At 46.0% G+C, this 56500-nt stretch overlaps 2 protein-coding genes and 1 long non-coding RNA gene across 5 annotated transcripts; 1 reads left to right on the top strand and 2 right to left on the bottom strand.

Moving 5' to 3' along the window:
• Nucleotides 1-23822: 23822 nt before the first annotated feature.
• Nucleotides 23823-34713, bottom strand: CCKBR (cholecystokinin B receptor). The gene is made up of 5 exons (XM_084772016.1): nucleotides 34454-34713; nucleotides 26451-26702; nucleotides 26040-26289; nucleotides 25549-25721; nucleotides 23823-25335 (listed from the first exon to the last, which is right to left on the bottom strand). The coding sequence occupies exons 1-5, from the start codon at nucleotides 34602-34604 to the stop codon at nucleotides 24803-24805; spliced, it is 1359 nt and encodes a 452-aa protein (XP_084628142.1). The 5' UTR covers nucleotides 34605-34713; the 3' UTR covers nucleotides 23823-24802.
• LOC311592057 lies at nucleotides 33805-42799 on the top strand. Of its 2 annotated transcripts, none has more exons than XR_014777275.1 (3): nucleotides 33805-34239; nucleotides 35700-35829; nucleotides 42684-42799. It is a non-coding gene; the product is annotated as an uncharacterized lncRNA (long non-coding RNA). The 2 variants fall into 2 exon arrangements; XR_014777276.1 differs by lacking the exon at nucleotides 42684-42799 and adding an exon at nucleotides 36831-37467.
• Nucleotides 42800-46448: 3649 nt separating this feature from the next.
• Nucleotides 46449-53510, bottom strand: CNGA4 (cyclic nucleotide gated channel subunit alpha 4). 2 transcript variants are annotated; one of them, XM_084772015.1, is made up of 7 exons: nucleotides 53120-53510; nucleotides 52893-52994; nucleotides 52619-52725; nucleotides 51747-52392; nucleotides 50680-51029; nucleotides 49785-50264; nucleotides 46449-46515 (listed from the first exon to the last, which is right to left on the bottom strand). In XM_084772015.1, exons 1-6 carry the CDS (start codon nucleotides 53179-53181, stop codon nucleotides 49816-49818), a joined length of 1716 nt encoding a protein of 571 aa, XP_084628141.1. In that variant the 5' UTR covers nucleotides 53182-53510; the 3' UTR covers nucleotides 46449-46515; nucleotides 49785-49815. The 2 variants fall into 2 exon arrangements, with proteins under 2 accessions (XP_084628141.1, XP_084628140.1); XM_084772014.1 differs by lacking the exon at nucleotides 46449-46515 and having other exon boundaries at nucleotides 48574-50264.
• Nucleotides 53511-56500: the final 2990 nt, after the last annotated feature.

Genomic DNA, 56500 nt, shown 5'->3' with positions numbered 1-56500 from the left:
CAGTTCCAAGACGGTGGAGACAAGAGGATCTCTGAGGCTGCTGGCTTACCATCTAACCGAGACACGGATCCTTGCGTTCAAGGACAGTCTTTACCTCAAACGAACAGGAAGAGAGTGACAGAGGAGTACACCTGACACCCTTTTCTGGATTCTACGCGCGCGCGCAGACACACACACACACACACACACACACACACACACACACACACACAGAGAGAGAGAGAGCTTTTGAATGTAAGCCTTTTCTCTCTTCACCTTTCACTTTTCTTAATACTTTCATTAACTATACCTTCATTGTCTCCATTCCTAATGCTCAATTGTATCCCGTAGGCAAGTAGTTCACAAGTCTGCAAAAGCCAGCTGTGCACCATTTTCTATGTGTATTTCCTGTTTGGTTGCCACAATCACAGTTAAGAATCTCATCACATCGTATACGGATTCTTGAAACCATTTCTATAGCAAATCTATTTTACATTCTCAGTGAGTCAAGTATTACTCTTGATTTTTTCCAAACTGTGGATTTCTCTTTCTCTTAGGCAAAGGAGCATTTTTTGTATGACATTTGTCAAGTTTTATTTGTGTAATTGTTCTATTTTCTTTTTTTAGTAGCTTTTTTAGCATATAGTATAATTTCTTTTTTCTTTTTAAAATTAATTCCTTTTTTACACATACATTTATACTATTACACACACACACACACACACACACACACACACACACACACACTACATATAGCAAGAAGAACCATGAAACAATCAGGAATTATATAAATATTACATTCATAGTGTTTTGGCTATTTGTATTTGGCAACCTTGAAGAAAACATTTTCCTATCTTGGTGAGTCTAAAATTCTGAATGTAAATCAATATCTATCATACCTCTATCAACTTAAACATCTATCTAGATCTAAAAACATCTTAAGCCATAAACAACTAAGCTTAATTGTAAAACTAAACTATTTGGTCTTCAACGCCGTCAAAGATTAGAGAAGGAATAAAATTAATTACCTGAGTAAACAGTGCACGTTAGCAGCTTCCAAAGTGAAAAAAATAACAGAGACAGTTTGCTGCCTGAAGAGTCACCCAAAACTCTCTATAATGTTGGAGCATCATCTTCAGCCTTCTGACCCACTATCTCTGATAGACGTGTTTATGAGGCAGGAACTATTGAGGACTTGCTTACTCTGTCTTGGCAGAGTTTGGCTGTTGACTCTGCCTGCATCCAAGCTCTGTCAGTGGCTGAGATGAGAACATTTTACCCAGTGGCTGGTTTGCCACATTTGAAGTCATCTCCATAAGGAGGTTATTATTATTATTATTATTATTATTATTGTTGTTGTTGTTGTTGTTGTTATTATGTTCATCATCTTCTTTGAGATAGGCTGGGTATTGCTGGGAGTTAACCTATCTTATTGTCAAAATAAGTTTAATTTTGATACATTGGTATAGAATTCAAATTTAAGATTATTCTTCACACATGCACTATATATATATATACATATATATATATTTCTACTGTAATATGAGGTATTGTACCCATACAACTCAAGGAAGATATAAGGTTTACTTCCAATACTTTGAAAGTGCTATTACAGGTTAGGACAAGTAGGTTAAACAAGTTAATTGTTAGTTGATCAAATCATGCTCATGTCAATTACTAGTTTATTATATTACAAGAATATACAGCCTAGATTTAAAAGATAGATATGATTCTATAGATAGATAAGGTAAAATAGTTAGATAAGTTCTTCAAAAACCTCAGAGACCTACAGAATATGGCATTTAAAGATGTGTAATTGTTCTAATCTCCATTGTACTCTAAGCTCCTTGAGGATAGAAATATATTGAATTTATCTTTCAGAATTTCCCACATTATGCATATATTTCAAAGGTATGAACATTCTTGTTCTGTTTGGTAGTGGGATCAAAGCATATAATTATGAGCTTGGCTTTTCTTTCTGCTTCCCCCAGGGCCATAAAGTATTTTTCAAAAGTGTGTCTTACTGGGCATGGCAGCTCATGTCTGACATCCAAGCACTTGGGAGACTGAGACAGGAGGATTGAGTTTCAGCTCATCTTTGGCTATATAATGAATCTATAGCTAGGACTATAGAATAAATTCTGTCTCAAAAAACCCAAACAAACCAAGTCAGGAAACCAAAGGCATATCTGAGGTAAAGAGAAATGGAATTTTTGTATCTTTTCTGAATCATAAAATATCTTTTCCTTAAATCATCAATGATGGAAGACATTAATACCCAACTTGTCCAACAAAATACATTGAGATTATTCCTTAAAAAAAAAAAATGCCTGTCTGCTGATGCCTCCATTTAGTCACGGGAAACGCAACTCCATGCTCTGGCAGTGCCTCGTGACTGAGCCTAGCTTTGAGATGACTGCACGTACACAGTCATAGTTGCTTATTTCTGATGCTCTATTTGACCCCACCCCCACCCCACTGCTAGTGTTCTGCCAGTCCAATGTAGATCGGAACCTCCTTGCCCTTGCTTTAGCTCTCTGTGTTTTCAGCAGGTGCCTAGAAGCCCAGCTCTTTATAGCAACCGTGTTTTGAATGATTTTTATCTTTGGTGCCATCAAAACTTGTGATTTGAACTGCTGTTTCAGGGTAATAGTTAGAATCTTGATCCAGGACAGTGGGGAGAAAGGGGTCCAAGAGGGTACACCAAACAGATAGAGGATCATGGTTCTTCAACTTGAAAACCTATTACCTGGGCAGACCCTTAAATACACTGAACCTTATTATGGTGGGGAGTTTTGTTCTTCCAAGGCTTCCTTACTAGCTGCTAGCGTGGGTCTACACTTCCGACCCGTCTAAGTAAATGAGGGTTGGATATTTGGTTATGACTCTTCCCCCAGCCCCACAGAGGACAGACAAGGATCTTCATATGTTTTGCCTAAGATACTAATGAGGAGATTTAAGCGGGGGTGGTGGTGGCATGGGGGGGCTTGGATTTCTGCTCCTTTTCCCTGCTGCAGTTGTGCCTCACAAACAGAGGCTCAGGTGTGTTCATCTGTAACCCACAGGCACGCTGAGGAAGGCATTGCTTATGGGGGTGCGATGGGTATTCATACTGCTTTACAAGCTATGGTGAAGACAGCCCTCAGGTGTGATGGCCTAGCACAGGGAATTCACAAAACTGTCAAAGCTTTAGACATGTGCAAAGCACGTCTTTGTAGGCTTGCATCCATTCAGGAGCTTATACGCGCCTGCTTAGCCAAGGTCTTTTGTGCTGAGCACTGAGCCAACCTAATTAAGGCTGATGACAATGAGAAACCAGCGGACTGCATAGGCCTTTGCAGAACTGATAGAGAGGAGAAACTGGTACCATGGATGGATGTGGCTGTACAGTGGTTAAGGATTGCATCAAAGGATCTCGGGCCAAGGATGCCATTAAAGAGTTCTTCAAGTGCAGAAAATCGACAAATACAAAATTTGGTTCATTAGAAAATTAGAGGCCTGTGGGTAAGTTATGTGCATTCAAGGGCAGCCTGGTTTACATGGCAAATTCCAGGACAGCTAGGGCTACGTGGTGAATAAAACCTTCTCTGTCAGTCTGCACGTCTGCTCATCTGCCCGTCTGTCCATTTGTCTGTCTGTCTGTCCATCCATCTGTCTCTGTCTCTCTTACACACATATAAGTAATTATGATTTGGATTAAACAACAATAGCAAAATCAATTTAACTTTTATTTGAAGGTGGTTGAATACTAAAGCTGTGAAGGTAATTGAAATTCCTGAAAGCAGAGGGAATGCTTTTTAAAAAGATTTAAAAGATTCAGTAAATACAGAAAAAAAAAATTTAAATGAGCAAAAGCACCAGAGTAAGCCAGGTTATAATTGAAATAAATTGTTTGATGGAGAAGGACTTGGGTTACTCTTTACTTTTTCCTAACTCATAGCAACGCACCCAGTACCTGCTTCTCTAGAGTTTTAATATAAAAGACTGCTGAGCAGTGTTAAGTCAGTCAGAACAAATGTCCCATTTACTTTGCCATCTTGCTGCACAGAAGCAGCTATTTCACTTATGAAGAGACTAATACAGGCCTCTGCATACGGCACATAAAGAGGAGAGGCAAGTTAACTCAGGGTGGTTCACCTCACCAAGCGCATCAGGGTTCCCACTCCAAGGGTATGGACCTCATCGCTGTCCAGGTGCCAGCTGCATGGCTTGTTCAGCTTAGCCAGAGCTCAGTGGGAGCAGCAAAGGGAACCTCGGGCGGAGAGAAGCACTGAAATCCTTAGGAGAAGCTCAGCGGTGGGACCAGAGGCCCCCAAGATTAATGTCAGAATGCAGATACACATCTGGAGAAATCAGGCCTTGGGGAAAGGAGTTATGAACCACATTGGGGATACTATATATTTCCATTTTTTTTTCTGTTAAATTCAACGTCATGCGCTATGTGCAGTGGCACATGCTTGCAATGTGGACACAACTGCAAGAGGATCAGTACTTCAAGGTCATTCCTGCCTACATAATAAACTTGAGGCCAGCCTGGACTGCATGAAAAACTGTCTCTGTATGTGTCCTAGTAAGGATGACATCACAGAGGTGGCCAAGAGAGGTATCCAAAGATTACTGAAGAAAAACCAGAATAAGATGAGCCCTGAATATTGCATTCCATCCCAGTGGGACAGGGTGGGGTCACAGAAATCCTGCTGAACATGGACCAGGCTAGCCCTAGGCTCACAGAGAGCTGCCTTCAGGCATGTGCCAGCATGTCCAGCAAAGGATTCTGTTTTATAAAGAAAGCAGGGGTTGATTTATTTACATCTGGAAAATAAACTGGAGGCGACGACAAACACTTGTAATTTAAATAACCTAAGAGATTGAGATGGGAATACGGCTGCAAACAGAAGGCCGGTTTGGGCTACATTATGAGCGTCTTTCTTAAACCAAAACCTAAATAAAACTCTGGAAAAGGCAGCATCCCTCACACCCGAGAGTTTTGCTGTGTCCCAGCTAACTGAACTTTTCTTCAGATTGAACCTAGGGCCTCACGTATACTGTGCAAGGGCTGTATCACCGAGCTACATGACCAGTCTTTAGTCTTTTGACAGTATACAGGGAAGTGTTACAGGGAACCCCCATCACCAAAAGAAGAAGAGAATGTGTTGGCCCTCTTCGAGAAAAACATGATCTATCATATTATCTGCCATTTGGGTACAAGTAAAGAGCCCAACGGGGTCTTGATTCTGACAAACATGACATGTGCTTAGCATCATATAGAACGTATCTTTGAGAGTTATAAGAATAAGAGAGCCTTAAATTTAATGCTTCCCTCTCTTGTACTTTTGGGGTATATAGATTGTGTTCAGAGGAGTTGAATGACCAGGACAGTGTTTGCTGAGATGTGTCAGGCTCTTTTAATACACAGAGCAGGAAAGGTACCTAGTGGCTGCTGAACAGGAAAGATACCATAAAGTTTCTAGAAGGTTCTGTTCTAAGTTACTAGGAAAATTACAAATCCGGGCTGCCTCAAAAGTCTCTTTAGCACCATTATCTCTGAGTCTCTAAGCTGCTTGTGGTTGAGACAAAGGCAATGGCACATGGAACAATAATTAAATATCTTACTTCAAGGTAGATGCTAGAAGATACATTTGGGGCAAAACCATGACTCTCATACCAATGTAAAAATGACCACTTTAGTGGTGTGTCACAACCTGGTTAGAGGAGAATCTCAGGAAAGACACATTAAAGGTCTGGAACATTAAAACAAGTGCACAAACTGAGCCTTAGACTTTTTGGGTTGCCTTACCACTGGCCAGAAGTCATTTGCATTTCTATGAACAAGACTCAGTTATTCACAAACTGCCGAACAGCTTAGCTTCTCTGAATCAGAATCAGCCAGCCCAGCTGTGCCCCAGAATGACAACACACAATTTCTCACTTAACCACATTTTTTTTCTTTATAGTCTGCACATTTTGAATTGTTTAAAAAAAGCATCTCAAAGATTTTTTTTTTTTTTTAAATCATAAAGTGAGTCTGGCCTCATTAGGTTTGGTGAAGTTATTTGCATAGGTGCAGCAAGAATGTTAATTTACCGTCTGGGCCTTCTTCAATTTTTTTTTTATCATTTTTTTTTCTGGAATTTTTTTTGTGAGGAATTTCAACTGTACTACTTAAAAAATAGCACATGTTTATTTTACATAGTAATGGGCTTCATACATATTTTTTTTTACAAGGATTGGGCTGGTTAGTTTTAACTGTCGAATCAATAAAATGTAGAATCTCCTGAGGAGAGTCTTAATCATCTAAGTCGGCATAGTGCACGTGTGCGCGCGTGTGAGCGTGAGCGTGAGTGTGTGTGTGTGTGTGTGTGTGTGTGTGTGTGCTCCCGCGCACGCGCGCGGTGTGGGGGTGGTGGCGAGGTGCTCCCTATTAATTAGTAGAGGAAGGCCACGCCCATTGTAGGTGGAGCCATTCCCTAGGCTGGAGATCTCAGTGTCAGAGAGGAAAATTAGCTGAGAGCAGGCAAGCAGGCAGTCCTGCTTGCATTTTTCTCTCTTTGCTCTTGACTGTGGATGTGATTGAGTTCCTGTCATGACTTTCCCTCAGTAAAGGACTATAACCTAGAACCTTAAGGCAAATAAGCCTTTTCTCCCCTAGGTCACTTTTGGTCAGGATATTTTCTCACATCTGCAGAAATAAAAATGGAACAAGAATATAATGTACTTTGATGGTGTTCCTCTCAACTCCCCTCATAATGGTCCCCTTCACTCCTTTAGACAGTTTTGCTTCTTTCATGTCGTACATACACATGCAATTTTTGGTGGGAATGTAAACTAGTTCGGTTACTATGGAAACCTATATGGAGATTCTTCTTTTTGAAGGGTTTTTCCTTTTATGTTTTTTATTCATATAAATGTAATTTTAAATTTTAGTTTATTGTAATTTATTCAGATTACATCCTGAATGTTATCCCCTTGCTCTTTTATTTTAAAATAAAGATTTATTTATTTATTACATATACAGTGTTTTGCCTACACCTATACCTGCAGGTCAGAAGAGGGCACCAGATCTCATTATAGATGGTTGTGAGCCACCATGTGGTTGCTGGGAATTGAACTCAGGACATTTGGAAGAACAGGCAGTGCTCTTAACCTCTGCGCCATTTCTCCAGCCCTATCCCCTTGCTCTTATCTTCTGTTCCCACCTTCCCTCCTTTTCTGTCCTGTTCCCCTCCCCTAGACCTCTGAAAGAACAAAACAAAACAAAAACCGAAAAACAACTGAAGATAGAGGTACCATATGACCCACGCATAGCACGTATGGATGCTTACCTGAAGGACTCTAAGGAGATGTTTACTGCAACATGATTCACAATAGCTAAGTCACAGAACCAAATTGAGCCCCTAAATGCCTTTGTTAGTTTGTCTTGAAGATAGAAGCCAAGGCCTAGGAACTTTCTCCTTAAGATTTATCTGCAATATCTATACACTTTGGTTACCTGTCTCCCTCCCTTCCTCCCTCCCTCCCTCCCTCCCTGCCTCCCTCCCTCCTTCCTTCCCTGCCTCCCTCCCTTCTTCCCTGCCTCCCTTCCTTCTTTCTTTTCTCCTCCTCCTTCTTCTCAAGGTCTCACTCTGTCGTTAGTATGCCTATGCCTTTGCCTTCGCCGCCTGAGTGTTGGGATTATATTGTGTACCATCCTGCTCATCTCACTTGGTGCTGGGACTCAGACCCAGGGTTCCCTGAGGCAAGCATAATCAATTGTGCCACATCTACCTTCTACCACTGTTCAGATAGTTAGGTATGGGACATTCCAGGATGGATCGCAATTTCTGTACCCGTTGAAGAAACTTTTGCTCATTTCAAGGAACTCTGCCTGCTGAATCAGTCAAAGAAGGTTTTGTTTTGTTTAGGTCACTAACAAGAACATGGATTGTGGTTTTGAAGCAGTTCATAAAGTAAAAAGAAAAGAGGAAAACAGTAGAAGTAATTGAAATAGGAAGAAAATGTTGTAGGTCGGTGCTTTTGGGACCTACAGTGAAGCATTGCCTATTTGAGAAATAACACATACATAGCTTGGGTAAGCCTGGAGTCTCCTGTAGGAAAGGGTGGAACTATTCTCAGCTTTTAAGAACACTCCTCTGAAGAGGAGAGGAATGTGGACCAAAGTGAAACAAAGTGAACGTGCTGTCCTTTATGGTACGGAAGGCTCACCTGCCAGCCACAGTTAAGTAGTAAGATCTGCATTTTAATCTTTTTAGGCATCTCAGAAGTGCAGTCTTAGTCATGATGTTTCTGATGCCAGATTGTAGCCTTTAAGTAGTGATCACTGTTATTTAGGTTGTGAATTTCTTGCAAAAATCTCATTAATAAGCCATATCAGTGGACCATAGCAAGATTTTGAAAGACCTTGAAATATTTGCGGTATTCTTTGCTGGGCTGGAAATATGGCTCATCTGGAGTTCAGACAGCTCATAATTTACTTGCAGAGGATCTCATGCCCTCTTTTGGCCCCCAAAGGTACTATATTTATGTGTACAAACCTACACAGCACAAGCATAACACACACAACATACCCACAAATACCCACACAAACCCCACACACAAACACACACAAGCATGTAACACACACAGACTCACACAACACACACACACCCTCCCACGCTTGACAGAAAATGGACTTCGTTACATAAGAGCAAAGTATCTAACTAACTTTGCAGAGGAGACCACACTAGAAAAGCTGCTCAACTGTATTGCAGCTCCTGGGATACAGAAGAACAGCAATAATTGGCCTTTGCATTTCAGCTGAAGGATATTAAAGAAGATGAGAGTCACTGTACTGCTCTAAACAGCAAATCTAAAGACTCATACATTATAGATGACCATCAACTGATGAGCGGATATAATAGAATTTTATTCAGCTGAAAAGAAAAATGAAATCATGAAAATTACAGGAAAATGGATGGACCTGGAAGATATTATGCGAAGTAAGGTAACTCAGGCTCAGAAGACAAACACTGCATGTTTCCTCTAATATGAATTATAATTTTTAAATATTTAATTTGCAGTGTCTGTAGAGGCCAGGAAACACATGTCTGGTGCTGTAAACCTGGCCACGCGTCTGTGGCTGTGGAGGTCACAGGCCACGGGAAGAACAAAATATTGTTTCGCTATGTGGACACAGTGAAAAAACTTCTAAATATTTACTTATACCCCCATAGATTTGTGCTGTTGCTAGCCTGTGTCAGAGACAGGCACTTTTTCACTGGCTATTGCAGAAACTCACAGCTGGTCAAAGTTCAGAGGACAAGTGATGATAGAATGGTTGGTCCTCAACAAGACATCTGTATCAACTCTCCTGAGGCTCAGGAAACACTGTAGAAAGGGGTATTGAAAAGAATGCGAGAGGCAGGCATGGTGGCGCACGCCTTTAATCCCAGCACTCGAGAGGCAGAGGCAGGCAGATCGCTGTGAGTTCGAGGCCAGCCTGGTCTACAAAGTGAGTCTAGGACAGCCAAGGCTACACAGAGAAACCCTGTCTCAAAAAACCAACCAACCAACCAACCAACAACCAACAAGAATGTGAGAGACAGAGGATGCAGAGAAGTCACTAGAAGAGACATGGCCATTGCAACCATCAACTAATAACAGCTGTGTCACTTGCTCAATACCAGATCTGTCATCACTTCTCATGTATGGCAAAATGGCTCACGAGGCTCATCATCCACTGCAGGACGATGGGCAGCTTCTGGTTGCTGGAACTTCATTCTCTTTGGTGGTATAGTTACTGACACACTGCCCCCCTACCCCTGGTCATATTTATGAAAGCAACCATTAATACAACTGAAGTAATAGTTTGGGGTATAATTACAATAATATTCCACTTTGGAATGCTTTCTAAACTTTTACAGATCTACTGGTCAATGCACTACCAATACTCTTGTCTTAGTCAGGGTTACTATGGCTGTGATGGGGCCGTGAACAAAAAGCAAATTGGGGAGGAAAGGTTTTATTTGCCATACACTTCCACATCACTGTTCATCAGCAACAAATGTCACAACAGGAACTCAAACAGGGCAGGAACCTGGAGGCAGGGGCTGATCCAGGGGCCATGGAGGAGTATAAAAGTAATTTTATTCACCTGCTTTAATTGTTGTCTGGGAGGCTAACTGCCTCCTTCTGCTAACCTAGGCCTAGTCCTGGAAGCTTCTGGCCTTCGTACAATTTAATCTAGGCCTAAATGCTTTCAGCCTCTGAGACTTACTGCTGAATAAGCTCACCTTTACTTGTTCTTTCTGAGCTCTGGGCTGGCCAGTTCAACTCAGGTGTTCTGGCTCAAACTCTTCTCCCAGCTGACTTATTTAATCTGGCTTCTCTCTTGCCCAGAATTGCCCTGCTTGGCCTCAAACTAACCCAGCAATCTGCTCTAATCTGGCACATTTGTGTGTGTTAAGAATTAAAGTTGAAAGTCAATAAAAAGATACTTTTGGAGGACAATTTAGACTAAGAAGATAGAAGATATTCTTTGACTGAATGAATAAAATAAATTAGTCAAATGAAGAGGAGGAAAAACTTTTGGGACAGAGGAAATTGCTGATGAGGAAAAGAAGTTGTTTCTAATGTAGAAACAAACAAGACTTTTTTTTTTTTTAGGGAATCTTATAAAGTATGAAGCTCGGATTGGCCTTGAACTCACAGTATAGCCCATGATCTCTTGATCTTTACCTTTGTCACCTAAGTGCAGAGATTATAGACCTGTGAAACCATACCTGACTATAAAAAGGGCTTTTTTCCCCCCTGAGACAGGGTTTCTCTGTGTAGCCTTGGCTGTCCTGGACTCGCTTTGTAGACCAGGCTGATATCAAATTCACATTGATTCACCTGCCTCTGCCTCCCAAGTGCTGGGATTAAAGGCGTGCGCCACCATGCCCAGCCCCAAACAGGGTGTTTGAACAAACATATTAGATGTTTAGAAAGAGGTGGGAACAGGAGGAAAATGTTAAAAGTCTCAGGATATATTAGTAAGATTGTGGGTGTATAGGGATAAAGGTCTTTGGATTCCTGGCCAGATACAGATGTGAGATGACCCTGGAAACTAGGGAGAGTCTATACTGAGAAAAGAATCAGTACTGGGCTTGCGCACCTCTTTGTTCATCTCATAATCTCACAGATATCTCAGGTCTCCACATCTTTTTCTCATCCATTCTTTCTCCCAATCTGATCAGACTGCTGCCCTGGGTTTTCAAACCATCCACTAATTTTCACCTGCCTACCTGTCGCTGGCCCACTCTTTTAGCATAGCACCTTCCTGGTGGCATCAAAGTCTCTACTCTTATGTAACCAAAGCTAGTGGTTTTCTTTCTCTTTATTCTTTTCCTTCATTCCTTCCATTTATTCTCTCTCTCTCTCTCTCTCTCTCTCTCTCTCTCTCTCTCTCCCCCTCCTCTTCTTTTTCTTTCTCCTCCTCCTTCTTTTTTCAATAAGATTTTATTGTGTATCCTGCTTTGGCTTCCAGAGTATTGGGAACACAGGGAGTTTCTGCACCCTTTCATTTGTTAAAATTGCTTTCCTATAGGGATGGAGAGGTGGCTCAGAGGTTAAGAGCACTTGCTGTTCTTCCAAAGGTCTTAAGTTCAATTCCCAGCAACCACATGGTGGCTCACATCCATCTATAATGAGATCTGGTGCTTCCTTCTGGCCTGTAGTTGTTACATGCAGGAGAATATTGTATATATAATAAATAAATCTTAAAACAAACAAACAAACTATTTTCCTTCCTTGGAATTCAATTTTCTCTTAATATTCATCTGAAATATGTTCCCTTTTTAGAGTTTTAGGGAAGCCTGGATCAGAGGGTACTTCCTTCACAAAGCCCTTAGCTTCAGCCCTGCAACCCCCTACTTTATTCATTGCTGCCCCTACAATGCAAGCATAGCTTTCTTGCTTTAAACTATTTCAAGTCCACTAGTGCTTTTCAAAAGTGAATGGATCCTGGGCACAGACCACGGTGCATCCACCTTCACGGGTCTAGTTTCTGGCCTGTAATTTCTCCTTTAGGATAGCAAGTATTTATTCTCCCAGAATGCTCAGTAGCTTCATGTACTTTAGGATTGTCACCTTCTAGGTTATTTCCAATGTCACATGAAGGTAAGAGTCACTTGGAAGACTGTTAAACTCCAGGTTCCTGGAGTTTGCCTTAAAATTAAAGAATCATGCTGTCCATGGAAAGGGTATAAAAAATGGTTCTTATTATGATGGAAATTTTGGAAATACTGTTGAGTAGCTTTTAGGTCAAAGAATTCTCACTCCACTAACATTTTCCTGTACCTTCTCCCTTGCCTGTTCCTACTCACCAATCCAAAGCTCCAGAATGGAAGTTTTCTGTCCTTAGCTTTGGTATCTGTGTGCTAAATGACCACTGAAGCCAAGCAAATCCTAAAGAACAACCGGAAAAAGAGTAGTTAAGTGCTTTACCACAGAATAAGGCAGTACAGGCCAGCTGGCCCAAGAGTTGAGGCGACTGAGACACTGCCTGAATAATGGAGAATGTCACTGGAGCGCATCTGATGCCACCTAAGCAGTGAGTGAGCCGCTCCCAGTTCTGAATTGGTCACTGTTCTCAGCAATGCAGTGCCTGGCAGGGCTCCACAGAGAAGACTCAGGTCTCCACAGAAGACCCAAAGACAGCAGATCCTGCCACCCAAGGCTTCAGGGAAGGAACGATGTATTGGTTTCTTTTCTCTTCATGGTGACTGAATGAATACTTGACAGAAACAGCTTAAGGGAAGAGGATTTATTCTGGCTTGCAGCTTGAGAGAGGCAGTTTACCATGGAAGAGAAGGCATGGTGGAGTTCACGGCAGCTGGAGCACATACTGGGCTTGCTGTATCTCTGCAGGCAAGGAAAGCAGAGAGCTAGTGCTGGTAGCGGAACTGGCCTATACTGTCAAATCCTGCCTACGACTCTATGACTACCAGTTTGGTTCAGCATCCAAAACAAAACAAAAAACAAAAACCAAAAAACCCCAAAAACAACCCCCCAAAAACCTCCATAACTCCTCAAATAGTGTTGCCAGTTGGCCTCCAAGTGTTTAAGCATATGAGTTTGTTGGGGACATTTCATATCCAAACCATAACAGGAGGGGACAAGTTTGAATCGGGTGACGTTTGTTGTGGCCTCAAGTCACCGTCTCTGTATTGTCTATTGTCATTTAGTCATCCTTTGGTGATGGTGGTGATGATGACGACGACGATAATGTTTGCTGACTGGCCAAACTGGAGAGCTCATCTCTACTCTGAGTCTGACACTCTTCATCTGTAGAAGGGACGTCACCTCACCATTGCATCACTATAGGTACTGCAGGCTATCTGACCAAGAGGAAGCATTTTGAGAGTTAGCTGCTGAGTGGCAAAGAGGTAGCACCGTGATAACTCTGCATTTACGACTTCACAGACAGCCCAGCAGGTGTAGCAATGTCTGCTAAGCCTTAGAGCTAGGGCTCTGCCTACTTTCAAGACATAGCAGAGTGGAGATCTGTCCAGGTGCCTACTTCCTGGCTTCATGGCAGCACAAGCCTTTCCTGGTCTCGTGAGGGCCTTTCCTTGCTGGAGTAGAACTTACCAGCTGACTTCCTTTTCTCAACTTCCATCCTTTTCTTTCCCCTCTTTCCTCCCTCTCTCCAGGCTGCACTGCTGTCCTTCTCATGCAAACCCACCATCCTGGCTCCCTTCCTTTCATTGTTTTCCTTTTGTCCAATTCCCATTGCTCTCCCCTCTCTCCCCTACTCCAGATATTTTTTTTTTCTTTCTCCTTTTCTGATCTCAAATGCCCATTTTAGCTTGTGACATTACTAACATTTTACATGTCAGTCTCAAGTTTCTTGGCCTCAGCCTGTGAGCTTTTGGGGTGTTCTTTGTCCGATGTTGGAAACACGAGGCCCTCTGTAGCTTCTTCATCCTGGAGTTGGTGTGGGAGGTGTGGACCACAGTCCTTGAGAAGGTGAAGCTCACCTGGCTTTTCCTGAGACTTGAAAGGAGCAGCAATCTTCAAGTCAGTACTTCCAGGAACCAGAAGTTTTGTGTGTCTTGTGTAGGGCCCTCCCTGGGACACATTTAGCACATTTACATCTCCCTCTGAACTGCTGAACTGGTCTGAGCTGGTTCCACCTTCAGGCACTGACCTTGAGACAACTTCCAAGGAGGAAGACTGACGCAAAGCCCTAGCAGGTAAGACCCAGTACTGACCTGTGGGAAGTTATTCCTTGTTGGAATCTTCTGTGTAAAATAACTATTCTTATAACTCCGTAATTGTTACATTATAGTTTAAATGATTAAAAGGGTTATATGGGAAATGCAAATTTATTGGTAGTGATATTGCATCTCCACAAGAATCCTAAAAGCAGCAGCCCACCCTGCCTCACCCCCACCCTGCCCCCACCCCCAACCTAGTGCTCTATATTTCAAGAGAAAAACCAAGCAGAGGCCCAGGGCACTGGTTAGTAAAGACTGCACTCCGGAACACAGTCATGCACTTCACTGCCTCCCCCCCCCCCCCCCCCCCGTCCCTTTCTCCATGAAAACTTGAGTAAAAGGAATTTTAAACCTTTTTTAATATTCTCACATGGGTGAAAGCATGCTCAAGTGTACCTGGTATTCCTCCTTTTCTAGCTCTGTCCCCCACCTGGCACAATGCCAAGGGATTGATTGCTCTGGCCTCTTAGCTGGGTTTAAAGGGATTTTCTTTTTCCCTTTGGTCACGCCGGTGACTGAACCGAGGGCCTTCTGTATGTATGCTAGGCAGGTGTTGTGTCACTCATCTGGGCTCTTAGCCCTGGGATCCTCTTCCCAACAGAACAAATCTCCAGAGAGATGGTGAGACAAAGGGATGACAAGGTCTTGGAAACTATAAGGAAACAGATGAACTTGTATTTATTAGCTTAGTAGACTCATATAAGCAGACTCTTAGCGGTGTGCTGAGTAAGTAAAGAACTGCCACAATTAAGTGATAAGCCCCTCCAAAGACCTAGAAGTTGGTAAGGCATCTCTGGAAATAAAACTGCCACGGGAAGAAAAGTAACAATAGAAAAAGATGGGTGAAAGCTGTTGAGGGCTGGCTTCTAGATTTCCTCCCTAACTCTCTTGTTCCTCTCAATAGACAGAAAACTAGTGATCTAGCTGGAGGAGGTAGAGCTGACGGTCCTCCTTTGAGAACAGAGCATTATAAGGAAACTGGAAACTTGAGTGTGGATGTGGTATTAATACAAATACTAAACGCCTACCTGGCTAAACTTGGTCGTTTTTCTCCCATGAACTCCACAAGTGACAGAACCAAGGGTTTTACCTCCTGCCCAGGAATTAGAAAAGCATTTTATCGGAGATCTGACCAACCCATAAAGAAAAACCTGAAGATCTTAGTAGTTGAAATTCCCTCCAAAGAGCCTAACTGGTTTACCCCATGCCTTAGTTACTTTTCTATTGCTGCAAAGAGACACCATGACCAAGGCAGATTATAAAAGAAAGTACTAAATTGGGGGCTTGCTTCCAGTTCCACTGGGTGGGTCCATGACCATCATGGCTTGGAGTACGACGGCAGGCAGTCAGGAAGGCAGGCAGGCTTGGCACTGGGTCTGAGAGCTTACATCAGATCCACGAGCAGAAGGCAGATTTAGACAAATTTAGACACATACACAAGCCATTAAATTAAAACTTTCTCTTTCATGCATACATCTGACAAAATCTTCTAGATAGACAGGCTGGCTTTGGGCTGTCAATCATTTTACTTCTAGATCCTAAATGCTTAGATTACAGGCCTAGGCTACCATTCCTGGAACTTATTTTACTTGTATATTTACTTATTTTTGTGGTGATGGGATTGGAGGCGAGCCTCCTGTGAACGCTATATAAACATTCCATCACTGAGCTACACTCTCAGCCATAATATTTTCAAAACACAGGGCTGAGCATCCACAGTATTTTCAAAACTCAGTATTAATTCAAAAAGCCATAAGAGCTAAGGATATAACTCAGTTGATAGTGCTTTTACCCACCATGCACGAGACTCTAGTTCAATTTTTAGCACCACATTAAGTAGACATGGTGGTAGACCCCCTGTGACACCAGCACTCTAGAGGTGGAGGCAAAAGAATCATGTGTTCAGGGTCATTCTAGGCTACATGCTCCTAGGCTACACAAAGAGCTTGGGGCCAGCCTGGCCTATAAAAAGCCACACCTCAAAAATGAATAAACAAATAAGTCATGTGAAATAAAATGTAAAAGAATTTAAAGGTTGGGTGTAAGAGACGTTGGAGTAAGTGAGGTGAGACTGAGGCATACGAACATGGTTGGATCCTACATTTGTTAAGTATTTTGATGTTTTGTAGGTTATCTAGGTCAGTCCTAAAATGAGAAGGAAATATAGAGAGACATGGAAAGGAGTCTACAAGGAAGCAAGAGACTACAGCTGAGTACTATGTTGAAGCCTGGCTGCCTTAGCCGATATTTAATTATAGTTAAATATATTGGGAAGAAAATGATGCTAAGGTGTGTGTGTGTGTGTGTGTGTGTGTGTGTGTGTGTGTGTGTGTGTGTGTGTGTGTGTATGTGCACGCACGTGCGTGTGTATGTGTGTATTACGGGCTGCTAATAGAAGTAGCAGTTAAATCCTCATTTTCCATGTTGGTCAGTAATCATTTTGCCTCACACACACACACACACACACAAAACCAGCGGTAATATAAGCAGCCTGTTTAAAGATATGAAGATGATTAAATAAATAAATAGTACATAAATAAATGGATAAGAGATTTGAAAATGATTCTTGCTGGTAGCAAGGACATAGGTACAACAAGGCACGGGGCTGGGCACTCCACTGGTCTTTGTGTTAGGAAATTAGTTGCCTCTTCATGCACACGTATGACTGATAAACTCACCGTAAGGTTGGAACACTCGTGGGGAGCAGATATTTGCTGGACTCTTCATAGGGATATAATGAACCAACATCATCTTTACTTTGAATTATGTATGTGATTGTCAGCAGAGCTGTCTCGCTGCTGGGACTTCTAACACTCACTCATACTGAGCTTGTACTTTTCTTTTTTAAATAATTTATTTTTATTTTATGTACATTGGTGTTTTAACTGCATGCATATCTGTATGAGGGCGTTGAATCCCCTGGAACAGGAGTTACAGACAGTTTTGAGTTGCCATGTGGGTGTTGCAAGTTGAACCTGGGTCTTCTGGAAGAGCAGCCAGTGCTCTAGACCAGTGAGAGCCATCTCTCCAGGCCGCTGAGCTTGTGCTCTTTCTTTCTTTTGTTTATTTTATTTATTCATTTAATCACTCTACAGTCTGATCCCAGCCCCCTCCCTCCTCTGCTCCCAGCCCCACCTCATGCCCTCCTCCTTCACTCCCCGCTTCCTGTTCCTTCTTCTCAGAGAAGGGAAGGCCCCAAGGGTACCAACCCACCCTGGCGTCTCAAGTTGCAGTAGGAACAAGCACATCCTCTTCCACAGAGGCCTGACAGGCAGCCCAGGTAGGGGAACAGGATCCAGAGACAGGCAACAGAGTCCGAGACCACCCCTACTCCCACTGTTAGGAGACCCATATGTTGACCAAGCTGCATATTTGCTACATATGCCTAGGGTGTTTAGGTCCAGCCCATGCATACTCTTTGGTTGGTGGTTTAGTCTCTGTGTGGCTGCACGGGCCCGCGTTAGTTTACTTTGTAGGTCTTGACCCCTCTGGCTCCTTTTACCCTTCCTCCCACTTTTCCACAAAACTCCATGAACTCAGCTGATTGAGTTGGTAAATGGCCGTGCAGTAGGCTAAGCACCAGGGGCATCTACTATACCACAGCTGTGGTCTTAGCTCCCCATGCCACAGATACGCATTGGCCTCTTCTGGCCACACCCCTTCATCTGTTGTGTAGCTCTTATTGTGCTGCACCATGATTCTAGGTTGGCAAAATGCAGCTGCCGTCTCCCAGATCCACATAAAGACCCTCATTTTCCTTGGCTGTAGTAATTAAAAATGTCTCTTAAGGTCAGGCTTACCATCACCGCTCCTCTGAATTGCTTTTGTGGTTTTTTTTGGTTTTTGTTTTTGGTGTGTGTGTGTGTGTGTGTGTGTGTGTGTGTGTGTGTGTGTGTGTGTGTGTATGTGATGAATTATAGGTCCTTATGAAGGCTGCTTATGGGCTGAGTTTCAAATGACACGAAATTATACCCTATTATTTCAGGGAAAGAAAAACTATATTGCTAAATTTGGAAACATCAGGATGTCATCTGTGGATCAGACAAGAATGGAACGAGTCCTTCTTGGCCACAAGCTGTGCTCTCCCTGGAAGGCCTTGCTTCTGTTCGGGCAAGACCTTCACAGCAGCCCTTCCTCGCACACATTCAGCTAGGCAAGCTTGTCTCTTAAAATACACTTGAGGTCCTATATTCCATTGTAGAATGCGCTTGGCTTTTTGCCTCCTCCATGTTTCTCAGCGCCTGCTTGCTTTGGCCTGAGAAACTGGTCGTCTTATCTTTAGCTGACCTTATCCTCCGTATCCACATTCCTCAGCAGCCCTCTAGTTCTTATCAATCACTACTTCTATGCCTACTTGGGGTTCTGACGTCCAAAACTGTTTGATTAAGACAGATTCTACTTCAGTGGCTCTGATTCATTAACTGTTTCCTGTCTTCAAGATGTGGCTTCTGTGGCAGGGCTGGAAAAGTCTACTCCCAACAGCCTGGGTCCTATCCAAAGGGAGGCGATGCTCTCTCTGCGTGTTGCTGGTGATAAGTCAAGGTTCTGGCTGATCACGTACCCCTCTAAACTTGAGAAAGTACTAGCTGAGGTTCAGGGAGCAAGCAGCAGCCAAAGGCTTGGGGTAGGATCTACAAGAAGGGCTGTGGTTTGCTGGAGAGTCCCACACATCCACTGGGCCTCACCAGCAAGGCCGACACAGGTCCTGCTGCCTTCGCCATACCTCTTGATTTGTTTCCTCTTCCACTTCCCAGAGACACCTCTAACTAAGAGCTATAACTCATCTTCCTCTCTGCCCTCGTCAGATTTGGCTGACTGGCATTTGTCTCTGACTGTGACAGGAAGTCTGTATGCTCTCATGGGTACAGTTCTTCCCCTCTGGATTACCGCCAGTCATCTCTGAGACACAGGTATGAACCCTGCCTTCTTGGGAGATGTTAAGTGATGGGGTTTCCAGGATACCGCCCAGTGCTTTTCTGTCATGGAAGATGGTTTCCAAGGGGCCTTCTATAGGAGTGGAGAGAATAGAGCAAGGGCTGCTGAGGGATTCAAGCCTGCACAGCTACAAATGTAATAGCTGGTCTCTGCTTTGAATCCTGGGGTTCATCCCTGAATGATCCCCTCCTCTGGGAAACCGGAGTCAAGATTTATGATGAAAAGAGCATGTGCTTTGTGGTCAGGCAGAGATGGAGTCAATTATTGACTTTACTTTCTAGTACTTTCTAATATCATATATGGCAGGGGCTGACTCTCCTCTTTAAGAGCTCTGTTACTTTCAGTTGTAGATGGCTATCGGTATAAGTCAGTTTTCTATTACCATAACAAATTACCTGAAATGATGACCTTATAAAGAGGAAAAGTGAGCTTGGTGGTGACAGCACACACCTTTCTTTAATTCTAGTACTTGGGAGGCTGAGGAAGGTGAATCTCCAAATTCAAAGCCTGCCTGGTCTACAGAATGAGTTCCAGGACAGCCAAGGCTACACAAAGAAATGTAGTCTTGAAAAGCAAACAAACAAACAAACAAACAAGCGAGAAAATTTTGTTTGGCTCACAGTTGTTAAGGTGTTGTCCCATTAATTAAACTGGAGAGCCACTAAACAGTCCCACTCCCATCGAGTTTAGGCTGTGCAGGAGCAGTAAATCATGGTGGGAGGCATGTGGTATAGCATTCCAAAATCCCCATATAGATACACCTCCAAAGACCTGAAGACTTCCAACTAAGCCCCTTCTCCTTAACATGTTTAGGTTGGGGGCTGGGGCAGTTAGAAGATAGAGGCAGATTTTCCCGTAACAGGTTCTAGGCTGAGGGGGAGACAGCTCAGTCGATAAAGTACTTGCTGTGCAAATGTGAGGATCTGGGCTAGATCCCTAGAACCAACATTTTAAAACCCAGGCACAGAAGTGAACACTTTCAGGCCCATCCTTAAAGAGATGTGAGGACAGCTGCCTCCCTATGGTGCTCTGGCTAGCCTACAATTCAAAGTCAGTGAGAGACCCTGTCTCAGAAAAACAAGGTGGGTGGCTCCTGGGGAAAGACATCTGAGGTTGACCCATCTCTACACGCTAGCACACACGATATACAGGCGCACACACACATACACACATGCAGTCACATGTACATGTGGACCCACAGCCATGTGAACTTAAGTACAGACACACACAGTTTTCCTCACCTATACCTCCCTCCCCTGTACATACTTTTCACCACTTCCTAATATGATAAAGCCGGACACTATGGCTTTATTTAATCCTTGGGCATTTGGGAGGTCACTCCAGATCAAAATGACAGACTGTCCATCTGTAGAGGGCTGGATTTTTGGTGATATTTCCCCCTCTGGGTCACAGAGTAATTTCATGTTCAACACTTACGTTGTGAGCCATTTCTTTTTTGTTTGTTTGTTTTTCTTTTGCTTTATTTTTTGTTGTTGTATGCCATTCCAGGCTCACTATATTACTTCATTTGAAGTGATATTATGGATGTAATCATTCCTGTTGGACAGTTGTGACTGAAACTCTCTGAGATAACTTGAAGAAAATCACATTGTTTTTTTGGTTTTTTTGGACAGGGTCTCACTGTGTAGCCTTGACTATCCTATAACTGACTTTGTAGAGCAAGCTGGCCTTGAACTCACAGAGATCTGTCTGCCTCTGGCTCTGGTGTTGAGATTAAAGATGTGCGCCACCATGCCCCACTTCACACCACACAGGTTGGCTAGTGCTTCATGGCTTGAAGAATCCAAGCCCCGTGACAAAGAAGGAAGGCTTTGGGGTCAGGTACCTAAGTTCAGTTCTGGCCTCTCTTCTAGATGCGGAGGCTTATATAACTCCCTGAAGCTTCTCCAGCTCCTCTTTCCTCACTGTTGAAAGAGGAGAAATGCTCTGTGGAAGGGTCTTGGGAAGATATCAAGGAATCTGTCTAAAGGCCTGTCACAGAGCACCGGGAAGTATCAGATTTCCCCAGCACCTCTTCTGTCACCTGGCTCTGTCATCTTCCTGTTGTATCATCCTGTTTCCAGCCCAAGAGAGAAATGAGGCAGGCACACAAATAACTGTCAGGAGAGACAAGCCTTCTAGAGTGACCAAGCAGGGGCTCATGGGAGACACTAGGCAGACAAGCCTTCTAGAGTGACCAAGCAAGGGACTCATGGGAGATACTGAGCAGTCAAGCCTTCTAGAGTGACCAAGCAAGGGACTCATGGGAGATACTGAGCAGTCAAGCCTTCTAGAGTGACCAAGCAGGGGTTCATGGGAGACACTGAGCAGACAAGCCTTCTAGAGTGACCAAGCAGGGGACTCATAGGAGATACTGAGCAGTCAAGCCTTCTAGAGTGACCAAGCAGGGGGCTCATGGGAGACACTGAGCAGACAAGCCTTCTAGAGTGACCAAGCAGGGGACTCATGGGAGATACTGAGCAGTCAAGCCTTCTAGAGTGACCAAGCAGAGGACTCATGGGAGATACTGAGCAGACAAGCCTTCTAGAGTGACCAAGCAGGGGCTCATGGGAAATACTGAGCAGACAAATCTTCTAGAGTGACCAAGCAGAGGCCCATGGGGACAGTGACATTGATTCTGCACCAGACATGATTTGCCAAGTTGCAACAAACACCAAACGCATGGGAGGTGCGAGGGACTTCACATCTGATGACAGGAGAGTGCACAGACTGGGACGATGGAGGCATGCGTGTTCTGTGAGTGAAAGGGTTTCAGCATGCGCAGTGCTGTTTCTCAGGCTATGCCCTGTACTTGGTTCAAGGTTAAGCCTGGTTACAGAACTTAGGTTCACACTGGAGCTCAAAGAGGCTACAATCAGTCCTCCCTTCCCCCAGCTCCTCCCCCCTCCCCCCCCCTCAGGAGCCAATGCCTTCCAGGCAGAGAAGCCGCCCTCATCACCCCTTTAGAAGAGCAGCCTGTTTCTGCTCCCATGGAAAAGCTGGCCTGAGAGTAAAGCCTAATATCTCCCTCCAGCTCCTCAGGCCAGCTGGGATTCTATTTTTAAATAGCACGGTCTTAAGTTGACAGCTTGGAACGCCTTCTCCTTCATTTTCTTCCTTCCCCCAGCCTTTCACAGCCCAGAATCCAGGAGAAGTGATGGTTGGGAACGACCCTGTAATGGTAAACAGAGGGCTGTTGTCTGTTTTCACTGCTCTTCCCTCTGTCCAGCCTTTTTCCCGCGTGGATGGTAGACAAGGCTAGTGAAATGTTCATTCCAGAGCTCCTTGCTTGTACAGACTTTTTCCCCAAGGTACTGGGTCAGGAACCTAGCAATTTTATATATCCACTAACTTTGTCTTTTTTTTTCTTTAGTAAAGGCATCAAAATTTTGTATACCTCATGTCTCATAAAACTTGGGTCTACCTGCTTCCACCTGAGAGTTTATATCAGTATTGTTTGTTGTTGTTGTTGTTTTGTTGTTTTTTTTACAGATTTAAAAATTTATTCTTCAAACATTTCCTACACAAATACAGTGTATTTAGAGTCTATTTACCACAAAGTCCTCCTGGGCTCTTCTATCTCAACACTCAGCATGGAGAAGGAAGGGCTCATGAGGTACCAGACCCTAGCTGAGGAGCTATTAGTGGTTATTTCTTATTTTAAAGTGATTAAATATTGCCATGTGGTATGGTGCATGTGTGAGTGCAGGTACACAAGCCACAGTGCATAGGTGAAGGCCAGAGGACAACTTTGAGGAGTCAATTCTCTCCTCCCATCAACAGACCCAGGGACTGAACTCATTGAACTCAGGTTATTAGGTGAGTAGGAGGTATTTTTACTTGCTGGGCCATCGCTGGCCCACTAAAATTATTTCTATTTTCCCCTAAATTAAATTAAGACTTTTTCTTTTTGTTTTGTTTTTTTTTCTGTGTGCTAGAGAGTTTTATGTCAACTTGATGAAAGCTAAAGTCATCTGAGAAGAGGGACCCTCAATTAAGAAAATGCCTCCATAAGACGTGGCTATATATAAGCATTTTCTTAATTAGGGCTATATATAAGCATTTTCTTAATTAGGGATTCATATGGGAGAGGCCCCAGCTCACTGTGCGTGGGGCCATCCCTGGTCCTGGGTTCTATAAGAAAGCTGGTTGAGCAAGCCATGGAGAGCAAGCCAGTAAGCAGCACACCTCCATGGCCTCTGCATCAGCTCTTGCCTCCAGGTTCCTGCTCTGTTTGAGTTCCTGCCGGATTTTCTTTGATAATGGGCTAGGATGTGGAAGTGTAAGCGAAATATACCTTTCCTCCCAAACTTGCTTTTGGTCATGGTGTCTCATGACAGCACTAGTAACCCTGACTAAGCATCAAAGATCTCTCCTCTCCCAATAGTTTGCCTCTGATTATCCTTGTCCGTCCTCCCCTCCCCTTCCTCTTCTTCTTCCTCCCCCACCTCTCTATGAAGTGGTGAAGTTGCTACTCTCTGTCTTTCTCTGGAGTTTTATGGTCAAAAGGGAAGTTGGGCTCTGAGACTTACACTGACCTCTAGTCCCACACCCCATCCCATCACCCCCGGGGTCTCTTTGTTGCTACATCTAGTGAACTGTTCAACTATTGTTTCTTGGCCAGTTTCTGACATTAAAGGAAATCAAGTATGTAATAAAAAGAGACCTCACTCTTTAATTAACTTCTATGTACCTGTTGCAGTCTGATGCTTGGCGTTTCAAACGCACATCGAATAACCTGAGTCTTATGCAGTCTTTCATCTTTTATCTTTTCATCAAAAGATTAACAACTGCTAACTTAGTACTTTAACAATGGCACCAAATGGGAGAATGTGCTCAGAAGCCATGAAGTGTCATGGATATCCCGTCTGCCACATTGAATCCCTGCTACCACATCACTGGAGGAGTATGAGTTGGTTCAAGATGAGAATCCAAAACAGATTCGGTTACCCCTATCTATTGTCATAACAAGGGCTTTTGCACAAGGTTGGACACAGGGGTTGAGTCGTCATGGGAGCAAATAGATGAAGAAACTTCATGTAAGCCGCACCTGCTCGCCTGCCTGCCGAAGCTCAGGAAGTCCAGGAGGATGCTAGGTCTGGTGAGGGAGGAGGGGCAGGAGGGAGGGGGACTTTCCGCAGTCTCTAATGGAAAGGGATGAGGGGACTTTTCAGTCCTGAATGATCCGGCGCAGTTCAGGAAGGCATGTGATTAGGCCGGTTGATATTTCAGTGCTGCGTATGGAAGGCAATGATGAGGTCAAACAGGGGACAGCTTGCCGTGTCCTGAGTCAGTTCCGCACTAGGCTGTGGGCGCTATAGACTAGTGCCATTAACGGGCGCATGTGAGGAGCCAGTCGGTTTTGTCAGAGTTCCCCTTGTGTAGGGAAAATTCACTGCTACCGACAGACATTGTGTCCGTCTATGTAGTGGGGTCAGTGCCAGGTGTCCATATCAGAAGTATGCCTCCTTTCTTGTGTGATTCCTGTCTGTTTCAGGTGGGGGCAGCAAGGATACAATTTTTCTGAGTGTAGGGGTCTGCCATGGGGTCGGGTGTCCGCTTGGATTAATCAGTCTCGGTTTGTGTTTCTTATGTGTTTGGATGTGTCAGTTTAGGGATTATCTTGTGTCATCCTCCACTACCCCAACCCCTCAGCCAGGCCCCAGGGTGCTGATGGTGGTATAGCTTAGCTTGGACAGAGAAGCGATGGAGGGGGTAGGAGGATCCTCATCCGGAAGAGGCCGGGGGCGAGCTCGAGGTGGTCGTGGGCAACAGCGAGCACATGTATCCAGGCAGGCTTGGCGAAAGCGGCGGTGCATGAAACAGTAGACCAGGGGGTTGACACAGGCAGAGGCATAGCTCAGCAGGTGGATGAAAGAGATAGGGGCCCCAGAGAGCGCTCGGTGCGCTCCTAGGCTATCGAAGGCGCGCCACGTGTTGGCGCTGTACACAGGTAGCCAACACAGGAAGAACAGCATAACGATCACCAGCAGCATTCGCACCACGCGTTTCTTAGCCAGCAGCTTGGCCTGGTTAGGCCTAGGGCCAGGGCCTGGCCCAGGAGTGGGCGTGGTCAGTGTTGCCATTTCCAGTCTGGAACGTGGTAGTTGCACATAGCAGCCATCGCTGTCTTCCCCGGTCAGGCTGGTCTCAGGTCGGCAAGCCCCGTTCTGGTGGACAGGACCTAAGCACAGAGCACAGTGGGTATAACCAAAGCAGAAGGCAGACTTCCTCTTAAGCTGCAGCCCAACCTCTTCCCCAAGGAAGGGGCCCAAGCCCTTTCCCCACAGCTTTCACAGTGGGCTTCTGGCCTCCTTGCTAAGCTTCTTTTAGACCCACCCAAGTGAGGAGGTCATGTCCATCACCAAAGCCCCGCCCCCTCACGCTTTTCACCCACCTGGTGCTGCCCCACCAGGCAGGCCTCCCTGGTTTCGGACTCGGCTTTGGGTCTGGCTATCGTTGTCACCATCAAAGCGAAGCCCTAGGTAGAGCTCTCGAGAGATGAGCCCGTAGGCCACCGCCATAACCACACCCGGAATGAAGAACAAAAGCATTAGCAGCAGCACTGACCTGGAGACACAACACAGACCGATCACTGTCCCTTTGCAGACACTCACAGGAGAAGAAGAGGCAAAAACTTGAATGTCTAGTGAGGCAGGGGTAAAGTTTGGGGATTCCAACTGGGAAGGCCAAGAGACTGGTGAGGGGGCCCTAAATTGGAGTTCCAAATGCGGGAGTGCAGAAGGGGCTCGGTGAGAACATTCTTGGAGGAGCTGAAGGGCTGCTCTGGGTGGGAGGCGAGGGGGTGGGGTGGGGGCGCCTGAGCGTGTAAGCATCTGATGGAGATGGAAAAGGGACTTCCTAAAATAGGGAAGTGGGTGCCCTCACCATGTTTGCCGGACACGCGCACTGGGCCAGCGATGCACGCACTGCAGCACTCGAGGTCCCACTGGTTGCACCACCGTGTACACAGGGTAGGGTACCATAAGCAGTCCAGACAGCAGCCACGTGGCTAAGATCACCCTAGCTGCGTGAGAGCGTGTCTGCCACACTCGTGCTTGGAGTGGTCGGCAGATGGCGCTGTACCGCTCCAGGGCGATGGCCACCAGATTTAACGTGGACACACTCACTGATACCCCTAAACGACGGTAAAGGAAAGGATCATCTTGGGAGACACGCTCCCTGCATTCTCACCAGCACGATTTCCTCCACCCCCAAGAGGAAAAAAAAAAACTTTGTATTTATTGTCAAAGACTTTAGGGAGAGGGCGAAAGGGAAGATAGTGTTTGTCTCACCTACCCATGAGGTAGGAAACAGCCTTGCAGATGACTGTGCCGAAGATGAACGTGCCCATGAGGTTGGGCAGGAGTGTGAAGGGCATGCAAGCCACAGCCAGCAGGAGGTCGCTGACCGCCAGGGAGAGCAGGAAGGCGTTAGTGACAGTTCTCAGGCGCCGGCTCAGTCCCAGGACCACAATGATGAGCACATTCCCTCCAACGCTCATAAGAAAGATCACAGCATAGAGGGTGACTCGAACGGCCAGCTCCAGTTCTGGGTAGAAAAGAGAGGTGGCTGTAGGAGAATCTGAGCCCCATTTGTTTAGACCACATATCCCACTTCACTCCCAAAACAAAATATCCAGCTAGGTCCTGACACCTTGAGAGCACTCTCTAATCTCCAGGGACAACGTAGTCAGTAAACGACGACGACGATGACGACGATGATGATGACGACAACGACGACGACGATGACAACGATGGCAGTAAATGCTTTATCGTCAAACATGCTGAGGCTTAGTTGAGTTGGTCCAACCCTACTCTTCCTTAGAAAAGTTCATCTCTCATTATGGTTGGTTCCATGCTTGCTTTTCTTTGTGAACACTTTAGGGAATCGCTGGTTGGATACTTATTCTTAAAGTCACTAATCTGGGGGCTGGAGAGATACCTCAGCAGTTAAGAGCACTGGTTGCTCTTCTAGAGGTCATAAGTTCAATTCCCAACAGCCATCTATAATGGGATCTGATGTCCTGCTCTGATGTGTGGATGTACATGCAGACAGAGCAGGGTACTTAGATACATAGAATCTTAAAAAAGAAATTTCTGACCATGTCCCTGGAGCTCCATGTACCCTTGACCATCCACACCCCTTAGAACCATGTTGGATCATATCTGTCCTCTCTAAAAACCAAAACAAAGCAAGAGAAAAGCAATCCACTCCTCTGTTCTACCTACAACCCCTCCTGCGGGACTGTCACCTCCTCTCAGTGCTGCTCCCACTCAAGCCTCTCGATGACTCAGTTTTTTGAGTGCATCATGAGCACTCGTGACTCTCTTCTTAAGCTGGTTTCTCAGCTTTGGGAAGAACACCTCCCCCTCCCCCCCCCCTTCCACCCCCATCACAAACTTATTCCCTAAATTTGCTAAATATCTATAAATCCCTCACCCACCAAGAATCAAACCGATTGCTACTGCTTTGGAAAGGCTATCCTGGACACCTCATTTGGAGCTAACTCCCACTTCTTTGACCCATGCATGTCCTATATTCCCCCCCCACTTATTAGAACCCTCTTTTTTTTTCTTTCTGGTTTGTACTTTGGTATTCTCCAAACATTAATTCTCACTCAGCAGACATTTGCAGAGAACACACCCTTTGTGTCATACACTGGGGACAAAGAGGTGACTATGACAAACTCCCTGCCATCTGAGAACTTACAGTAGAGAGGAAATCTGAGATGCTTCAACTGATAATTGCCACACAAGTGTGATAAGCAGTGAGGTTGAGAGATGTACAGGAAGCTGTGGGAGCCCCAGGAGAGATCAATGTTGCTGGGTGAGTCAGAAGAGATGGGAGGGTGACCCATTCATTTGTGTCATTGTCTATTTGGAGACAGACTCATCTTTGGACCTGTATTATAAGCATGCAAACCTGAACAAAATTGCATTGAATTGAAGTGGACTGAGTCATCCATACCCATAGCCTCAGTGTCAAGGAGATTGGCACTTGAAGAGAGGATGGACAAAGTCTTCTACACTGTGGGGTAGGAAGGGGCCAGAGATACACCCTTCTCTTCTTTAACTGCTAGCCCTCTTCTCTTTGCTGACTCTTGGTTTAGTTTCTAAACTGTTTTATGGTCTCATAACGATAACTAGCTTATTTGGAAGTTGTAGGACTCGAATAAGATTTATTTATTTATTTATTTATTTACTTACTTATTTACTTATTAGAAATCCTCGAACAGGAACCTGGAGAGCAGGCTTAAAGGTATAAAGAGCACTTCTGTGTCAGTTGGCTCACAACTGTTTGTAATTCCAGATCCTGGATTCTGGGAACCTGATGCACTATTTTGCTTGCACAAGTGTCATTTTTTGTCCTTGCATACAACACACACACACACACACACACACACACTACAATTATGGCTACTAAAATAAATCTTTAAAAAAGAATTCCTCAAACAGGACTTTGCAGTAACATTACTTGCTTAGATCTCTGAATACCTAAAATGTTTTGCCTCCTACAGCTGCTGTAGGCCCTGACATTCATAATACTATTTTTTCTCCTAATCAGATATCAGTCTAAATGCTTCTTTGCCCCTGCCTCTTCTATATTCCATCATGGCACCTCACTTTGTTTTAGTGTCTCTCTTTTCTCCCTGGGTATCTCAGGAGGGTCACATGTTAAAGGATCTTGGTGCACCAATAGCATTTGACAGGCTGGTTTCTGTGCAGCACTCTTGCTGTTGAATGTGTACTTTTCAAGCGCTCTTCCTCTTCCTCCTCCTCCTCCTCCTTCTTCTTTTCTCTCTCTCTCTCTCTCTCTCTCTCTCTCTCTCTCTCTCTCTCTCTCTCTCTGATACTGTTTCTTTATATAGACCCTGTGTAGATCAGGCTGGCTTTGAACTCAGAGAGATCCTACTGCTTCTACTTCCCAAGTACTGAGATTAAGGACTTATGCCACCACGCCTGGATCAAGTTATGGTTTTTCCCCAAAGGGAAAGGTTATGAAAGGTTTATGTGTGACAAATTTGAGGGGTGTGTGTGTGTGTGTGTGTGTGTGTGCTTTCAAGGACAAAATAGAAACTCTGGAAGGGAAGTCTTTGTTACAGAAGCCCTTGAAGCCAGGAAAAAAAAAAAAAAGAGCAGGTGGCATTAAAAAAAAAATTCTTTGTTTTTATCAAGTCCACTTACTTCTGTCTTTACCCAACGTAACCTGTTTAATTTCCCCATCTTTTTCACACCCTTTGGATCTTTCTGCAACCAATTCCTAGTGTAATTACCACAGTTCAGGCTGGTGTCACATTTTGAACTACACAAGCACTAAGAAACTCACGTCTTCCTCACACCTCCATCTGGTACGCTCACACCTGTGCCCCTGAGCTTGGCTAGTGGTTACCCCAAAAAATGAAGCTAGGCTTCTCCTTTATAAAGTTCTTTTTTTCTTTTTTCTTTTTTTTTTTTTTTTTTTTGTTTTTTGAGACAGGGCTTCTCTGTGCAACCTTGGCTGTCCTAGACTTACTTTATAGACCAGACTGGCCTCAAACCTACAGCAATCCACCTGCCTCTGCCTCCCTGAGTGCTGGGATTAAAGGCGTGTGCCAGCACACCCACCTATGAAGTTCTTAATGTACTTGGAATTTTCTGAAAACAAGAGGATAAAGTCACAGCAAGTGTGACAAGCAAGTGTCTAGCGAATGTGTGTGAATGTGTAGTGTGTGTGTGTGAACACGTACTTGAGTGTGCATGTGAGCACTGTGAGAGAGTGTGTGAAATTGCGTGTGTTGGTGTATGACTATATGCATTAGTGTGGTGTGTGTGTGTGTGTGTGTGTGTGTGTGTGTGTGTGTGTTTGTGTGTGTGATCATCCAGATGACGGCAGAAAAGTGTGAGTACAAGAATCAAGACAATAATCCAAAACAAGTAATAGATACGAACTGAGGACGTGCTTCAGCTGGTAGAGAGCTTACAGAGCATGCCCAAAGCCGGAAGGGTTGGTCCCCTGCACCCCCTAAATCAAGTGTGGTGGAACATGCTTGGAATCCCAGGGATTGGAGGCAGGAGGAGGATCAGCTGTTCAAAACCAGCATAGGGCACATGAATGACAGCCTATCTAGAAACAAAACAAACAGGCTCTTCTAAGAAAGACTTTACAGAGACTGAAGCAGCCAGGGCCTTCCCCCCTGGTGTGCTGGACCTGCTTACTCATCAACAGAGATGGCAGTGCGGTACTCATGTCAGCCTTCTGCGGTGAGCATGCGTAGTGCTCAGCTGGCTGAGGACAATAACTGGGTGCGAGGGAGACATCCAAGCATCAGTGGCACTGAGCAAGGAAGCAGAGGCTGAGCTGGTAACAGCAGAGTGTTGAGTAGCGCTTTAGTGTTTGAGAACACGTAGGTGAAGTTAACCCTTACTTCTTTGTGAGATGACTGGGGAAAGGTAGCATCTCCATGTCTAACGGTAATAGCACACTGACTATAGGCTGTGCTTAAGTTTAAAGAGCAGCAGAGTCACGGTGATGACTTTGGAATAAGCGAAGACAATAGCCAAGACTAAGACACACCTTAGTCTGTAGGTGACATCTTCAGGAATCATGGGTTATATGCAGAGCTCTGTATGTGAATCAGGGGGCGGGGGAGGGGGAATCAAGTGATGGTGGCCCTGACAGAGGAGGTGGTAGTAATATCCAGGACATTTGAGTATAAATGTCAGATGTTAACACATTTAACTCAGTTAACATGTTAATCTTGATTGTGTGAAATAGCTAAGAATCTGAGTGATCATAGAGTCTCAGTTGAAAATAGCTGGGTACTTATGAATGATACTCTATGGTTTTCTGGGTAATATCTGGAGAATGTTTATTTTAGTATATATATGAGAGCTCTATATATCTGCATGTATGCCTGTAAGCCAGAAGACGGCATCAGATCGTGTTACAGATGGTTGTGAGCCACCATGTGGTTGCTGAGAATTGAACTCAGGACCTCCTGAAGAGCAGACAGTGCTCTTAACCCTTGAGGCACCATTCCAGCCCTGGAGAAGGTTTACTTAAAGCAGTCATGGGGAGCTGGTATTTTGTAGGTAATAATAAGCCTAGCATGTGATAGACAAATAACTTCTAAATGAGTGTGGACAATACTAATGTGGGTGTTGGTGTCGGCCATTTTATTGTGGACAGCGTCTGAGCTAATGGTAAAGGCACAGGTTTGTCTGACATTAGAGTGCACAGCATCCTAATTTTTCTTGGTAGCGTTGTAGTGAGCCCAGTTGACATATGCATCTGTGGGGTTATTCTTCTAGGGAGACTGGCCAACAACAGTCTTTGCGTGTGGTTTCTGAGCACCTGGGCAACAACCTGGTGTGTGCAAGCAACAACCTCCAGATAAATAAGACTGGTCCTTGTACGTGGGCTCTGAATCACCATACATCTTGCTTCTTCAGGGACCCTTGCTCTACAGGCTGCCCTCCTTAGTATCAGAACCTTTAAACCTCTTTCTTGATCTTTCTCTAATTTTAAACATCCAGGGTGTAGCAAATCTGTCGTCCTTGCTATGCTAGGGGCTAATGCAGAAACATTGTTTGAACCCACCATTTTGAGGTCAGCCTGAGCAAAACAAATTCTGTTTTTTTAAAAGGTAATGCTTTGCTACATCCCTACCTTTCCTCAACCCCATAGGATTTCTACCACTGTCCTATTGTTTTTCTCCCTCACACCCCTACTTCGTGGATTTTTTTGCCTAACTACTGTTGTTCACTCCTTGCAATCCCTTCCCTGAGGCCCAGTCCTCCACCTTCTGAGTCAGGTCTTGGTGTCCACATCTCCTCCTAAGAACTAGTTATGGTGTGTGAGCACCGCCAGTGAGGCTGCTTTGTTCATCTCTGACTCATCACAGCAACATTTGGTCTCACTTACTCTACCTCCGTCAAAACTCTTTCCTCGCATTCTGCAAAGACACAGCTACTGTTCTGTTTCATTTGAATCTCTTCGTGGAATCTCCCCCTCTGCGTTGCTCTTAAATACCAGGCTTCTGTAGGATCCCTGTTCTCATTTTATATATATATATAATATATATTTATATATATAATATATATATAAATATATATATAAACAAACTTGCCTATTCCTATGGTTCCCAGTACTCCTTCTAGGTGAAGACTTTTCAAGTCTATATTTTCAGCTCAGACCTCCAAGGTAAGTGTCAGATCTCTGGATCCAACAGCTTTGGTGAGTAACCATCATTATTTGAACTCTTCGAGTTCCAAACTGAGTTTATAATAATCCCCTCTTCCAAAACTACTTCTGTTCCTTTGTTACTGGGAACAGGACCCAGGGTCTTGCAGTTGCTAGGCAAGTGTTCTACCATGAAGTGCATACCCAGCCCCTCCCTGATTGTCTTCCTCATGATGTGCCACCTACATCCTTTTAATTTCCCAAACCAGAGGCTGGATTCCATCCCTTGACCTCGCCCACCCTCTCTGCTTCTAAATCAATCTTCAGGCTCTGTTGATTTCATTTCCAGGAGTGGCTCTCAGATCCGTCCACTTCTCTGCATCCCTACCGCCAGCACCTCCTTCTAGGCTAGCATCATCTTTCAGCCAGATCTGTGTAACGTAATAGCTTTCGAAAGTACCCTGCGTCCCATCTCATGCACCCATCCAGTCTCAAAGCCATGCAACGAATCCTGGCAGCACTGCCGCATCCTTCAGTGGATCCCAGTGCCTCAGGATAAACTCTTTAGCAAGGGCTATAAAGTGCTCCATAAATAGTCCAGGCTGGTCCAGCCTGAGTGTTATTATGTACCTTTAGTGTACATGTTCCAGCCATTCAAAAACTATGTTGTACTCAATAAATGTGGTATGCCTTAAACTTGGAGCTTTTTGGACAGAATGTCTTTGCCTAAGACACGTCGTGCTTCTTGTATCTGTTGTATTTTTCTACTTCAACATATATCCCGCTACCCAGAAAGCCAGTCCTAATTCCCAAGGGTAGGGCAGGCTGGAGATAACCCCTCTTGTATATTCACCATCTTTCTCCTCTTTGAGCCGCTGTTCCTAGCTTGTTTCCCCTATAAACTCAGAGCTCCATGAGGTAGGGTTGTGTCAGTTTTGTTAAACTCGGATCCTTGTTGCCTAGCACAGTTTCTGGTTCAATAAATATTTCCTGAATGAAAGAATCTAAGTGACAGTGGGTAACAGCCAAACCCAGAAAGCATGGACTGTTTTATGGGGTAAGTAAATATGTAGATTACAATTTATTCCAATGCTTACTTCTTGAACATAGACTCTAACTCCTTTCCTTTCTGTTTAATGAACCCAAGCTCCCAGGTTCCAACCTCAGTGAGATTGTCAGACCCCCCAGCTCCTTTGGGTGTCCATATTCCAATCAGACCCTTTTGTGGGACTTCCAGGCTGTGATTTTCCCAGTGATCTCTGTCCCTGTGTAGTTGGCTGCAGAGTGATGGGACTGCAGACTGTGTCTAGTTCTTTCTGGTTGTCCCCAACACTTAGCCTAACAAACAGTCCTTAAACATTACATGTAAATATGAGTACGGGAAGGGGAGAATGCGTTGTAAGATGCCCATTGACGCAATGAAGATGTTAGCTGATGGGAGGGGTGAGAGTCGCTTTGAAGACAGGATGAGTGAAAGCAGTGGGGAGGGAAGGTGATGACACAAAAGGATGGGGTGACCGATGCCAGGGGAAGCTGGCTCTTGGAAGGGACTCTGGGACCATCAGAGATCCAGAGAAGGCATGGGGGGAGATGAAGGACTTGGCTCTGGGAGCGGAGGAGTTTGGGGACAGATGAAAACAAGAAAGGCAGCATCCTTTAGTGCGGGCAAAATTTAGATTTGAGAATCTTTTCTTGGGAAGGCTGAGTTTGGGTGGGAGACGATTACAGCTCTGGTCTCCCATGCAGGCAGTCCCGGCTGGCCCTCCTCACCCAGCCTCCTTCTTTTTGCCTTTCTTTCACCTGTTCCGGGTCTCCAGTGCTGGCTCTGGATGTTAAAGGAAAAGAGTGCTAGACCTGCTGGCAAGAAGAGGTCTTTGCTTTCCAGCTGTGTGGGGCTGAGCCTGGGGACGACCAGAAGTCGTGGGTACGGCAGAGCAAGTATGGGGTCAGGGGCCCAGATGGTGTGAAGGTGTGATGGAGTTATACGAGCTTGGGGGACACAGTGTGTGGAGAGGTGGGACCTGTGTGGAAGCTGAGGAAGTGCTACCAGGGAAAGCTATGGGCAGTTGACAGTGTAAAGGTCGGGTTCTCCATTAGTACTATGGAGTGCAATGAGAAGGGCTTAGGGAGGCACCCACCTCTGGTCCCGGTTCCGCGGATACGAGGGGGCTCGCAGCTGAGGTTGCCGGCGTTACTGCTGTTGAGAACGGGGACATCCGGGCGACACAAAGAAGACCCTGGGCCGGGTCCGGGTCCCTGCACACTGCGGTTCAGCTTGAGCAGATCCATGGCTCCCGTGAAGTGCCCCTCAGCTCCGCCAAGAGGGCTCCAGCACCGGTTCCACCTGCTCCCACAGCGCTGGTGGCTCAGGCTTCCGCCCACCACATCGCCCGCCCCCCTTGGTTCCCGCCCCCTGCCCTGGCCCCTACCCCTCTACTTCCCTAACAGCCGTCCCTGGGTTCCAGCCGGTCCCAGGCTCTGGGCGGCTTTTGTCCCACCAGGTGACACTTGGCGCGCCTCCTCCGCTCCAGAGTTCCGCGCGCGCGCTCCTGGGTGACTGCTCTCCAGGCTCGCCCCCGCGCTAGGTTCTCCAGTCTTCTCTTGGAGACGTCTTTTCTGCCCACCTCTCATACCAATGCCCCCAGTTCTGGAAATTCGTGTGTGTGTGTGTGTGTGTGTGTGTGTGTGTGTGTGTGTGTGTGTGTGTGTGTGTATGTGTGTGTGTGTGTGTTGTACACACGGGCGCCTGTGCGCCTGCCTGAGGAAGGGGATGGCATGATGGAGGCGGGGGGGGGGGGGGCGGAGTGAGTAGCTGCTGTGGGGTCAAGTATCGTTTGTGATTTAGAAAACTTGGAGGTGGCAGTGGTGATCCGGTTCCACCCCAGGGTCCCCAGCTAAAGAGCAGGTGCCTTAGCCTGCCTGGAGCTGCAGTTACGGTGCTCTGCCGCATTGGCTGCAGTGACCACCACAGTATCAATTACCTTAGCTCCTTACAGTTCTTTTGTGAGGGCTTAAGTAGCAGTAGCTTCTTCTGCCTTGGCACACTCCATCTCCTATCTGAAACCCAAAACCCAGGCTTCTGCTTCCAAGAGGGTCCCAGAAGGCTGCTGTTGCTCACACGAAGACTGTACAAGGGAAACGGCTACCTCGAGTTAAGACTGCAGTGGGGGCATTGAGAGTGGCCAGAAATCAAAGAAAGAGCTGCACTAAATGGACTGAGTTGAGATGTAGTAGGGTTCTAGTCCTGGCCCTGACCCAGGCGAAAGATAGGAAGGAAGCAGGCAGCTTGGTCATCTCCCTTGTCTCTAGGCAGCGTCCACCCGCTGCCCCCCCCCCCGCGCCCCCCCCAAACCCAAACCTCTGATGCTCCCTGTTTGCCCTCAGCACTGGTGTAGAGTGTTGCATTCCCACGAGAGGAGGGTGGAAAAGGACTGGGTCACCGGGGTGTGACGGGAGAGGACAACGCTGAAGGTGCCTGTGGTGCGCAAGACGGCCGTGGACTCAGCTTCCTGAGGTAGGACAGGCCTCATCTACTGTTTCAGCCTTGTTTCTTCCACTTTCCTCCATTCCAAGGAGATTCCAGTATGGACTCCCAAAGTGGCTGTCAGAGGTGGGGCGGGGGTGGGGATGGGGTGGGGAGGGGCATCCATGGAGGAAGAGAGAATTAAGGGTTGGGTGGAGTCTGGACACATGGGGAATTCAGAATTGGTATCCTGTGACTGTTTTGGAAAGGCCCTGATCAGTCAGCACCGAGTTCATGAGGACCACAGCACTGGAAAGGGTTAAGCCTGGGATATCAGCACCCATTCCCTCCTGCTCCGCTGTCCCCCCCTTGCTCTTCTTCCCCCCTCCTGCTCCACTGTCCCCCCCCTTGCTCTTCTGAGAGCCCTGATTCAGAGGAACTTGATGTGCTGTTTGCTCAGCTCCGGCACAGGTGGTATCTCTGATAATCCGATGAGCTTTTCCCACATTGGATGGTGGTAGCACTGAGCACTGAGGAACAAGGGGACAAAGGAAACGCAGGGCGGGGGTGGCAGGAGATGGAAATAGATGCCGATTGCGTTCACTTACCGAGCAAACTATGTATCCAGGTATCAATTGTGGGACTGTGTGCCATTTTCCCATGCAGTCAGTCTGTCCCTAAAGAGCTCCCACTATAAGGGGGATTTTACCCAATGAGCCCAGAGATTGGAACACACAGTCCTACGTACAACCATTAAGATGTACACATTGAAAAAAATGTAGGAATCAGGGCGGGAGAGATGGTTCAGCTCTTAAGAGCACTTGCTGCCCTTACAGGACCTGGGCTTGGGTCCCAGCACTGGCTAGGTGATTCTCAACTCCAGTTTCAACAGATCCATTGCTTTCTTCTGGCCTTTGTGGATACCAAGCACTCAGGTGCTGTACACACATACATGTAGATAAAACATTCATAACACATAGACACATAAAAGCAAAAATAAAAAAAAGGAAACCTTAGAATTGTCCTAACTTGGCTATGCCCCTCTACCCCAGTAAGGGATGTTGTGACATGAAACTCAGACTCCTCAAAAAGAAACAATTCATTGCCTAGAAGATGGCTCTCAAGTATCAGTCCCCTTCAGAAGTTGTCAGCGCAGAGTACCAGCTCCTTCAAAATCACAAAGTCTTCCTGGGATATCCTGCATCCAGTGACTGATCAGCACAGAGGAACTTGCCCTGGGCTCCTTAGCCCCGAAGGACAGTCTGTTCACAGCACCCCAGCTCCTCCTTTGAGGTTGGCTGAGGACTCTGTTGGGTCTGAACTACTGCTCAGCCTCTCGATTTTCCCAGTGTGATTTTCATCTGCTCTTGCACAGGTGTAGACTTTGAGAGTACTCCTTAGGGACCGCCCTTCCCAGTAATCTCAGCTTTCGAGTCTGCTTCCTGGGGAATATAGCTCCATTGCTCCCACATTCAGTCACAAAGTCCTGTTGATTTTAGCTACTGAGTCATTCTGCTTGTGTCCAACAGTCTCTTGTGCTCCAGTCCCAGGCTCCCAGGATGGCGAGTGCACTTTGCTGGTGCCTCTTTACACCCATCCCTCTGTGATAGGTCCCGAGTCCTATGTTCAGAAAACTGTTTGAGTTATGCCGACCTACCTACCTTTGCCGTTAGGAGACAGGGATGGATCTATGAAGCTCTCATAGTTTGGCATCTACTGACTTCTTTAGGTGGCTCTGTAGTTTTTGTTTCTCCTGCTGTAGACACAGTGGTCTTCTTTAATGTGCTCCTCCCAGGACACCACCCAACTCACAAAACTCTTGACTCAAAATTTGTCCTGCCTATAAGATGTGCCTGGATAGAAGATGGAGCAGAGATTGAGGGAAGAATACCCAACCAATGGCTGGCTCAACTTGAGACCCCATGGCAGAGACCCAACCCCTGACACTATTAATGATACACTGCTATCCTTGCAGCCAAGGATTGTCTGAGAGGCTTCATCCAGCAGATAATGGAAACAGATGCAGAGACCCACAGCCAAACATTAGGCAGAACTCAGGGAGTCTTGTGGAAGAGTTAGGGGTTGAGGGAGCTGGAAAGTTTAAGGACACTACAAGAAGACCTAAAATAACCAACTAATGTGGGCCTGTGGGGGCTCATAGAGACTGAACCACCAACCAAAGAATAAACATGGACTGGTCCTAGGCCCCCTACACATATGAAGTTGATGGGCTGCTAGGTTCTCAAGTAGGTCCCTTAATAGTTGGAGCAGGGGCTGTGTCTGACTTGGACTCTGTTGCCTCCCTCTGTATCCTGTTTCCCTAGCAGGGCTGCTTTGTTTTGTCTCTGTGAAAGAGGAGGCACTTAGTCCTGATGTGATGTGATGTGCTAGAGTGGGTTGGTACTCAGGAGTGGGGGAGTGGGGTGGGGGGAAAAAGGAGCATGGGGGATGTAGGTGGGAGGGTGGGACTGGGGAGAGAAGAGGGAGTGGGGTTGTGATTGGGATATAAAATGAACAAATAAATTAATGAAGGAAAAAAGTGCCCTTTCCCAGCTTTTGCTTTTCCAGTCACATGGACTTTGCATATGCTTTCTGGAGTGTTCTCTTTTCCTTCAATACCCGTCTATCTAATCTGGTGTGTAAATATTTTTATTTCTTCAGATGATGGGATGAGATGAGAGTGGTACCTGAGCTTTATGAATATATGGCTTGGGCTGAGCCCAGAGTGTTTTTGTCTAAGTATTCTAGGACTAGGCCTGGAAGCTTTTAGCCTTTGCACAATCTAATCTTTGGCAAGCTCAGACCTTGAAGGCTTCAACTTCCACCCTCTGCCTGCTAACCTAGGCTGACAATGTTTTCGCTCTCCAAGACTTACTGCTAAGTAAGCTCACCCTTTCTAGTTCTTTCTGAGCTCTGTTTATTTGTTTTACTTTTGTTTTTAGAGACAAGGTTTTCCCATGTAGCCCTGGTTGTTCTGGAACTCACTCTGTAGGCTGGCTTTGAACTCAGATCACCTCTACTTCTGCCTTACAAGTGCTGAGGTTGAAGGCCTTGCCCAGCATTCTTTCTGAACTCTGGCTGGCTGGTTCAACTCAGCTATTCTGGCTCAGAACTCCTCTCCACACTAAATGATTCAAAATGGCCTCTCTTAGCTATTCAACGAATTGCTCTGATTGGAAAAATTGCCTCTGAACTCTACACACTGAGCTACATGACCTCAACTGAGCCGCATCATCTGCACTGAACTGTATTGCACTCTTAACCTCTACTGTATTGTCCTAACAAACTCTCTTGCTCTTTTTCTGCCCTGCTCTTAAGTAGCTTCTCTTTCCTTTCTGTTCTCCTGAGAGTTGGGTGAATCTTATCTCTGACTTATCTGTCATTTTTTTTCTATGATCCTTTTTGTCCACCTCCCAATTAGATTTCAGTGTTTGGGATTAAAAGTGTGCACTAAATTCCAGCCAGAGGGGTTAAAGGTATGTACTAAGGGTGTGTCTGTATTCCAGCTTAATCACACAGTCCTAGGTCTTTGGATGTGAATCTTTCCCAAAGCAGCCATGTTGCTGGATGGATTAAAATTCCTCTGTGTTCATGTAGATTAGGATTCTGCAGAGATATCTTCCTGACTGTCTTGGAGGGTGATTCCCCAATCACGTTCATCCTATGTATGACAGGCCATTGCAATTCCAGCCTATGAAGGCAGAGACAAGGGAGACCCACAGAAATCTGCCTAGTGAAACTAGGCATATGTTGTGAGTTCAGAGTTTGATTGAGAGACCTTGCCCCAAAGATCAAGGTTGAATGGCAACTAAAGTAAATCTCCAACATCAGCTTTGGGCACAGTCACACACACACACACACACACACACACACACACACACACACACTCAAAAAAAGTGTGGGCACATGCACACACTCGAACACCTGAACACACAAGTAAGCTTGATGATCTGGCATTCTATCCCTGGTACCCACAGAAAGAACCTAATCTATAAAATTGTCCTCTGATCTCTACATTTGTGTCATATCACAAACACTCCCCCAAACACACGTATCATACATACATGTGAACACTCAATAATAATGATAAATAAAATACAGTTAAAAAAAAAAAAAGAAAACGCAAACTGCCATATACCCCAGCTATACTGTCCAGGGCATATACCCAAATGACTCCATGTCCTACCACAAAAACTCTTGCACACCCATGTTTACTGCTGCATTAGTCAGAGCCACAAGAAAATGGATCATTCCTATATATTTATCAGATGAACGGATATTGAAATTGTAGTGCCAATACACAATGCTAGCAGTAAACACAAATGAAATTCGCAGTTAAGTTAATATTGTTGAAAAAATGTTGCACTAAGCCAACTAACCCAGAAAGACAAAAAAATTAGAATATTCTCTCATATGCAGATCCTAGCATATGATTTTTATATGTGGACATGTAAGTAGACATGTGTGCATAGGAGACCATGAGAGGAGAAGAGAAGTTAAGGAAGTGGAAGAGGCCAATGGCGCATATGACATGAGAGTGGAAAGGAGGCTGTACAAGGTTGGAAGGGGGAAGAGAGGGTCAGGAGACACAGGAGAAGAGGATGGTAGGAGAATTAACAAGAATAGTTCTTAAATGCCAAAATCAAACCTGATACTATGTATGTATGTATGCTCATTTAAAATTCCTCAAACAAAATAATAATAAATTCAAAAATAATATCGGGCCTAAGTTTATAGTTCTCAGTGAGATGAAAAGAATTCATCAAAAGTAACACGCCTGGGACATGGCTTCTCTTATCAGTTTTACTCAGTTATTTATTCAGAAAGGTCTCAGGGAGTCTTCTCTCACTTCCCTCTCACACCCTCTACCTGCAAGCACTCTATGTTCTGCCTCCCTACTTCCCGGGCAGTTTTTAGATCCAACTTCTACATTCTTTCTATGACTTTAATACACTATCATGTCCCATCTGAATTGGCCTCACCCCTTAACTTGCTGTGTCATGAGTTGTCACTGCCATCTTTATAAAACCCTGCTGTCTTCCCGGTGTAGCTGGTGAGGGTCTCCACGCACTTAACTGAAAGGTGCATCCCTTGTCTATAGCAACTGCAACAGACAAAGTGGCTTAAAGCCATTCATTTATTAGTTCACAGAACTGTTGGCCAGAAATCTGCCCAATGTGGCTGAATTCTCTGTTCAGGGTGTTACAAGCTATCATTTACACCAAAGTCTTTTCCAGAAAGTCAGGAAGGACTAGACGTCTCTGGTGTTTCGCTGGCTGCTGTAGGGTCACTGCTCTTAGCTAGACATCACCTTCAGGCCCTTGTTTCGTGCCCCCCTCCACTCTCCAGCTTGTAACAGCGGCTGTCATTTCTTCACAGGGTTCCCTGGCTTTACGCGCCGTCAGTAGTATGTTTAGTATGTTGAGAGGTTGGAGAGATGGCTCAGCGGGGTCAAGAGGGTTTATTGCTGTAGAGAACCACAGCTTATTTCTCAGCAGTTACACTCACTTTTGATAGAAGTACAGACTCGATCTCACTGGCAAGTGTAAAAGGGGATCAGCAGTGGAAGGCTGTAGCCAAGTTGTAAGCAACCAGATAGCAACTATATTCCTCCCCCCCCCCCCACCTGTGGTGGAGTGTGGCTTGATGGCCAGGATAGTGGCTATGCAAGGAAGAGACAGAGCAAGGCTTCCAGATGAAGGTGTTAGAGGGGAGGAGCAGGCCCCTCCCCTCCTGCCCACTGACTGGAGCTGTGAGGGCAAGCCACCTTTGATGCCCCACATGGAGGCAATGTGGGAGAGGTGTCAGGGTGACAGGAGGAAGAAGCCTGGATGTTCTTTACTCTGAAATGATATTTACCATCTTCAGTTCTTCTGCATAAGGAAAAAAAAAAAACCCTCCACCCTCTCAAGTCTCTCTCTCTTTTTTTTTTTTTTACTATTGCCATAGCAACCCAATAGAAATCTTAACTCATACAGTAGATTTGTGGTTTTGGTATGCTCAGGAGCTACAGACTGGTGTGTGTGTGTGAGAGAGAGAGACAGAGAGAGACAGAGAGAGACAGAGAGAGAGAGGGAGGGAGGGAGGGAGGGGGAGGAAGGGAAGGAGAGAGAGAGAGAGAGAGAGAGAGAGAGAGAGAGAGAGAGAGAGAGAGAATGTGTGTGGTGGGGATGTGTGCACACATGCCACAGCTCCGTGTGGAGGTCAGAGGACAATTCTAGGTGTCTGTCCCTGTCTTTACCTTGTTGGAGACAAGGTCTCTTGCTCGTTGTTCTCCAGTGCGCATACCAGGCAGCTAGCTGGCTCCCAAGCTTCTGAGGATTCTCCCTGTGTGCACCTCCCATCTGGAGTAGGAACACTGGGGCTGCAGATATGATCTGCTGAACTCTCAGCTTTGTGTGGATTCTTAGGATTTGAACTGAGGTCCTCGTGCCTACACAGCAAGCACTTTACTCATTGAGTCGTCACCCGACCCAAATATTAAGACAATAAAACCAAACCAACCAACCAAATACCACAAAACACAGGGACAAGGAACAAAGAAATGGGGTCTGGAATGTAAGCTAGGCACAGGGAAGGCACTGTGAGGAATGTGACAAAGCGTAATGTGAGTAACAGAGGGGTTGGTTCCAAAGGCTTTGGCTCTCCTAAGGGATAAAGGAAAGTGGACAGCACAATGAAATTCAGAGCTTCAAGAAGCAGAAGTATAGTGAGAGTGAGGAAACCCTGGTGAGTGCAGGTCCCAACCCGTGCAACAGGGGTTGTAAGAGGTTGAGATGCTTTGCAGGGAGTAAGGATGCTTAAGCACGGCCATAAAGGATCCGGAGAACTGATGTCTTCATAAGAGAAGGAGATGGGTACCGACCTGCCTCCCTTTCCTTCCCTCCTGCTCTCTGCATTCACAGGGATGAGCAAATGAGCACATGGGGCACAATGAGGAGGCAGGTGTTTGCAAAGCCAGCAATGACCATCGCAAAGAGCTGAATCTGCTGGTACCTAGACCTAAGACTTGCAGCTGAAGAATTGTAAATAAAATCTTATTCCTCTTATTTAAGCCACCCAGTCTGTAGTTTTCTGTTATGGCATATTCATTCTCTAATGGCTCCTCAGACCTTTTCCCATATGTGTGTGTGTGTGTGTGTGTGTGTGTGTGTGTGTGTGTGTGTGTGAGAGAGGGGGGGGGAGGGAGGGAGGGAGGGAGAGAGGGAGGGCAGAGAGACTTTTTGTGTATGTGTGTATGCATTTCTGTGGGCTCTGTCACGAGTGTGCCCTGGCATGGGTGTGGACGACCGTGGCCAGGTGTTAGTCTTCGTCTTTCACTGTGCTAGAGACAGGGGTTCTTCTTGTCTGTCACTGAATAGCTAGCTGGTCCACACGTTTCTGGGAATCCTGTGTCTTTGCACTGAATCTCGCGGCGAGCACGCTGTAATTGCAGATACGCATTGCTCTGTTGAGATGTGCATGAGTCCTGAGGATCCCAAAGTGGGGAGGGGGTGGGGGTGTTGGGGTGGGGTGGGGAATGCTTGTTTGATAGTCACTACCCACTGAGCCACCTCATCAGCCCTCTGCACTTCTTTCCTTACTTTTTTTCTATATTATTTGTTCCCTTACTCAGACCTTGGCTCTAAATGAAGGATCCTTCATACCTGGCTTCAGGAACTTCAAATTGCTGACAATATCTTTCCATCCTTTTAATAGAGGTTTAAGTTGTTTTCACTTTTATATTTTGATCCTATTCTTTCCCTCTCCCAACTCCTCCCAGAACTTAAATACTCCCCTTTCCACCCAACTTCATGTTTTTTTTTATCCTTCTCTCAAAAAATAAAAAATAAAAAACCAAATCAAAACAAAGAAGAAGAAGAACAACAACAAAAAGCCAAACCAAACCAACAAACAAAAGCACATAAAAAAAACATGGAGTTCATTTTGTTGACTAACTTACCCCTGAGCTTGGGGCTTGCTCTGGAGTATGCTTGATATACCCATTTCATTGAAGAAAACAGGTTTTTCTCTCTCCCAGCAGGTAGCTTCCTAGTTAGAAGTGGGGCTCTGTGCGTACCTCTTATACTTGTCTCCTACACGCTGTCACAATTTCTGTGCGTTCACACGTGTATCAGCTCTGCTGTGTCTGGAAGAGGCTGTTTCCTTTTGCTCCTCTACCACCTCTGCCTCTTACAGTCTTTCTACTTCCTTTTCTCTGATATTTTCTCTGGACCATGCTAATCTCCTCTCCACCCGCCTTCTAACTGCTCGTGTTGTAATAGGAGCCAGGGGCCAGGAAATACTGTGAATATGCTGATTTAATGAAAGTTGTTTAGTTAATTCGGCAGTGCTGAAGACTAAACCTGAAGGGTCTTGCTCATGCCGAGCAGACACTACCATTGAGCTACAGTCTAAGCCAATGAAGATGGCTTATAAAAAGGAAAGTAAAACCAAGAGCTGCTGCGGAGAAGAGGGAGTTTCAATGTGTGGGAGAGAATGGGAATGAAAAGTGTTAAGAGGGTAAGTATTTATTACTACAAATGAGGAAATTCCATCCAGGCCAAGGGCCTTCCAGGGTTTGGAGAGAAGGTTGTGCGTGGCCGGGATACATGAGAACGAGAGGGGGACCGCAAAGTGAGCATGAACATTCATAGGATGGAGACCCTAGACCCAGTTAGAAACCCACATGCTCGTGACCTGCCAAGGTTGTGTTTCGGCTTCTGTTTTGTTTTGGGTCTCACAGCTTCTGGACTATAAAACTTGACTCTTGTGTTTAGAAGACTTTACATTTTCCTAGGGGGAACTTCTGTCATCCAGGCACGCTCTGACCCAGTGACTCAAGCGTGATCCTTCTTTCAACACTCAGCTTCTCTCAATATCGCATCTGAGGTAGGTGAAAGGTATACTTATTGCTTCAGCTCAGGAAGAGCAGCTAGAGAGGTGACTACAGAGCCTAATGCCCAGTCAGATAACCTGCGCTGCAAGATACTGTTTATTCTAAGTGGCTGACAGGTCCACAAAATGCTAGTAGTTAATTTGGGCAGACCACCATTCACACACAGAGTAGTATCCTGTCAGGGTCAGGAAACAGCTCTACTTCCAGCATCCCTTAGCTCGCCCCTCCCCTTGCCCCGCCCCTGCCTGCCACACAGAGTTGGGGTCTACACAGGAGGTGAACGGCATCTGAGTCCCTGGGCTTTCCGGCTTTCCCCCATTTCATCAGTCTGAGTCTGGTTAGGTTGCCTTTTCTGGAGTGCACACCTTTCAAGCCTTTCTCTGCGTTTCTGCGATGCGCGGCTATGCTTCTGTGTGGAGCTCCTGCCTACGCAATCCCTGCCCACACAGGAGGCTCGTCTCTTGGCATAATTAAACAAAGAGGAAAATGGCTGGGAAGGCAGCCAGCTGGAGTCAGAGCAGGCAATAATGTTGGGCAGAGGAAAGATGTCAGGGGCAACATTGGTCTTCCAGGTCCCCACACTTGTGTTCGGGGAGAGCAGAGCCACAGGCCCAGGGGCTGTCTCTGGCCGGATAATCTCACTTGGTGCCTCCCTGGGCCCTTAAAGTTGGTTAATGAAGGCCAGCGATATAAATCAGGTCAAGACCTCACTTGAGGCCTAATAGAGCCAAAGAAAAGCCACTCAGAGAGAGCTTCTAAGAATGTCCCCAAGTTATTACCCTCTGGTGCTCCCGTGGGCCGTGCTGGCACGAAGGCTGAGAGCAACAGGCTGAGATACTGAAACCAGGAAGGTACCTGTTAATCTTGTAGAGGATCTGGGTTCAGCCTCCAGCACTCACACAGTGACTCACAACCATCCGCAACTACAGTTCCACGGGATCTGACGCTGTCTCCCCACCTCTGAGGGTATCAGGCATAGCACATACATACACGCAGAAACACATACAATAAAATAAATCTAAAAATTAAAACAAAGTCTGAACAAGTGTTTTCACAGACCACTCAAGGTCACAATGCCTACCAATTCCATGCCCCTAAAATTCCATTTCTGCTTGGCTATGTCGCCCAGTTTTTCAAAGTCATGTAATCATAAAGCCCGGAAAAGAGGCTTGGAAGAGGAGGATAGACATGGCTCCCTCTGCTGGCAAGGTCTGGTACTGCCAGAAGAGCCTAGAGGCCATAGATGGCTTGGGCTCACAGGAGCTAAATAGCTAGAGGCTGAGAACTCTCAAAGGCAAAAATAAATAAATAAATAAATAAATAAATAAATAAATAAATAAATAAATAAATAAATAAATAAATAAATAAAAATCACAGGTTGAAGGAAGTAATGGTGATAAATTATATTCATTATGGAGAAATCACTACCCACCAGGTGCAGGTGGGAACTTTACATTCATAAATTAACTCACATTTAATTCTCTAGCATTTGTTCTCAATAATTCTAAAAGATTTTGTAGAACAGGCTGAGAGTTCCCCAGATGGTGAGCGCTACTTCAGAAGCAAACCTCAAGTCTGACGGCTACAGTTACTCTGTCCCGCCTGCAGTATGTCAGTGCAGCCTGACAGGTGCTCTGACTTGAGCCATGATTTTGATACTAGCTTGAAAACTCATCTCTGATTCCAAACCCAAGCCAAACTCCAGCTGAGTCCCAGGCTAGAATCCATACACCTTGCCTCCTGTTCTTAGACTTTTCATTGGCTCTTACCTCAGGATGGATGGCCCGTCTCCTATGAATCAGATTCATTCCCAAGCTTGAAAACTGATTTTCACATGTCTTCCAGGACTAGTAGCCAAACTGTATGAGAGAGAGAGAGGGGGTGGGTGGGGGTGGGGGGCAAGGTTTCCTGCAGCCATGACTCAAGAGAAGAGGAGGCCCTAGGTCTTCTGGAAGAGAGAAGAGATAAACCTCAAGGCAGCCATGATCTCAGCAGGAAAGCCCTTGCTATATTTTGACACTTTTGTGCAAATCTAGCAGCATACATGATATAGGAGTGTAGACGCTCGCCACCCTCCCCCCCCTCCCTTTCTCTAGTGCAGCAATCGGTTCCACCTTTATGCCTACATCCTTGAGAGATCACACTTCCTCACACTGGGCTGCCTTGTTGGTGGGTCACACAGCTTTGTTTAGCAAGAAAAGACTCAGTCTCCCCTGGTTACCACAGAGATGGATAGGAAGCATCGCGTTGCTCTCTGTAAAGGAAGGAGCTTGAATTGCTTTAGCCCCAAGCTGAGGCTCTCTTTCCTTCTCCTTTCACAAATAAGCAGAAGTAAGTAAGTGAGTGAGTAAGTAAATAAACAAACATAAAAATGGTAGATGGGCTTCCTTTCGTGTGACTTGGGAGCCCTGTGTTACTTAATCCCATGGCCTCAGTTTCTTCATTTCAGCATGGACATAATACTGGTACCCTTCTTATATGGTTAATGATGATGGAGACAATGCATGTGGGCCAGACTTGGGAGAAAGCAGCTACTCAACAAACCAAACCTGGTATTTTCAGTTGCTCTATGGGCTCCCAGTTTCCTGCTCTGGAAAGAATGAGCATAATAAAAAAACCCCTCCTAACATTGTTGTACAAACCGAAGGATATAATGTATGTGCAGAGTCATGGATGCCTCCTTAACATCCATGAAAAATTCTGCACACATCTTGAGTTTTGCAAATTCCATTAAGGTTTCTAGGCATCTAACTTTTGGAGGATTTTTTTTTTAATCTCAGTTGTATTTTATGGATTTCTGTCTGCTTTTCCCTTCCCCAACTTAGGGCCTTGCAAAAGTCTCTGGTCGCCTGGGGCAGAGTTTATGGCCTTTTGACAGTGCCAGCTGGGATGTGCCTCTTTGACGCTTACATGCTTTTAGGGGGGTGCACTCTGAGGCTCCAGAGCCTCATGGCCCTGCGGTCAGTATATACTTTCCAAAAAATACTCAGCTCTGAGTTCTCCGTGTTCTGTGCCCTCTCTTGAGAGTGGGATCTAGGTTGCTTCCTCCCGAGAGATTATGATAGGTGGAGATTTGCCTCTTGCTACTTTTTGCCTTATCAACATGGCAAAGGAAGCTTTGCAGGTGTAACTAAAGTTAATAGTTGGCTGACCTTGAAACGGAGAAATTACTCCACACTATTCAAGCTAACCTAGCCTAATCCAATTAGGGCCCCATGAAGAAGAGCCTTTCCTTTGCTTGGTCTTAGAAATGGAATGCCTTGGGAGAAAGTGGGTGGACATAAAGGAGGCACGCATCAGAAAACCTCATGTTCTACACTCGAGTGACAGATTCTGCCAATAGCCGGAATGGAAGCAGCTTTTTCTCTGAAAGCCTCAAGCTAAGAGCCCAGCCCAGCTGACAACTGAGTTCAGTCTCAGCAGGCCTGGGTCTGAGTCACACAACTGTGAGGTAATAAGTGGGTGCTGTTTTAGGCTGTGAAGTTTTTGGAAAGATGTTACCGCTAGAGAAAAAAAAAAACCCCACTAACATAATCTTCAAGATTCCTGTTCCTGTAATTAGTCTTAAGGAATATTCCACTCTCAGGTCCAGAAGTTTCTGTTCTTTCAAGTCTAAGCCTGTGTAGAAGGATGGAAACATTTGCCTCTAAGTGAATTGTTGAAGTCCTAAGAGACCTGGTTTTTGTAAACAAAATAGGGCAGAGGTTTCTGCTCTTTCCTGGTCTGCAATAAAAAAAGGTTTATGTTCTGGGGATGCAAACATTTCAGCTATTTCCTGTGATGGAGGGGAGGGACGACACGTGCAGTTCCCTGAACGACTATTTCAATAACATTTCTTGCCATATACAGAAGTACCTTGCTCGGTGCTTGTTACACACTGAGGTTTTTTTATTTTTTGTTACAGGAACTCCATGAAATTGTGTTCTAACCTACTTCTACCCAGCATAACCCCAAGCTGGGAAAGTACTGTCTTCAACACAGTGATGGGAACTGCTCCACCACTAGTGGATCCCCTATGGTGACATCACAGCCCTCATCCTGGAAGAACAGAGGCATAAGGAGATGCACGTCTGGCCTTGAAACTTTTATTTTCCTGTATTCAGAAGACTGGATTATCCATTATCCATTATCACTGTTTTTTTTTTTCTGCTGCTGCACTCAAGGACTCTTTGGTGCGGCAAGAGTCACCCACTCTAACGCAGGCCCCTAAAGGGGTCAAGTGGGCCTGTCACATTGTACTACCAATAAGCTTATTTTCATCCCCCTAAATCCATCAGCTGTGCAGTGCAGCCATTTACATCATACCCTTCCCCCACTCTATTTCAATGTGATTTGAAAGCAGAGCTGGGAGAAAAAGCACCCAACTTCTAGCCTTGGCTTCTGTTTCAGCTTTCCTAAATGCGCATGTGCGCACTTACTATGTCCTAGGCAGTTTGAGCCCAGGCAATAGGGAGATGAATGCAATAAACCCTGTGCCAACCTTATGAACGTTACATTTTATTAATAAATCACAAAATAATTACACATTTTAAAATGTTTTAAAGTGCAATCAATAACCCTCTTAAGCTCTCCTGAATAAGACACTGATCATCCTGGTATACTCTTAAGTTACACATCAGGGTCATTTTAAGATAACACCCGGCACAGCTCAAACCTGAAGTCTAGTCATGCCCTGCCACAGCTGAAGTGGTGACCTAGAGCGAACAAAACTCAGAAATTATACTGGCCTTCTCTCCCTGTAGCTCCGACACTGTCCCCGTCCTATACCAGCAGAGCAGATTAAAATGTACCAAGGTGACCAGCACTGACAGTGCATGAACTGTTCTCTGTGGTCATGGCTTAAGTGGGTAGAAGTCATAGTCATACTTATGAGAATGCACATGTGAGGAGAAGACAGCAACATTTTATGTGGAACTCACAGTCTTGAGCCAGTGTGTGTGGTTGTGTGTGTGTGTGTGTGTGTGTGTGTGTGTGTGTGTGTGTGTGTACTGGTGAGTACAGGACAAATGTATGCTATAACCCACCTCTCTAGCTAGGCACCTATAGGCCAATGAACCTAAGTTTCTGTGACCTAGCAAATGGGATGACACATTTCTACAGGCAGGCTTTCCTACCACTCTGGGTTCACCTGAGCTGGGATTTCAGGGGTCAGCACGGGGTCACTCTCTGCCTGAGGGTCCCTTCCCGTCTCCATCCTTGGAAGTTCCTTCCCCAGGCTCGGCCTCATCATCAGCGTCGGGCACGTCCTCTGGCATCGGCCACTCTCGAGTCTGCCATTCCAGCCTTTCGATGCGGTAAGCGATCTTCAGTGCGCTGGACTCCAGCTCGGCCAGCAGGCGAGCAAACTTGGTCTGTAGATCATCAAGCTGCTGGTCGAGGCCTTTCAGCCGAGACTCCGTGGCCTCCTGGAGGGCGATCTCGGCTGCCTCGGCATTCACATCCAACTTGTTCATTTTCAGCAAGATCTCCCGGCCCTTCTCCTCCATGACGGTCTGGGCCTGGGGGTACTCACTCAGCACCTCCCGCAGGTCCTCCTTGCTAAGGCAGAAGAGGTCCGAATAACCAAGGCTCTTGATGTTGGCTGTTCGTCGGTTTCCAGACATGTTCCCTGTGGTCCAAGGACAGACAGATGCAGGGAGGGCAGTTAGAAGGGACAGGAAGGTGCTGGCAACCAAGCCCTGTGCTTATTAGTGACCTTCTTTGCTAGACATTTGTTGGGTAGTTATGTAACAGCATGGCTGGTGCAGTGCTTTCAGGCCGGTCCGTTGGCACTTCCACTAGTGCTCACAGCACACATGTAGCTTTGTTGCCTAAGAATCCACCCCGCCCACTGACTTTGGCTCAGCTCCTCCTCAGGGAACAGCTAATCCATACCCTGCTTCTCTCCTGAGTCCTGGAGCAACTCAGACAAGGGCCAGATCTCCTGCATCTAGGTGCCCCCAAAGTCCCATCTTATCCCATGGTTCTGCCATCCCCATCTTCCTGCCCAGCCCTGGCCCTAGCGGTTTCCCTTGGGGAATCACCTTTGATGTTGATGATACTGATCTCCCCAAAGTAGAGCCCTGCACCAAGCACAGCATACTGTGTGACACCGTCATCTGCTACCACGGCCAGCTGGCCCTCACGGATGATGTACATCTCTCGGCCAATGTCCCCTTTTCGGCATACGTATTCGCCTGGTGAGTAGGTCTGAGGCTGTAGCTTCAGCACCAGCTCTTCCAGCAGACTGGCCTCACAGTTCTGGAAGATCTGTACTCGGCTCAGGGTAGACAGGTGTACGGACACGGCAACCTCCGCCCGCAGTCGCTCAGGCAAGTGCTGCAAGATGGCTACCTCATTGGTCATCTTCTTGTTGATCTGCAGATGCTGGTACCTGGGGGGAAAGGCAGTGCCATTTCCTCACCGGAACCCAGTGTGTCTGTCTCCACCCATTCACCAGAACTCCGCTCAGCCAAGAACCCAGCCACACCGGGTTCTCACAAGAGCAATGGGAGTACCTTACAGCTCTCAGACTCCCTTTCTTGGTTACAGACATGAGCTTTTCTACTTCATCCAAGGTGTGGAGGCCCCTACCACTTGGTAGTAGACACATTTCCTTTACTTCCTGTCAGGCCTCCCCCGCCAGCCACAGGGTCCCGTGCCACTTCCCTATTGAGTTGCTTTAGTCAGCAAGCTCCCACCCTCTCAGACAGGCTTTGTGGTGGCTCCCTGACATCGAGGCATTTCCTTTTATTCCAAACACAGTTTCTATTATCATGACACAATCAACCATCTGTTGGCCATCTCCTGGCGGAAGAGCTCCCTTCTCCACCCACTCGCTCCCGAGCCTCCCGCATCCTCTCAGGCAGTGGCAGCTCTCACTCTCTGGTCTCTGTGTCACTCTTTTGCACAAATTTTCTCTCCCTGTCAATCTCCTGCCCACCCTCTTCCCCTGGTCCAGATTGCCTCAGTGGAAGACACCGTTTTCTAAGCCCAATCCCATCTTCCAGCTACGGCCAGCAGGCAGTAATAAAAACAGGGTCACTGGGCTCAGATCCTAGGCACAGCTCCCCCTGGCTGGGTCTGGGAACCAACCAGCCTTCTCACCCACCAGTCAATAACTCGCCGCTCCAGCCTTCGGTTGACGTGCTGCAGTTTCATGTACTTCTTCACTAGAGCATGGTCTGGGTAGAAGGCTGCATCTGCAGTGTTCATGTTATAAATGACAGAGCTCATGCTACCCATGATGGTGGCGAAACCCATGACGGCCAGCAGGAAGTCACCCACCATGAAGAGGTATTCTTCCTCCCGGGCCGGCAGCGGTGTGTCGCCCACAGTGGTCAGGATCAGAGTGGAGAAGTAGAAGCTGTAGAGATACTGGCGCCGCAAGCGTTCAAAGCCAGGCTGCGCAGGGTCTGGGTAGACCCATGCATCCCGCCCGAAGCCCAGGTACCTGGACAGGGCAAAGTATAAGCAGCTGTTCCAATGGATGACGACAAAGATGTAGAGCATCAGCTTGGCTATGCGGAAGGCGTTCGGGTAAGCTGTGCGGGTCTCTGTGCGGTCAAAGGCCTCGAAGAGGCGGGGTACTCGGAGAAAGCGGTTTAGCCTGAGCGTGGGGATGTGGGGGCCCAGCCGCACATAGGCTGCATCTGTGGGGACCAGGGAAGCCAGGTCCAACAGGAAGCTCCAGGTGCGGACGTAGCGACTGGCGATCATGCCTTTGTCCACCACCAGGATGCCCTGCTCTAGGAATCCTAGAAGAAAAGGGGGAGATGGGCTAGGGTCAGCCAAGGGTAGGTCTGGGGGAGGCTGGGTGTGACAGGCCAGCCATGAGGGCAAGATGCAGGCAGGTTTCTAGAGTGAGCACTATGGTGTTGTCAAATACAGTGGCACTTGACAACGCAGTCCTAGAGGTGGCTCCCTTCTTAACACTTTCTTTAAGGAAATGTGGGGCAAGCTTAGTCCCAGGGACTCACTGACCTGTGTGGAAGCGCACCCCAATGTCTAGTAGGTACAGCAGGTCACTCAAGTAGTCCAGCACGAACCAGGCCACCAGGTAACTGCGCTGCAAGTCAGGAAAGCAGGCTCTGCAGGGCAGGAACAGAGGGGTTGGCTTACAGGTACCAACTGTGTGTACAGTGGGTTGTCAGGGCAGGCCCCTCCAGGGACGACACCCCCTCCTTCAGGCCTTGCCCTTTTCCGTATTCACCCTTTAGCACAGCTTAAAGGCCCTCACTGAGCACCCCTGCCAAACCTGCATACGACGATGATGAGGTTATACATGACTGGGAAGACCATCGTGTTCAGCCACCAGTAGTAATAGTCCCCAGATGGGTCTAGGACAGGCAGCCTCTTCCTGTAGGACAGAAGAGACTCCCTCATTCATCCACCGAGACATTCAATGCTTGGGTTGTGACCAGGAGACCAAGAAGAAAGAGGTCCAAGGGAGTGAGGTGATTGGATCCCACACAGACTTCTCACCTGGCTTTGGTTGGGGCGCTGGGGCTGGACTCTGTTGTCTTCACTTTATTGTCCTGGCTCATGGTTCTATAATGTGGTCGTGGCCCTGTAGCTTATCCAGTGCTTCTCTGACTGTAGGCGGCTTGAGAAAATGCCTGGCTTCCTGGCCGATGCTGCCCTGGGGCTCCAGCTGCGTCTTCTCTGTCTTTGAAGCTCTTAGCAACACAACCAGGGCTAGGAGGTATAGAGTGGGTGGAGGCAAAGGAGCTTCAGCACCCTCTCCCTGTCTCCTAAGGCCCAGGCTGGTTTACACCTGCCCAGCTAAACACCTTTAATGAGGTCCCCGGAGATGGTGGGAGGTGGAGGCTTGGGAAGCAAGTTTCACTTCTGTTGCTGTCTTCTTTAGCCTTCCTCTTAAACCTACGGTAGCAAGGTCAGGAGACCCAGCCTGCCTTCAACACTGGTTTGAATTCTGTCTTACCTTATGCAGCTTCTCTGTTTGGGCCTAGTTATTTATTTAATAATTACGTGCCAAGTGGCTCATTCCGGTCAGGTGGTAAGCTAGTCTCAAGGGACAAAGGGGTGCCGCTCACACCAGAGCTGTTTTCATTAGCTACACCTTTATCTACATACATGTCACTCAGCCTCCTGAAGTGTGTGTGTCATCTTATGCTACTTGTCCTTTTTCTATCATCTCTCATGCCCAATGCCACCAGCTACTGCGCATATTCTGTGGAGCCTTAACGTCTTTCAATTTTTCTTGTGAATATTTCTTTTCACAGCAAACAAACATATCTCCTATAATTTCCCCCTTAAGCTGATGTCCCTGATGCTATTACCATTTTTTTTTTTCAGTCAGGAAGTCATCATTAGAATTCCAGCTATGTGCCAGGGCAATACTGTGCTAAGTGAATGAGACCCCTCCCCCTACCACGGCCCTATAAGCTCAGTCTTATAGGAGGAGTGTTCAGTAGGGTAGGCTACATTTAGGTAAATACACAAGGGTAGTCCTTGGAAAAAGACTGGTGAGTATTCTGTTAGACGAATATAGAGAGGGCTCTTAAGGTAGAAGGAAGAATCCCACCTGAGCTGTGCTCTGTAGGATAAATAGGAGTTAAGTGTAGGGATGGGAGAGTGAACAGCACCAAGGCAGGGTTTTCAAAGCGCGCAATAGCACAGAGGCCAGAGAAATTACGGCGACCAAGAGAATCAATAGTTTTACAATATTTGAAAATTTTATTTACTATTACTATTATTATTATTTGCGTGCAAAAGACACACACACACACACACACACACACACACACACACACACACAGACCTAGAGAAACAGAGATGGCAAGAGAGAGAGAGAGATTCTGAGAAAGCCTGGCATGGGCTTTTGAGGCCTCAAAGCCCACCTGAGTGGCACACTTCCTCCAAGAAGGCACACCTATTAATCTTTCTAATCCTTTCAAATAGTTCCACTCCCCAGTGACTAAGCATTCAAATATATGAAGGTATGGGGGACACCTTCATCCCCCTGCATCTGCATTTTCCCTTCCTCCACCTACTCTTTTTTTTTTTTAAAGCACACTTTCTGACCTTCCAGTAAAAAGCTGGGACCAATATTTACTATTATGTAATGTGGTAGATATTCTAAGAGATGACTACAAATTCTTGATGTTAGTCACTTGGGACTGTCAGCTGATGGAGCATACTAAGCCATCTGAGGCTCGACCGTCAGAGATGTTGCTGTCTGCTGCGTCTCTTGGGATGCACTGTGATCACTCCCTCTGAGGATCCTTGCTTTCTTAGATCCTGGTCACCATACTGTGAGATCTCAGGGTGTCCGAGCTGAGTTCAGCCTTTCAGTTGTCCACACCCAGGCTTTGTACATACAATCGAAGAAGTCTCTAGATGGGTCTGCTGACTAGGCTCAACACTCCCACAGCTTAGCTTCCTAGCTGAAGCTCCAGCCTTCGAGGGGCAGGAATAAGCCACCTATGCATCTTAAAGGATTCGCAGAATAACAGGCCTTCTGTTTTATGCCACTAATTTGGAGTGGATTGTAACTTAGTGCCGTGACGTACTTCCTCACCACAGGTCCAAAGACAAGCATGGGCAGAAATGATTAATCTCAAGTATTTTGTCACAGCAACAGACAGCTGACTAGTACATCCAGCAGAGCAACTACCACTATCACCGTAACAACAATAATAAATATATAGCTTGATGAATTTTCAAAAATTGAACTTACCCATCTCAGCACTCGGATCAAGAAGCAGAGCTATTATAGCCTCAGGGGTCCTTTTCCTTTCCAGTCAATGCTACTCCCAGCTCTGGAAATTTGTGAGTGAGTGAGCATGTGTCCCCCCCTTGCCCCCCCTGCCCCCCCCACCGTGTGCATGTTTGCATGTGTGTGGGCACATGTCTGTGTGGATGTATGTGCATGTGGAGGCCCGAGACGGATAGAAGGAATCATGCTTGATTGCTCTTCCACCTTATTCAGTGACACAGGCTCTCTCCATCAAACTCAAGAGTTAATTCCACAGCTAGATACAGGTGAGTCACCGTACCCACCTGGTGGTATCTCTCCAGTTCCCTTCATTTTTGAATTTACATAGAATATCAATATTTACTGCTTCCTCTTCCCTTTTATAGGCAGCCTTCTAATGTCCACATTTCCCCCCTTTTCTACATTCTTATCAACCTATTTGGGCCTTGCTCTTGAATGACCTTTTGCAAAGGTGCCCTCTTAAATTGACCATGTATAAAATTATATCTCTCTATTGTTCCAATAATACAATATAAACCTACATGGCCAACCAGTCCTGCTGTGTTTTTGCTTCCCATGTTCCCAGGCCCCAGACACACTGCCCTGGTTGCAGTTCTCAGTGTCTTAACTATTCTGCCTTGCTTTAATACAGCTAATCCCTTTAGGCTAAAATTTTCATTTCTCTCTTCTTTTTGAATATTTTTTTTTACTTTGAACCAATTTTAGGATTACAGAAAAGTCGCAAAAATAACACATAAAATTGTAAACTCCTTTAGCCATGTTCTCCTGTCATCCACCTTATGTAACCACAGAACGATGACCACAATCAGCTGACGCTGATATAATACTTTCAACTATAGACTTTATCGACCGCCAATTCTCTATCTTAGTGTTTCGCTTGTTTCAGCCAGCAGCTCCTCCTGGAAGCCGTCCCTCAGCTCTTCCGTCCTCTATGCACAGAAATCATGCTAAGTACTGCTTCTAGATGCCGCTTCTTTTACAGCCCTGTGTAGATACTACGGTGTAACTGTTTGAGACTGATTAATAGATTAGGAATCCACGCTGTCATGTGGAACTTATTGCGCGTTCCACGAGGTCACGGAAGCTTCGGGAGAGCTAGGAAGAGGCGATCCTCGTGGGTAGGA

This window comes from Acomys minous (assembly GCF_964271855.1).
Source record: "Acomys minous genome assembly, chromosome: 2".
In the NCBI taxonomy this organism is placed as follows: Eukaryota; Metazoa; Chordata; class Mammalia; order Rodentia; family Muridae; genus Acomys; species Acomys minous.
The sequence above is the reverse complement of the archived record's forward strand: the minus strand, read 5'-3'. Positions and strand labels throughout refer to the sequence as shown.

Bases quoted from the DNA above. Each gene is read 5' to 3' on its own strand.
- CNGA4 (XM_084772015.1), bottom strand. From the start codon at position 53,181: ATGAGCCAGGACAATAAAGTGAAGACAACAGAGTCCAGCCCCAGCGCC. The intron at 52,995-53,119 runs GTGAGAAGTCTG...TCTGTCCTACAG, and splicing joins AGCGCCCCAACCAAAGCCAG to GAAGAGGCTGCCTGTCCTAG. The intron at 50,265-50,679 runs GTGATTCCCCAA...CTTGGACCACAG, and splicing joins CAGTATCATCAACATCAAAG to GGAACATGTCTGGAAACCGA.
- CCKBR (XM_084772016.1), bottom strand. From the start codon at position 34,604: ATGGATCTGCTCAAGCTGAACCGCAGTGTGCAGGGACCCGGACCCGGC. The intron at 25,722-26,039 runs GTGAGGGCACCC...TTGTGTCTCCAG, and splicing joins GCGCGTGTCCGGCAAACATG to GTCAGTGCTGCTGCTAATGC. The intron at 25,336-25,548 runs GTGGGTGAAAAG...CTCTGTGCTTAG, and splicing joins GCCTGGTGGGGCAGCACCAG to GTCCTGTCCACCAGAACGGG.